Below are 62,603 nucleotides of genomic sequence, written 5' to 3' on the forward strand. Positions count from 1 at the left end.
TAGTAAGATCCCTATATATACAAAAAAATTTCTAAATAGCCAGGTGTGATAGCCCCTGCCTGTAGTCCCAGCTACTTGGGAGACTGAGGTGGGAGAATCCCTCAAGGTCAGGAGTTCGAGGTTATAGTGAGCTATGATCATGCTACTGTACTCCAGCCTGGGTGACAGAGCAGGACCCTATTTCTAGGGGAAAACAAGAAGAAAGAAGGAAGGAAAGAAAAGAAAGAATGAGAAAGAAGAAAGAGAGAGAGAAAGAAAGAAAAAGAAAGAATGAAAGGAAAGAAAGAAAGAAAGAAAGAAAGAAAGAAAAAGAAAGAAAAAAAAAAAAGAAGAAAGAAAGAAAGAAAGAGAAAGGAAGGGAAGGGAAGGGAGAAAGGAGAAAGGAAGGGGAGGGGAGGGAAGGGGGCAGGGGGAGGAAGAGAGGGGCAAGCCAGAGACCTATTCAGGATCATCACTCTAGAAATTCTCTCCTCTTTTGGCCAGGTGCAGTGGCTCACGCCTGTAATCCCAGCACTTAAGGAGGCCAAGGCAGGTAGATCACCAGAAGTCAGGAGTTTGAGACCAGTCTGACCAACACGGTGAAACCCCATCTCTACTAAAAATACAAAAATTAGCCGGGCGTGGTGGCGGGCACCTGTAATCCCAGCTACTCGGGAGGCTGAGGCAGGAGAACCACTTGAACCTGGGAGGCGGAGGTTGCAGTGAGCCAAGATTGCGCCACTGCACTCCAGCCTGGGCAACAGAACAAGACTCCATCTCAAACAAAAATAAAAAAAGAAGAAAGAAATTCTCTCCTCTCTTTTCTCTATCATTTTCTCCTCATTTCTAGACAGCTCCCATACACATACAAACATCCTGGAATAGCTCCCATATTAAAAACAAAAGAACAACAGAAAACTTGATTTCTGCTCCTGGCAATGGTGGACTTGATCATTTATACCAATCCTGCTGAAGACACTTTGTCTTAGTTTGTGTTTAGCCCCCAACTTCCCCTAAGAGTTCAAGAATTGGGCTTACATGCAGGTAGCTTATTTTTGGCTATGATCCTAAAGAACAGGCGTTGGTTGGGGAAGTGAGAAATTAAAACTGGAAAGTAGGGAAAATCAATTTAAGAGTGTGTAATTGAACTACTTACTACTGTGGACAATTAGGGTTCAAGCTCACCAGGGACTCTTGAGGAGCCAAGGAGAATACACCTGTGATTTGTTTGCCTAAGACTGAGGGGAGGGCAGTGCTTATTGACCAGCTTCTGTCCCTGATTAGTCAAGAATAGCCCAAGTCAAGGAAATCTGTATACAGAGGAGGTTTGTTCATGCATTAGGATGTCTGAGTAGATTCTTACAGGCACCCCGCATTGCAGGGACAGATAAGTTTTGGGGCAGAAAGCTAGGCATTGACTGCACAGCTGAGACAAGTTGCTCTCAGACTACATCTGCTCCCATCTGGCTTCCACAACAATGGTTGGAGTAAAGAGATGGGCTGGGAGGATGTGAGGTGGAGCATGAGCCATGTCTAATATGCAACTAAAAATTATAGATGAGATCTAAAGTGTACCTTCTTAATGCACCAAGCAACTATCAAGATAATGAGAAAATAATGGGGCTAGACAGCATCCAGGAGGGGACAGAATCCAGAGGGATAAGAAAGCTTGCTAACTGGGTAAAAGCAGCTGAGAGGCTGAGCTAGAATTCTGCCAGCCTTGTGGAACTAGAGAATCAAATGTGGAAATTCACAGCCTGTGAAGAGTAAGGTCTCCGGTTTAAAACAAACAAAAAACAACAAGAACAAAAAGCTTCATTTTCCCTTAGGACTGCAGAGTTACACCCGAGAAGGGCGAAACAGAGGTACACTAGCACTTGTTCATAAAGCAGTCAAGCTTCAACTCATCCGAGGAATCCTAAAATTAGATTAAGGTGATTTTAGATTGCTAGTGCAGGTAGGTCTCAAATTATTTCTGCTTTTTTTTTTTTTTTGCTTTGCTATGTTTTTGGTCAAACGGTGTGTCCAGCACACAATCAAAGATAAACAGTCACAAGAGGAAATGAGACAATTTGAGTGAGAAGCAGTAAAAATAATAGGAAACAAAAATAGTACCACAGTGTCGCCAGATACAGATGAAAAATCACGGCTTACTCTGCTCATGGCGATAAAGGACAAATTTGAAAATATTGTCAGAACTGAAAACCATCAGAAATTTCAAAACACATTTGGAAAAGAACTAAAGAAAAATTCTAGAATTTAAAAATTCTAGTCCTGGCACGGTGGCTCACGCCTGTAATCCCAGCACTTTGGAGGCCGAGGTAGGTGGATCACCTGAGGTCAGGAGTTCAAGACCAGCCTGGCCAACATGGTGAAACCCTGTCTCTATTAAAAATACAAAAAAATTAGCTGGGCATGGTGGCAGACGCCTGTAATCCCAGCTACTCGGGAGGCTGAGGCAGGAGAATGGTTTGAACCCAAGAGGCAAAGGTTGTGGTGAGCCGAGAACGCACCATTGTGCTCCAGCCTGGATGACAAGAGTGACACTCCAACTCAAAAAAAAAAAAAAAAAAAGAAAAGAAAGAAAGAAAAAGAATTCTAGGTTGTCCATTGTTTTCTTTTGGCACATTGAGGACATCAGTATAGTATCTTTTGGGTGCCATTATTGCTATTGGCATAACTGTAACTTGTGTCTTAAAAGTAATCTTCTGGCCAGGCGCAGTGGCTCACGCCTGTAATCCCAGCACTTTGAGAGGCCCAGGTGGGCAGATCACGAGGTCAGGAGATCAAAACCATCCTGGCTAACACGGTGAAACCCCGTCTCTACTAAAAATACAAAAAATTAGCCAGGCGTTGTGGCGGGCGCCTGTAGTCCCAGCTACTCGGGGGAGACTGAGGCAGGAGAATGGCATGAACCTGGGAGGTGGAGCTTGCAGTGAGCCGAGGTCGTGCCACTGCACTCCAGCCTGGGTGACAGAGCGAGACTCCGTCTCAAAAAAAAAAAAAACTTATATTACCCCAGTTAAAAAATTCATGAAGGCCGGGCGCGGTGGCTCAAGCCTGTAATCCCAGCACTTTGGGAGGCCGAGACGGGCGGATCACGAGGTCAGGAGATCGAGACCATCCTGGCTAACACGGTGAAACCCCGTCTCTACTAAAAATACAAAAAACTAGCCGGGCGAGGTGGCGGGCGCCTGTAGTCCCAGCTACTCGGGAGGCTGAGGCAGAAGAATGGCGTGAACCCAGGAGGCGGAGCTTGCAGTGAGCTGAGATCCGGCCACTGCACTCCAGCCCGGGCGACAGAGCAAGACTCCGTCTCAAAAAAAAAAAAAAAAGAAAAGAAAAAAAAATTCATGGGATAGGATTAATAACAGATTAAAACAGTGGAATAGATAATTCATTCATAAACTGGAGTACAAATAAGAAGAAAATACTGGATGAAGGCTGTGGAAAATACAAAAGTGAGGGTAAGAACTATACAGGAACTGGGAGCAGCGGCTCAGGCCTGAAATCCCAGCACTTTGGGAGGCCGAGGTAGATGAGTCACTGGAGTCCAGGAGTTCAAGACTAGCCTGGGCAACACGGCAAAACCCTGCCTCTACAAAAAATACAAAAATTAGCCAGGTATGGTGGCACATGCCTATAATCCCAGCTACTCAGGAGGCTGAAGTGAGAGGATCACTTGAGCCCAGGGGGTTGAGACTGTGAGCTGTGACTGTGCCACTGCCCTCTAGCCTGGGTGACACAGAGCAAGACCCTGTATCAAAAAAAAAAAAAAAAACTATATAGGATAGAGCAATAATATTTAACACGCACTTCACTGAAGACTGAAAAGGAGAGGTGAGACAGAATGGGGAGATACGATACTTAGCATTAATGGCTTAGAGTTTTACAAAAACACATGCAAGCCTTCAATGTAAAAATTCCTGGCCAGGCGCGGTGCCTCAGGCCTGTAATCCCAGCACTTTGGGAGACCGAGGTGGGCGGATCACCTGAGGTCAGGAGTTCAAAACCAATCTGACCAACATGGCGAAACCCATCCTACTAAAAATACAAAAATTAGTCCGGCATTATGCCGGTCGCCTGTAATCCCAGCTACTGGGGCAGAAGAATCGCTTGAACCCGGGAGCCAGAGGTTGCAGTGAGCTGAGATCGCGCCACTCTACTGTCTCAAAAAAAAAAAGAAATCCCAAAGAAACATATGCAGGATTAAAAAAAAAAGAGAGAGAAAGAAATCCAGAATGTGTACTCTGCTGTTGTTGAGTGGAGTGTTCTGTAAATGTCAATTAGAATCAACTGGTTTGTGGTGTGATTAAGTTCTTGTAAGCCTGCTGCTTTTGTGTCTACCAGTTCTCTTGACTTCTGAGAGAGAAATGTTGAAGTCTCCAAATATAATTATGGATTTGGGACAGGTGACGTGGCTCATGCCTGTAATCCCAGCACTTTGGGAGGCCGAGGCAGGTGGATCATCTGAGGTCAAGAGTTCGAGGCCAGCCTGGCCAACATAGCGAAAACCTGTCTCTACTGAAAATGCAAAAATTAGCTGGGCATGGTGGCAGTCACCCATAATCCCAGCTACTCAGGAGGCTGAGGCATGAAAATCACTTGAACCTTGGAGGTAGATGTTGCAGTAAGCCAAGATCATGCCACTGTACTCCAGCTTGGGTGACAGAGAGACTCTGTCTTGAATAATAATAACTATTATTATTATTATTACTGATTTGTCTATTTATCCTTTTAGAATTGTTCATTTTTGCATCATGTATTTTGAGGCTCTGGTGTTAGGTACATACACATCAAGCGTTCTATGTCTTCTTGATGAGCTGACCCTTTTATCATTATGTAATGTTCCTCTTTATCCCTGGTATTTTTCTTTGTGCTGAAGTCAATTAATCTAATATTAATATAGCCACTCCAATTTTTATTTGATTCATCATACTTTTTCTCATTTGTTTACTTTTAACCTATCTACATAGTTTTATTTAAAGTGTGTTTCTTGTAGATAACATGTTGTTGGGTTATTTTTTAAAGCCATTCTGGTCGTTTCTGTCTTGTAATCTATATGTTTAGACAGTGTACAATTATTGGTATCTTTGGATTTACATCTACCATTTTATTGTTTCTTTTCTGTTTGTTTCCTCTTTTTCATTGTGTTGTTCCTTTCCTCCCCATTCCTTCCTTAGATTATTGGAATACTTTTAAATATTCTATTTTAATGTATCTGTTACAATTTTTTACTATATTTCTTTGTTTAATTTTTTCAGTGGATGCTTTGGGGATTACAGTATACATACTTAATTTTTCCAAGTCTACTTTTAATCACTATTTTACCACTTTAAGTGTAATATAGAAATCTTACCAGGATACAGATCTCTTTACCTTGCCCATTTATGCTGTAATCGTCTATTAGAATCAATTACATTTACATACATTGAAAATTCTATCAATGTTATAATTTTTGCTTTTTTATTTTTGACAGGTTGCCCAGGCTGGAGTGCAGTAGTGTGATCGTAGCCCACTGCAATCTCTATCTCCTGGACTCAAGTGATCTTCCTGCCTCAGCATTCTGGGTAGCTAAGACTACAGGCATACTGTTCCATCAGACCCAGCCAGACCCAGTGAATTTTTTTTTTTTTAAGGGAGCATCTCACTCTGTCACCCACGTTGGAGTACAATGGCATGATCTCAGCTCACTGTAACCTCCACCGCCCGGGCTCAAGCAATCCTCCTGCCTCAGCCTCCCAAGTAGCTGGGACTACAGGCACACACCACCACACCCAGCTAATTTTTGTATTTTTTTTGTAGAGAGAGGGTTTCGCCATGTTTCCAGGCTAGAATTTTTTTAATTTTTAGTAGAGACGACGTCTTGCTATGTCACCCAGGCTAGTCTCCAACTCCTGAGCTCAAGTGATTCTCCTACTTCAGCCTCTCAAAGTACTGGGATTACAGGTGTGAGCCACTGTGCCCAACCTTATTTTATTGATTGATTGATTGATTGATTGATTGAGACAGGGTCTCACTCTGTTGCCTAGGCTGGAATGCAGTAGTGCAATCATGGCTCACTGCAGCCCTGACCTCTCCGGGCTCAGATAATCCTCCTTCCTCAGCCTCCTGAGTAAGTAGGACTATGTGTGTGTGCCCCATGGTTGGCTAATTTTTTTTTTTTTTTTTTTTTTTTTGTAGAGACAGGGTTTTGCCATGTTGCCCAGGCTGGAATTTTTGCTTTTAACCAAATATATTTTAAATAACTCACAAGGGGAAGAATAGTCTATGATATTTATTCAGACACTTGTCATTTCTATTCTTCATTCCTGATGTTTCTACTAGCAATTAATTATCTTAGTTTTTCTTCATCTGAGAATATCCTTATTTCACCTTCATTCTTAAAATATATTTTTACTGGGTATAGAATCCTTGGTTGACAGCTTATTTCCCTCACAACTTTAAAGATGTTATTTCACTTCCTTCTGGCCCCCATGGTTTATAATGAAAAATTCAGTTTTCTGAATCCCATTGTTCTTTAGTCGTGTGTTAAGATTTTTTCTTTGTTTCAGTTTTTAGAATTTTGATTATAATGTGTCAGAGTATATAGAATTATTTGAGTTTATTCTATTTGGCATTCATTAAGCTTCTTGAATCTTTAGGCTTACGTCTTTTGACACATTTGGGAATTTTTCAGCCATTATTTCTTCAGATTTTTTGTGTGTACTACACTTTCTCCTCTCAATTTGGAATTCCAATGACATTGATTTTGGACTTTTGATATTGTCCCACAGGTCTCTGAAATTCTGTTAACTTTTTTTTCCCCAGTGTTTTTTCTCTCTCTTGTTCTGACTGGATTATTTCTGTTGACCCATCTTCAAGTTGACTGACTCTTCTGTCATTTCTATCCTGCGTGGAGCTCATCCAGTGAGTTTTTATTTTGGTTATTATATTTTTTCATTTCTCAAATGGCACATTGGAAGAACAAACAGAACAACCAGTGACAGGAGATGGGACTAGAGAAATAAGCCCAAAACTGCCTAGACAGAGCTTTGTAGGCAACAGTAGAGCGTCTAGATCTTATGCAAAGTACAGAGGAAAAATCACTGGGGATTTTAAGGAAGGAAATAGAATGATGTGATATACAATTTTAAAAGGCTATTTGAGAATGTATGATAGGAGAAAGAGTGGAATCAATAGATCACTTAGGAAGTGTTGTCTTGGTCCAAGAAGGACTGTGGTGACCTGGACAAGGCAATCACAGTGGGGCTGAGCACCTCCATCTGGCCCTGCACTACCCCCACAGGCAGCCTGAACTTCAGGGGGCTCTAGATCCTTATGCTTCCAAGGAAATTGCTTCTAGACTCCTGTCACCATGGCAGCTACACTTCTCCTACCTGGATTGGTCACTGGAGTGGCATCATCAGCACTAAATGACTGATCCTCACAATAAGAACTGGTTGCCATGGTGCTACTAATTATGCAAACAAGAATCTGCCTTTCTTTTGCAGGCTCAGGGTCCTTGACTAGCTCTGTACCTAAGGAAAAATCAGGGAGGGATAGAAGATCATGACAGTGGAGCCAAGGGGAAGCTAGCTCTTAGGTGGTTGCTGAGTCACCGTTCTTAAAGACTTGCCCAAGTCAAGACTGCTACTAGAGGCTCTTATACAGTGGGGTGAGGGGAGCTTATATTGTGGAGGAGGAGCCCCTAGCATATATACACACAAATTCCAAATCCCATTTTCCTCCCATTTTAGAGCTTCTTTGAACTGTTTCCTTCTCTGAGCAAAACTCTGTCACAGATTGGGAGGCCTTCCTCCTCTCCCAGCCCCATTACCCTGCAGAGAGGCAGTTCTAGGACAACTTGCTACTGGATTTTTTAAAGTGGGTTTTCATGAAAATTCTTTAAGCAGGCTTGTCTGGAGGTAAGACAGTGGGCCCCAGCTAGAGCTTCTGAAGTAAAATATGTAAAACCAGAACAGAGGGGACATTTGGGGCAGGGATTGGAACAGTAAAACTCCTTAGTACACATGGAGCCTGGGCTTCTGATCTCCTTCTCCTTCCAGATATCATTTGTAACATGAATGTAAGGCAGGGTAGGACCACAGCTGAATTACAATCTTCCTTCGCTCACTCTCCCCAGCTACACTTTATGGTAGTCGTTCTTTCTTCTTGGGAAAGAAAGCTCCTTCCTATGAACCCCTGGTTCAATAGGCCTGAGAACCTAAGTCTTCTAAGGGTATTACTCTCACCCCTCCAATGAACAGTAAAAAGAAGAGTAGCGTCAATGCTCCTGTACATTTATCATTTTGATAGCCATTCTCCTGGTGGTTTAAAATCTTAAAATACCAAGAGGAGCACACTCACCTTTGCTCGGCCCACCCAAAGACCAATATTTCCCTTTTTCCATGAGCATTATATTTCACAAAGCAGATTCACATTCATTTGTTCTTAGGCTTCAAATTATTGCTGTAAATTTATTTTAAAATAATATGTCCAGTACATAATCAGTGATAACCAGATAAACCTCTAGCTTCTGGCATGACAAGACAGAAACTTGTGTCAGACCCTCCTACTAACATTGAATATATACTCTAGGCAAAATAATAAAAATAACTGTATGAAAGTATGGAGACTGATCAACAGTTAGAAACCTACAGGGAGTATCATCCTCAAAAAAAGGAAGTCCACCAAGTGACTTCTACATGTATAGGCTTTTTCTCTGAAGATACTTCAGAGTTCACTGCAGTACACAGGGAAACAGCTCTGTCAGCAAGTGGCAGTCTTACTAACTGAGGAAGCAGATTTTGGAGTATAGAGATGCCAGAGCAGCTGGAAATTGAGGAGGAAATTTAGAAAATGAGTAAATTACACAGAGAGGAACTCAAAATCTGCATACCAACTCCCCTCAAATCCTTAGCTATCTTCTAAATGGCACTTGTGCAGGGTGAGATTTCAAGGAACCTAGTGAGAAAGTCAAATATCTGAACAGAGATTTTGGCAGCTGTCACAGTGTTAGGGTGACCAAGTTTGGAGTTCAGGACCCATAAAATAGAGAGTTTTGGTAAATGACTTTGGGTTTCATTGAAATCCAAAAGGACCACACCTTAGCCATAAGTACCATATCCCAGGACTAAGAGATATGGCCTAGAATTGAGAATAGGATGAAGTAATCCTTCCCTAACCAGACTGCCACAGGATCAAGACTTTTTGCCAAAAATTTAATTGCCTGCCAGAACAAACTCAAACTATTACCCTTTAAAGATAATAATATAATTTCTTTGTATTGTATTGTAAAATCCTTTGTAATGTATCAACCCCAAATGTTCAGTACACAAACTCTTAGGTTTAAATAATCCACTATCTCGACCTCCCAAAGTGCTGGGATTGCAAGCATGAGCCACCAAGCCCAGTTTAACAAATGTTTTAAGCTTAATGAAAAAAAAAATTTTTAATGCCAGTCTAGGAGTTAGAAAGCTCAAAAACTAGCTTGTAAGTACACAAAAGTGAAAACAAGAGTTCAGTTAGCTAGTTAGTTATTACAACAGCTCAATTTTAAAGAGTGCAGTGTCCAAGGCCTTGCATGGTGGCTCATGCCAGTAATGCCAACATGGGAGGATTGCTTGAGCCTAGGAGTTTGAGACCAGCCTGGGAAACATGGAAAAACTCTGTCTCTATAAATAAATAAATAAATAAATAAATAAATAAGTAAATAAATTGGCTGGGCATGGTAGTGCACACTTATAGTCCCAGCTACTCTGGAGGTTGAGGTGAGAGGATCATTTGAGCCTGAGGTTGAGCAGAGGTCGAGCAGAGGTTGTGGTGATCTGAAATTGCAAGACTCTGTCTCAAAAAAAAAAAAAAAAACCTATAGTGTACAGTGGTTTGGACCAGGGCGATGGCAGTGGATGTGGAGTACAGCAGATGGATGTGCCATATATATATATATATATATATATATATATTGCAGATCGAACCTATATGATTTCTAAAGGTTTTTAAACGGGTCAGAGTAAAGACAGTGTCAAGGATAATAAAACAAACTAAATTCCTTGAGAGCCTACTGTTCCATCGCTGTTCATATTTAATTCTCACAACAAACCTGAGTAGGTACAATTAGCACCTGTATCTTACACGCCACCAGTTTCTCCAACCTTAGGACTGGGAGTACAGGCGGTGGTTCTTGAGATCCAGCTAATGCCCAAAAGGAGCTGGGTCAGGAATTCCAAGAGGTGAGAGTGGGGAGGCAGTAGGGGAAGGAGCTAGGGAGGCGACTGCAGGGGCAGGGCCCGCTCGCGATTGGCTGAACTGCCGAGGAGGGTTAAACAGATTCCGCGTCGCGGACTGGTGGGAAGCTTCGGTCCCTCTCAGCCCCTCGGCCACGGCCGCTACCTTCACTGAGACTTGGCCGCGGAGTGAGCACGCCGAGCCTGGGAGGATGCAGCACCCACTGTGGACTGGGGGCTCCGAGGGGCTCCGGCCGCTTGTCTGCTTCCTGCTGCTGAACAGCTGCCCAGGGGGCTGCAGCGACATTAGTGTCCACGGTCAGGAGGAATCCTGGGGGGAGCGGGCAGGGCCCAGAGAGCGATCCTGAGAAGTGGGGGTCTGAAGGGGGCCTCAAGGCTAGGAAACTCGGAAGTAAAATAATGTGCTTAAGGACGTGAGAAGAGAAAAGGGTAGAGAGCATCTCGCGGAAAGAGGCATAGGCTTGGGATTGGCTGGGCATATGGGGTCTGGACCCACGAGAAGGGGGTTCAGGGGAAAATTGGGGATTTGGAAAAGAAGTCGGAAAGACAAATGGACAGAGAGAGGTAAAACTGGCCTATGTGGCCACAGGAGAAGCAAGAAAGGCCAGAAAAGAGATGACCAGGGCTGCGGGTATCGGGGTCTTGGCTCCAGGGAGAAGGCTGGGCCGGGAGACGAGCCAGGGCTTCCTCGTGCTATGATCCGATTTCCAATAAGGGGACCGCTAGGCTGAGCGAAAGCAGGATGGAGCGGGTATGGGACCATCCTTCTCCCCCTCCCCCGCACCAACCCTGGTAGACCCCGCGCTGACTCACGCGCCCGACTGCGCAAACTCGAGAATTCCTGCGCAGAGTGCGCGGGGAAGAGAGCGCAAACACCTAGTGTGTCGCCCCTTCTCCCTGCCGGATTTTTGGGCTTAGAGGCCAATGCAGCGGATTCGGGACCAACTGTGAGGGGAGGCCTGGTGGCAATGAGAGGATGAGGGCCGTGGGGAAGGACTGCCAAGCCTTGCGGAGATGCCTCGCCCACATTCCGCCCACAAGGCGCCGCCACGCCGGCTTCCCCACCTTTCAGCCCCACGGACAGCGCCAGGCGCGCTCCGGGTCCAGGCCGAGCCCGTGCGGGTCACCACTCCTTCCCACCAGTCTGTGAACGCTGCCTCAGAGAACCAGCTCCCCTTCCCGAAACTCTTTTCCTTCTCCTCAGGGTGTTGGGGGTTCCACTCCTTCCTTAAGGAGGCTTTCTCATCCCCAAATGTCTCAACTTAAAACTTTCTTTTTTTTTTTTTTTTTTTTTTTTTTTTTTTTTGAGACGGAGTCTCGCTCTGTCACCCAGGCTGGAGTGCTGTGGCGGGATCTCAGCTCACTGCAAGCTCCGCCTCCCGGGTTCACGCCATTCTCCTGCCTCAGCCTCCCGGGTAGCTGGGACTACAGGCGCCGCCACCTCGCCCGGCTAGTTTTTTGTAGTTTTTAGTAGAGACGGGGTTTCACCGTGTTAGCCAGGATGGTCTCGATTTTCTGACCTCGTGATCCGCCCGTCTCGGCCTCCCAAAGTGCTGGGATTACAGGCTTGAGCCACCGCGCCCGGCCTACTTAAAACTTTCTTGTCACGCTCACCCCCAGGAAATTATTAGACATCCACTTGATTGGGTAGGAAAATTCCCTTTTTTAAAGACCTGTCCAGAATGGCTCATGGTAACTACACTATAGCAAAAAACAGACTGTCCTCCAGCCCCATCTCACTTATCTGGAAGAAGGAAGGTGTGCATAGCATTAGGGGTTCTCTTTCCCAACCCCTGTCCTTCCCCCATGCACAACTGGGCAAACTGTGGGTTTCAGGAAAAAGATCCAGACCCTCAAACCATAAACAAATCAATACTTTTTCTTTCTAATGATTCCAGGCCTCCTCCCTAACACTTCCAGACTTCAATGACTTCCCTAAGATGAAGCTTACCTGTTTCCCCATACCCCACCTACCCACCTGATTACCTTTCCCATGTGCTTAGCTTTCTGAGCCTCTGCTCACCTGAACTTCTACCTTTGCCTGTAAGTTTGGTTCTAATCTGTAAGTTGGTACCAAGAGTGAACAAGGCCCGGGGGCTGAAGAATATGGCAAGTGGTGATGGAGGAAGGGAAAAATTAAAGAAGGAAGACTTGAAGCAGGCAAAGGTGCTGGTAGGGGGAACAGAGGTCAGGGGTCCAAGAGCAACAGTACAAGGAACCTGCTTCTCTTCAACTGAGATGTGGAGGGCTTCTGGCCAGGTTCCTTGCTGACACCACTATTTTGCCCTTAGATGGTCAGGACCAAGTAGGAGTAGGGCAGCTTTGGCCCCTCCAAGGATTTGCCACCCCAGTCTTCCAGCATTTACAGGTTGTGTTCCAGCAGATTTTACTCCAAGGTAAGTAAAAGCTGGAGAACAGAGGTTGGGACCTGGTTAGATATGGGGAGGGGGGAAGAGGGGCTATCTGACCTGAGGACAGGCTTTCTGTTCCCCAAATATCTCTACTTAAAACTTTCTTGTCACATTTACCCCCATGGGGATGAGACAGGAGTAGGGGTGGGATCTGGATGGGTGGACTATTTGCACTAGAACATCCTGGAAGAGCCCAGTAGAGGCTTCTAGGGGAAAAAACACCTGAAAAAGGCCAGCATCCAACTCCTTGAGATTAGTCTCCCCTCAACCCCGGTACTATATGAGCTTTCCCAAAGCCAGGACTCCTCAAGTTTTCAGCCAGGAAAACACTCACCCACTTTAGCCTCTGAGTAGGAAATTGTATGACAAACAGATGGAAGGAATGAAAGGGAGTGGAGAGTTCACTGGCAACTTGTGGCTGACCCTGTTTTGGAGCAGAGTTTCATGAATGTTGGGGAGGAGAGAGTCAGATAGGAAATCTTCCTTGAGTTCTTATTGCCACTGCTAATGCCTAATATGTGCATAGTGCCTTAGAGCAGTAGTTCTCAAAGTGCACCCCTGGACTGGCAGCTTCACCAGGAAACTTGTTAGAAATGTGAATTTTTGAACTTCAGCACAGACCTACTGCATCAGAAGCCCTAGGGGTGGGAAACAGCAGTCCACATTTTAACAGACCTTGCAGGAGATTCTGATGCACACACTAAAGTTTGATAATCACTGCCTTGGCATTTTCTTTTTTTTTTTTTTTTTGAGACGGAGTCTCGCTCTGTCGCCCAGGCTGGAGTGCAGTGGCCGGATCTCAGCTCACTGCAAGCTCCGCCTCCTGGGTTCACGCCATTCTCCTGCCTCAGCCTCCCGAGTAGCTGGGACTACAGGCGCCCGCCACCTCGCCCGGCTAGTTTTTTGTATTTTTAGTAGAGATGGGGTTTCACCATATTAGCCAGGATGGTCTTGATCTCCTGACCTCGTGATCCGCCCGTCTCGGCCTCCCAAAGTGCTGGGATTACAGGCTTGAGCCACCGCGCCCGGCCTGCCTTGGCATTTTCTAAGCACTCTTTACATTCCTAACCTCATTTAATCCTCACAATAGCATCAAATGAACCAGCAAAGAGACTGTCATCATAATCCTAATTTGAATATTATATGCTAGGCACTATGCTAAGCAACTTTAATACATCATCTTGTTTAATTCTTTCTGTAAAATGTAATCTAATGTGTACTTGAGGGAAAGGTTGATCTGATCCCTGGAGTGGATCTGAGTGTCCCAGGTGTCAACTCACCCCATCTTTTCATCCTGCAGGTCTGTTCTGGAAGGATGATATCACCCAGGATGCCATGATCCAAAAGATGGAGCACACCAGCAGACTGCATCCCCAAGATCCATGCCTGAAGGATGGCAAGGCAGTTTTCCCCACTAAAACCGCGGGGGTGAGGTGTGTGAGACCTGTGGTCATTCCAAGCATTCTGGCAGACAGATGGAACAGGGAAGGAATGTGTGCTAAAACTGCGAGTAGAAGTTTCCAGGAGCACTGTGAGGAGAATAATTCAGAGGTCCTGTTTGGAATCAGCAGAGAACAATTTCATGATCCATTAGTGACACCTGCAAAGGGAGGGGAGGTGGGTGTGGCAAGCCTAGGTCCAGTGTGTCATTCCCTATCTCTTCTAGAAGCAAGCAAGAGGAGAAACTTCGACTCCTATTCGCCACAGTGAGTCTCATGTATCTTCTCAAGAATTGTGAATCCCTTGCCGGGTGCGGTGGCTCACGCCTGTAATCTCAGCACTTTGGGAGGCCGAGGCGGGCGGATCACAAGGTCAGGAGATTGAGACCACGGTGAAACCCCATCTCTCCTAAAAATACAAAAAATTAGCCGGGCGCGGTGGAGGGCGCCTGTAGTCCCAGCTACTCGGGAGGCTGAGGCAGGAGAATGGCGTGAACCCAGGAGGCGGAGCTTGCAGTGAGCCAAGATAGCGCCACTGCACTCCAGCCAGGGGGACAGAGCGAGACTCCCTCTCAAAAAAAAAAAAAAAAGAATTGTGAATCCCTGACTTTGTATCCAATTGCTTTTCCTGTGGGGCCCTCTGACCCTTTTCTGCCTCCTTCTCGACTCCTGGTTTCCCTCCTCACAGAGTCCCCTGGCCAAGGTGAACAGGGATCAGTGCTTTACCTCCAAAGTGGTTTCTAAGGTCCTGAAACAAGAGGTGGCCAACCCTGTCAAGGTAAGGGGCTCACTTTTTCTCGGGAGGTTGGACCTGTTTAAATGAGGGAGGCAGATAGAAAGAAGGGAATGGGCATTGGGGTGAGGGCAGACAGCTGAAGGAAAGATTTTTCCATTCCTAATCAAAGGTACCCCTAATTTCCTGTATCTCTCAGACTTCCTATAGGCGTTCATATGGGGGGCTGGACATGATGCAGGCGCTGGGAGCCTCTAAGGAAGAAATTATCTATAAGATCATGCATAGGCATTGAGTTTAAAATAGGCATTGAGAGTTTAAAATAGGCATTGAAACTGCAGAGTTTTCAAAATTGAAGGTCTTCCTTTTTGCCATATATGCCTTTGTATATAGCAAGTGATAGCAACACTCCCTTGATGAATGGGAAGTGCAGCTCAGAGACCCTCACATTCAGCCTCCCCCTTGCTCTACTCTATGGCCTGGGCAAGAGACCCAGGCAAGGCTCTGAGACATCTCCTTGGGATCTTTGAACTCTTCAGAATCCAGAATGGAAACCGCCCATCTAGTACTCCCATCCATCTTTATAGATGAGAAATTGAGGCCCAGGCCATGGGACGTACTCAAGGCCACACGATGGGTTGTGGCAGAGCCAAGACTGGACCCAGGTCTCCTGATTTCCAGCTCTTTCCCCTGCACAGTCCCTGCCCTTCCTCTCAAGAACTGCAGTGGGATTGGGTCATTCCAAACATCAGACTCCTCCACATTGAAAAAAGAGTTTTTTGTTTTTTGTTTTTTTGTGTGGTTTTTGTTTTTTTTTTTTTTTTGGACTAAGCCCTAACTTATAAGAAGGTGGCAACCAGAGGAAGATGTAAAGGAAGGGCATCTTAGGCAGACAGCATTGCCACTGCAAATGTCCTGAGACACCCATACCATGGCATGTTAAAGAATGGACAGAAAAGTCAGTGGCAGAAGATGAAGGTGGAGAATTAGGCCCAGGACTGACCACACAGGGGCTCACAGATCATAGCAAAAGGTTTGGATTTTGTTCTAAGTGCAGTGGGTATTTAACTGGGAAATTTTAAGGAAAGGAATGTCACAATGTGATATGATTTTAAAAGGCCTCCCTAGTGATGTTGAGGAATGAACTGTAAGGACAGCAAGAGTGAAAACTGAGAAGTCTATAAGGAGAGGCTCATCCTGGTCCAGGGAGACCGAGGTGGCTTGGATTTGGGTGGTGGCAGTGAAGCAGGGCACCCCTGGCTTGTTCCACCCTCCATCTAAAGGCAACCTGCACCACAGGGGGTTCCAGCTCCTCATACTCTCCAAGGAAACAGATTCCTACTTCCATATGTGGCAGCTGGGCTTCCTAAGCCTGGATTGGTTGCTGGGGCAACATAATCAGAGCTCAGTGACAGAAGTGACAGAGACCTACCTGTGGGGGACTGGTTGCCCTGGTACTCCCAGGAATAACACAAACAAGGAGCTGCCATTCTTCTCCAGACCTGAGCTTAAGGGCAAACCATGGAGAGATGGGGCTACGTGTGAGATCCAAGGGTACAGGCTCTCAGTCGGTGAGCTGTCACCATGCTGAAGGGTTACTCAAATCAGGCTGTTACTACAGTAGTTGTGGAAGGAGGGCAGATGAGGGAGGAGCCACCATCTCACATCCTGACTCTAGATCCCTTGTTTCTTCTCATTTTAGGACTTCTCTGGACCATTTCCAGAGAAAGTCCAGAGTGGGCCGCAACCTTGTGGCTGATTGAGACCTCATGTGGAGCCTCCCTGCCCCAGCACCCTTACCACTGACCTTCAGAACTGGCAGTTCTTGGATGACCCAGATCTGAATCATTAAAGTAGACTCTCAAGCAAACACTGTCTGTGAGCGTGTCTTGAGGCAAAATGGGTGGGGGTTGAACTTGGCCAGAGCCTCCAAAGGGAGGGAGGTGGGATGAAAACATAGGGTGGGGATGAGGGGAGAACAACTCTTGACTGATGGAAGGCTGATTTCTGTCTTGTTTTCCTTCCACTGATAATTCCTGGAGTAGGGAAAGTGTGAGTGAGACCACAGCTGGAATGGCAGCCCCCTGACCCCCAGCCACATTGTGTGGTCTAGTTACTCATCCTTTCACATTATGGGGAGGTGGACTCCATATTCATTTATTTTACCCCTTATGCCAGACAGGCCTGGCCCCTGCTGTTTTTTGAGGGTCCCCACCTCCAGCATTATAGCCCCTGCTAGGCTTTCCCACCCATCCTCTCTACAAGTACCAACAGATCAGTGCTGAGGTCAGAGTGTACACACATTGGATATTCTGATTGTTCTTGCCAGTTTGCTCCTGGTAGATTAAAATCTTAAAAGGCAGTTGGTAATCTCGCCACCCATGCTCAGCCAACAACCAAACACTAGAATGTCCTATTTGCAGAGCTTTATATGTCTTGAAGCACTTCCACACACATTGGAGGCTCACAGGTGTAACCAAATGGGCAGGTATCAAGACTGGGTTTCTTGGCCAGGCATAGTGGCTTACACCTGTAATCCATCCCAGCACTTTGGGAGGCCAAGGCGGGTGGATCATTTGAGGTCAGGAGCTTGAGACCAGCCTGGCCAACATAGTGAGACCCCATCTCTACTAAAAATACAAAAATTAGGCTGGGCACGGTGGCTCACGCCTGTAATCCCACACTTTGGGAGGCAAGGCAGGGGGATCACCTGAGTTCAGGAGTTCCAGACCAGTCTGGTCAACATGGTGAAATATCATCTCTACTAAAAATATAAAAATTAGCTGGGCGTAGTGGTGCACACCTGTTATCCCAACTACTTGGGAGGCTGAGGCAGGAGAATCACTTGAACCCAGGAGGTGGAGGTTGCAGTGAGCTGAGATCATGCCCCTGCACTCCAGCCTGGGCAACAGAGCAAGATTCCATCATAAATAAATAAACAAACAAACAAACACAAAAATTAGCCGGGCATGGTGGCACACTACTCAGGAGGCTGAGGTAGGAGAATTGCTTGAACCTGGGAAGCGGACTTGCAGTGAGCCAAGATCGCACTACTGCACTCCAGCCTGGGCGACAGAGTGAGACTCCATCTCAAATAAACAACAACAACAACAGAAAGAAAACACTGGGTTTCTCTAAGGAATTGGAACTTGGCCACACCACAGCTTCCCCATTTAAATAACCCAGAGAAACTACATGACTAGTTCTTAATGATCCAGATTCTCAGTCATGCTACTGTGGTTGCCCTTTCCCTTCTTGTTGTGTTCAAGGACGTAGCTAAATCCAACGTTAGACCAGTCATACTCATTTGTACCTAGTTCTCATCAAATCAGTTAACCCCTGCCACTCATCCATCTTTCCTTCTTACACCTTTCTTTCTCAATTCATTTTCAAACATGTATGTAATCATATGCTTCACCGTGCCTGGCCTTTATGCTGAGTCACATATTTGGTTCCTGCCCTCAAAGACCTTTAAGAGTAGTCAGGGTGGGGTGTGGTGGCTCATTCCTGTAGTCCCAGCACTTTGGGAGACCGGGGCAGGCAGATCACTTGAGCCCAATAGTTTGAGACCAGCCTGGGCAACATGGCAAAACTCCATCTTCACAAAAATTCAAAAATTAGCTGGGCATGGTGGTGTGCAGCTGTAGTTCCAGCTACCTGGGAGGCTGAGGTGGGAGGATCACTTGAGCCCAGGAGGTCGAGGCTGCAGTGAGCCATCACTGTGCTACTGTACTCCAGTCTGGGTGACAGAGTGAGGCTGTTTAAAAAAAAAAAAGTCAAGAAAGTAAGCCACATATAACATAGCATCATTCAGGTGTCTACAGGGAGTGAATGCAGTGGACACCCTACCCCATATCTCTTGGCCTGCATCTCCATTTGCCTGCAGCTGCAGGTGAACAGTTCTTGAACCTGTCAACCTTCCCACTTCATGCCGTGGGATTCTGCTTTTCATCCTGCAGGCTTTCTGGAATGCCAAGGGACTGCCCACCTGTGCCCCAGGCAGCCCTGAAGCACCTGGGATATAATGCCCCTAGAGGCAACTCTCAACCAGTTAAGGACCAAATTTAGTGCAAAAATATCCCAGATTCCACCAGCCCTTAGTGGACTATTCTGAGGAATGTTCAATATGATTCTTCAGAGGGTCCCTAGTGAGAGTCAGCCTAGTCGCCCACAGTGGTAACCTGTTCAGCAACGCACTTAATATTATTGGCTTTTCTTCCTTCTGTGGCTTACTTTCCCTGTCCCTCATCTGTGATTTCTGGAATCATCTCCCACATGAACTACCTGCACCCAAATTCTTATTTATTTATTTATTTATTTATTTTTGAGACCCAGATCTCGCTCTGTCACCCAGGCTGGAGTACAGTAGTGCAATCATAGCTCACAGCAGCCTGTCTCTCGGGATTCTTCCACCTCACTTGAGCCCGAGAGACTAAGGCTGCTGTGAAAAATTGGAAGAATCCAATTCTTCCACCTCACTTGAGCCTGACTAGCTGATACTGCAGATGCTCACCACCACGCCTGGCTAATTTTTTTGGTTTTTAGTAGAGACAAGGTCTCACTATGTTCCCCAGGCTGGTCCCAAACTCCTGAGCTCAAGGAATCCTCCTGCTTTGGCCTCCCAAAGTGCTGGGATTACCAGCATGAGTCAACATGCCCAGCCCAAGTTCTTGTCTCACTGTGCTCTTAGGTTCACCCAGACCAAGTCTACTATATGCCAGACACTCTTCTAGGCCCTGGGGATACAGTTGTGAACAAGTCAGAGTATCCACTGCCATGGATTTGGTTATAAATCATTGACTAACTGCCTGGGTATAGGGAAGAATCTAAGCAATTTATCCGGCCCAGAGAGCATTCAAGTTCTTGTCTCACCAACCTCTTCAACGCTGCGGTGTTTCCCCCATTCTGCCGTCCTACATGCGCCAGCAATTCAGCCCTATTTGCATTTCCCCAAACATGCCCAGCTGGTTTATGCTTCTGGGCCCTTGTATCCGCAGTTCCCTCTGCATATAAGTGCCCCATCCCCAGCACACATTGTCAATCTTATCTGAAAAATCTAAATTCTCCTCTGTGGTCCATTCTCTGACCCTCCTAACATCACCCCCATGCCCAGAGCAAAGTTGCAGAGGTTGGAAAGGAAAAATCTATAAGGGACATTAAATAATCTGATAATTCTGGGACATGGTGAATGGGTAGGAAAGATGGGAGTTTTTAGAAAGGAAAGCAGGTTCGGCCGGGCGCGGTGGCTCAAGCCTGTAATCCCAGCACTTTGGGAGGCCGAGACGGGCGGATCACAAGGTCAGGAGATCGAGACCATCCTGGCTAACACGGTGAAACCCCGTCTCTACTAAAAATTACAAAAAACTAGCCGGGCGAGGTGGCGGGCGCCTGTAGTCCCAGCTACTCGGGAGGCTGAGGCAGGAGAATGGCGTAAACCCGGGAGGCGGAGCTTGCAGTGAGCTGAGATCCGGCCACTGTACTCCAGCCTGGGCGACAGAGCCAGACTCCGTCTCAAAAAAAAAACAACCAAAAAAAAAAAAAAAAAAAAAAGAAAGGAAAGCAGGTTCAGTTCCTGTTGCAGAGGACCAGGTTATCCGATTTGGGTAGTATCTGATAGGTAGTGAGGAGACACTAAATGTCTTTGAGCAAGAGAACACGATGAAAGTTGTGCTTAAGCATAGCCTCACATTTCTGTTTAAGGATGGATTAGAGAACAGGAGAAAGTGGAAACATTTTAGAAAGACTGTTGCAATGGTGGGGGTGTGCCACACACAACCTGAATGGGAGAGAAGGAGGACACGTATGAGAGATATTTTGAAGGATGAGTTAATAAGCCTTGGTAACTGTTAGGGGTTGAATTCTGTCCACCCCCCCAAAAAAATCATATGTTGAAGTCCTGAATCCCAGCACCTCCAAATGTGACGTTATTTGGAAATAGGGTTGTTACAGATGTAGTTAGTTAAGATCAGGTCATTAGGACAGACTCTAATTCAATGTGATGGGTGTCCTTATAAAAAGGGGAAATACACAGTGGCCAGTGCTCGTAGTCCCAGCTACTCAGAAGGCTGAGTCGAGATAATCGCTTGAGCACAGGAGTTTGAGACCATCCTAGGCAATATAGGGAGACCCAATCTCAAAAAAGACAGGGGCAGGATTTGAAGACAGCCATAGCTACAGCAAAGATGATGTGAAAAGTTAAAGAGAATGGAAACCATCCACAAGGCAAGGAGAGAGATCTGGAACAGATTCTCCCTCACAGCTCTCAGAGAGAATCAACACTGCAACAGCCTGATTTCAGATTTCTAGCTTCCAGAGCTGTGAGACCATAAATGTCTGTTGTTAAAGCCATCCAGTCTATGGTACTTTGTCACAGCAGCCCTAGCAAACTAGTGCAGATGACGAGGCTTTATTGAGAGAGGAGCCTTACCTGAATTTAGAGATGTTGTGACTGAGGGAATAAAAGTGCCATTCACAGAAAAGGAATATCTGGAGAATTCGTTGGAGAAGGAAAATTGATTGACTCTGAAGAGTTAAAGCTGGGAGCTCATTTAAGGACATCACCACAGTGTGTCCTCCTGTCTCTTTCCTATTTCATTACCTTTTCTTTGGATGTCTGATCATTTTTGTCAACACATGCTGTAATATCTTCTATATTTATTTTTTCCTGAATTTCTGCTTCTGGTAATGATGCACCAGGTCATTACCTCAAGCCCTTTGGATGTCTGATCATTTCTGTCAGCACATGTTGTAATATCTCCTATATTTATTTTTTCCTCAATTTCTGCTTCTGGTAATAATGCACTAGGTCAATACCTCAAGCTCATACTCCTCGGGCCTCCGCTGAAGACAACTTGTCTTAGACTGATTCCTTCCAAAGTCAAACTGTGAAATAAGGTCTTGTATAGGGGTTGTTTAGTTTGGGAAGATATCATAAGATCAACATAAAGCATAGCAATAAAAAAAGAAAATAAAAAAAGAGTGGGAGAATGAAAACAGTGAAAGAGAATGAGTTGTAAGCCACTGGGAATCAGTTCTTCTGGGGACTCTTTAAGCATCATGTATACCCAACAATTGTCCTTCAGAAAGAAAACTATTTATCTTCTAGTTTCCATCCACCATTGGATCAAGAGTTGGCCTATGGGAGGTTAATTTCCTCATACTTCCAGGTTTTTCATGGATGAGAATGACTGAACAGATTCCCAGGAGTGCCTAATACTGTCGTAGCAGAGCATACTCAAACCAAAAACAAGAGATATTTAGTGCAGGTGAGGCAGGTGGTGTCAGATGATGCCTGCATGCTGCTGCTGGCTGCAGCAATGGCTGGAGTTAAAAGATAACTCAGGCCAGGAAAGGTGACTTACACCTGTAATCCCAGCAATTTGGGAGAATGAGGCAGGTGGATCACTTGAGCTCAGGAGTTTGAGACCAGCCTGGGAAACATAGCAAAATCACATTTCAAAAAAAATATAAAAATTAGCTGGGCATGGTGGTGCATGCCTGTAGTCCTAGCTACTTGGGAAGTTGAAGTAAGAATTACCTGAGCCTGGGAGTCCAAGGCTGCAGTGAGCTGAAATCACAGCACTGCACTCCAGCCTGGGCAACAGGGTGAATGAAATTCTGCCTAAAAAAAAAAAAAAAAAGTGGGTGAAAAATTACCAAAATCTTTTTTAAACCATCAAGGAGCAAGCAAGAGAGTGAGGAGAAACTGACACAGACCAAGATCCAAGAAAGGAACAGAATCCAGAGGTAGTAGACCCAATGTTGCAACGGAGAAATTACAGGCTTTTTCTGCAATGGAGAATTGCAGAAATTGCTGCAGAAATTTTCCATTCTTAGGAAGTAGATTGGCCGGGCGCGGTGGCTCACGCCTGTAATCCCAGCACTTTGGGAGGCCGAGGCGGGTGGATCACGAAGTCAGGAGATCGAGACCATCCTGACTAACACGGTGAAACCCTGTCTCTACTAAAAATGCAAAAAAATTAGCCGGGCGTTGTGGCGGGCGCCTGTAGTCCCAGCTACTTGGGAGGCTGAGGCAGGAGAATGGAGTGAACTCGGGAGGCGGAGCCTGAAGTGAGCGGAGATCGCACCACTGCACTCCAGTCTGGCCGACAGAGCAAGACTCCGTCTTAAAAAAAAAAACAAAAAACAAAAAGGAAGTAGATGACCAGCCTGGGCAATGCAGTGAGACCTCATCTTTACAAAAAATAAAATTAGTGGGGCGGGGCGGCACGCACTGGTAGTCTTAGCTACTTCGGAGGCTGCGGCAGGAGCATTGATTGAGCCTGGAAGGTCGAGCCTGCAGTAAGCAAAGGTTGCACCACTGCACTTCAGCCTGGGTGACAGAGCGAGACCCTCTTTCTCGGAAAAAGAAGTAAACACTGATTTAAATAGCCTGTGGAGCTAAAGGAGTAGATGTCAGAATCCAGGGCTTGTGAAAGGAAGAATTCTAGTAAACTTCTCCCTGTTTTGGCCTGGGAACAAGAAACAAACTCCAAGCATAAAGATAAAAAAGGAAAATTAGCTGGGCATGGTGGTGCATGCCTGTAATCCCAGCTACTCTGGGAGGCTGAGGCAGAAGAATCACTTGAACCTGGGAGGCGGAGGTTGCAGTGAGCCGAGATCATGCCATTGCACTCCAACCTGGGCAACAAGAGCAAAACTCTGTCTCCAAAAAAAGAAGAAAAAAAGATACAAAAATAGTAACCCTTGCTTAGTCTGCAGTATGGCTCTGAAATTAGAGTAAGGTTATATTAGATTGCTAGTGCTTTCAGGCACCTGCAGACATAAATGAAAATCTATCAAAACCTTAAATTATTTCTACAAATAATTTTCCAAATACTATGCTCTGCACAATAGATAACAAAAACAGACTCACAGTGGTTTCAGTGAAAAACATTGGTTCCAACATAAAACATCTGAGCTCACTATATTCAAACATACGAAGACCAAACTATAATTTTTGACAGGAAACCAGAAACCACAGATATATATATATATATCATATGTACAAAAAATAAATTTATTTTATATTATTAGTAAACTCCAGCCTGGGCAACAAGAGTGAAACTCCATCTCAAAACCAAAAACAAAAACAAATTCAAAAACAAAAATTAGCTGGGTGTGGTGGCTCACACCTGTAGTCCCAGCTACTGAAGAGGCTAAGGCATGAGAATCGCTTGAACCCGGGAGGTGAAGGTTGCAGTGAGCCGAGATTGAGCCACTGACCTCCAGCCTGGGTGACAGAGTGAGACTTGATCTTAAAAAAAAAAACAAAAAAAATCTTTAAAAGAACTAAATATGCCAAAATACACGTAGCAAAAACTGATCAAACTTAAAGGAGAGATAGAAAAATTCAGTTTTATGGTTGGAGATGTCAACACCACTCTCTCAGTAATTAATAGATGAAGCAAGCAGAAAATCTATAAGGCTATAAATGATCTGAACAGAACTGGTCGACATTTAGAATACACCATCCCAAGGGAAGGAGTTCTACTTGTCTTGACACCATAGAGGTGGCTTGAGAAGATGTCCTTTGAAGACCCAGTATAGTTTCTGTGCCCTGCAGCAGCCCAAGTGCTTTAAAGCCGTTTCAAGCTGTATAGTTTGCATACCCATCCCAGTGGAGGGGAAAGGGGATAAGTGTTTCAAGGCAACCTTTTCTGCACTTTGCTGAGAAAAGCAAATGGCCTTCTGTGAAGGACAAAACTTGCAGAATTGGGTGTGTGGGAGAGCAAAAAAATCACTGTAGATTGAAGATCTACATTGAGCATCTTCACAGCCCACAGCCTTCTTCCCAATAGTGTTAACTCTGCATTTTTACAGCGTAGCATGTGTGTAGTCTTTGGCTATTACTGGTGTATTATTTGGGGGAGGAAGGATGGGGAGGGGAGAAAGGGAGATGGGTAGCATCATTTTGGTTAACATTTGGGGCCTGATAGGGAAATGGTGAAGCAATGGAAAAGAACAGACAACTAATGATTTGCTTCTATGTCCAGAACATTTTACCTTAAAAAACAATGTCCTTGGCACCATAAATAAGGACTGTGAGAGACTGTTTAAAAGCTGTGAATGTCTGAAACCTATTAGCCAAGGTGTTCCCTGCCTAAACTTATTGCTGTTCCCACAAAGAACTAAGCCAGTTCATAAGTTACCAAAGTTCCCATTTTGGAGATGGAAATTGATGAGGAGGGACAGTCTTTTATTGGAGAGTATACAATACAAGCAGATTATTCTGTCTCAGTGGTGCTAATTCCTGAAATTAGAAGACCCTTTCTTTTCCAATAATGAAGTTATAAATATCAGCTTGTTCATCCAAGCCACTGGCTGAGGTGTTAGGGAAGAAGAAGAGGGTGGTAGAGGAGATAAGGCAGTAGGGAAAGACAAGGGCCCATGCTCTTAGTGGGGAAAACTCTTGGAGCCATTTTTAGTGGGGAGAACTCTTGGAGCCATTCCCTTTTTTGAGCGTTGAACTCTGAAACCATTGTTGGCAGAGTTCAGTCACTGACAGCACAAGTGTCACTGAATTGATCCAAGAGTTTAGTGATTTCAAAAGCAGTGGTCTCAGGAGAAGATTAAACTTTCATATTGGGCAGTGGTTCACTTTAAAACACACACACACACACACAAATTTAAGAAATCCTAAGAAGTAACTGGTACCCAAAATGCTCTGTCTTGAGTCATGAGATCCATCAGTTCTTGATAATTATCTAGACTTGCATCTAGAGCTACATTGTAAAGTCCTTTTAAGTATGTGTTAGATTTCTGTGTAAACTTTGTTTAAATGTAAACTTCATACTACACTGTTTTTGTCTTAATAAAACTATAAATTTATTTTAAAAAATACACCATCCCAAAACTGCAAAATAACATTCTTTTTCTTCTAGAGACAGGGTCTCACTATGTCACCCAGGCTGGGGTCCAGTTGTGTGATCATAGCTCACTATAGCCTTGAACTCCTGGGCTTGAAAGCTCCTCCTGCCCCAGCCTCCTGAGTAACTAGGACTATCAGGTATGCCACCATGCCTGGCTAATTTTTAAATTTTTTTTTGTAAAGATGGGGTCTAGCTATGTTGCCCAGGCTGGTCTTGAATTCCTGGCCTCAAGTGTTCCTCCTGCCTCAGTCTTCCAAATTGCTGAGATTATAGCATGAACCACTGCTTCCAGCCAAAATATAGTCTTCTCAAGCTCACATGGAATTTTCACCAAGACAGACCACCATAAAAACACACCTTTACAAATTTAAAAGAATAGAAATTATACAAAATATGTTCTCCAGCCACAATGGAATTAAAGTAGAAGTCAATAACAAAAAGATAGCTTAAATATCTGAAATCCTCAAATATCTGAAAAACAACACCCTTCTAAATAACCCATGGGTCAAAGAAGTTTCAAGAGATACTTTGTTTCATTTTATTTTTACTTTTATCTTTTTGAGACAGTCTTGCTCAGTCACCCAGGCTGGAGTGCAGTGGCACAATCTTGGCTCACTGCAACCTTCGTCTTGCCTCCTGGGTTCAAGCAATTCTCATGCCTCAGCCACCTGAGTAGCTGGGATTACAGGCATGTGCCACCATGCCTGATTAAGTTTTGTGTTTTTAGTAGAGACGGGTTTTTGCCATGTTGGCCAGGCTGGTCTCAAACTCCTGACCTCAAGCGATCTGCCCGCCTCAGCCTCCCAAAGTGCTGGGATTACAGATGTGAGCCACTGTGCCCAACCCCAAGAGAAATTTTAAAATTAAACAAAAATGAAAATACAAATTATCACAATTTGTGGGATGCAGTAAAAACATTGCTTAATGGGAAATGTATAGTGATGAATGCATATATTCGAAAATCAGAATGATCTAAAATCATTGACACTGGCCCGGTGCAGTGGCTTATACCTGTAATACCAACACTTTGGGAGGCTTAAGTGGGAGAGGATCACTTAAGCCTCCCAAATTGTACCAATTGGCTAAATTAATTGTACCAATTGGCTACGCCAGCCAATTGGTACAATTAATTTAGAAAACAGTTTTATATTAGCCATTAAAGTTTAACATACACTTATTAGGACTCATCAATTTAACTCCCAGGTATACAGTGGTTCTTAAATTTCAGCATGCATTAGAATCACCTGGAGGGATTGTTAAAGTCAGAGAGTCACATTCACAGTTGTTTCTTCAGTAGTTCTGGAACCCAAGAATTTGCATTTCTAAGAAATTTTCAGATGATACTGATACTGCTGGTCCAGAGACCACAGTTCAAGAACTACTATCTTAGAGAAATGCACACATATGTACACAAGAGACATGTGTACAGGAATATTCATAATAGCGGCCAGGCGCAGTGGCTCACGCCTGTAATCCCAGCACTTTGGGAGGCCAGGGCAGGAGGATCACAAGGTCAGGAGTTAGAGACCAACTTGACCAATATGATGAAACCCTGTCTCTACTAAAAATACAAAAATTAGCCAGGCGTGGTTGCACCTGTAATCCCAGCTACTCAGGAGGCTGAGGCAGGAGAATCACTTAAACCTGGGAGGGAGAGGTTGCAGTCAGCCAAGATTGTGCCACTGTACTCCAGCCTGGGTGACAGAGCGAGACTTTGTCTAAAAAAAAAAAAAAAAAAAATTATATGTAATAATACCAAACCTGAAACAACCCAAATGTCCATCAGCAGAAAAATGGATACAATTTTTTTTTTTTTTTGAGATGGAATCTCACTGCAATCCCACCTCTCAGGTTCAAACGATTCTTCTACCTCAGCCTCCCGAGTAGCTGGGATTACAGGCATAAGCCACCACACCTGGCTGAGACTACAGGTACGTGTTACCATGCCCAGCTAATTTTTGTAGAGACAAGGTTTTGTCATGTTGCCCAGGCTGGTCTCAATCTCCTGGGCTCAAGTGATCCTTCTGCCTTGGCCTGCCAAAGTCCTGGGATCACAGGCATGAGCCATTGTGCCTGGCCTCTACAAAAAAAAAAAAATTAATTAATTAATTAGCCAGACATGGTGGTTCATGGTGGTGGCTACTCAGGAGGCTGAGGCAGAAGGATTGCTTGAGCCCAGGAGTTGAAGGCTGCAGTGAGCTATGATCTTGCCACTGCACTCCAGACTGGGTGATAGAGTGAGACCCTGACTCTAAATAAGTAAATAAATGTTTTAAAATGTATTAGTCACTGTTAGAGGTCACAACACTACACCGACTCATTATTTTGCAAAAAGGTAAAGAGAAAAAACTAAGAATGTATGTTACCTTTCCAGTTGGAGTTGCCTTTTAGTGTAAACTAAACCCAGTTGATGAGAGAAAGCCCTTCTTTACAAAATAAAATAAGCGATAAATGTGAATGGAATGATAGGATTATAAAACTCTCCATTTTGCAACCTCTAATGAAATCATTTAATAAAGGATGGATCACCAATGAATAGTGAAGCCATTAGATGAAAAGTTGATGAGGAACTATATAGTCTCACAGTGCCAAAGTATCATCCAAGGATCACATGCTGGTCACATTAGAAAAACACAGCTTTACATGCAGAGATCTGGCTGTCTCTACCTTAAATCAGTGATCAATTTTAACATCACTAATAGAACAATCAGACATCATGTACTTCCTGAAACGATGCAATGAGAGGCATTTTGCTTTAAAATTCTTTAATTTGGTACAATCAAGACTTCATATACAACTTCTAGTTTACAGGAAATACAGGTGATATACAGGTTATACACTGGAGAAATATAGGGAAATACAACATGAAGAACAATTAGATAAACCCAGAAGACTTCTAAAGAAAAATTGACCTAGTCTATCAACATGACGATGTCAAAAATGGGGGAGGGGAGACAGGAAATGGTGTCTATGCTAATTTACAGAGAATTAAGAAACATAACAAAGGCAGTGATTGTCTTTAATTGACTGTTATTTTGAACAAAACACCTGAACAGAAAAGACATTTGGGGGAAAAAATCTGAGAAATTTGGATATGAACTGAGCATTAAATGATATTAAGGAATTATTGTAAATTTTTTAGGTGTTGTAACGGCACTTAGGTTATGCAGGAAAATGTCCCTATTTCTTGGAGATGCATAATGAAATATTTAGAAGAGAAATGTCATGATGTCTATCACTCATGTTTAAATACTAAAAAGAAGCAAATATGGTAAAACATCAATAAGTGTGGATGATGAGTGTGTAGCTATTCAATATGCATTTCTGTCCTTTTTTTATTTTATTTTATTTTATTTTATTTTACTGGAAAGCAAGAGAGGAAGGAGATCAAACTTGAACTTAAGAAGCTCACTCCGCTACTTATTGGATGTCTAGAGTGGAAGCAAAAGAGCAGTTAGCTGATTGTTGCAGTGGTTGTGGTGAAAGAGCACAGTGTTTTAGTTCAGGTAGTGAGGATGGACAGAAGTGGACTGATGGGAGATGTATTTTGCAGGCAAAAACCATGAAATGATTGATTGAGGTGGCACAGCGGGAGAGAAAGGAGAGTCAAAGCTGATGATGAGGCTAGGCCCGGTGGCTCACACCTGTAATCCCAGCATTTTGGGAGGCGGAGGCTGTTGGATCACCTGAGGTCAAGAGTTCAACACCATCTGGCCAACAAGGTGAAATCCTATCTCTACTAAAAATGCAAAAATTAGCCAGGCAAAGCGCCCTGTGCCTGTAATCCCAGCTATTACGGAGGCTGAGGCAGGAGTACGGCTTGAATCTAGAAGGTGGAGGTTGCCGTGAGCCAAGATCACACCAGTGCACTCCAGCCTGGCCAAAGAGCAAGACTCCATCTCAATAAAAAATTAAAAAAGCTAATGATGAAAGCTAATATGTATGGAGCATGGAGTATGTACCAGTCCAGTCATCCTTCTAAGTGATCCACATTAGTGTAACTAATGAAATCTTCACAATCATCGTGTGAGGCAGGTACTATTAGTACCTCCACTTTGCAGATCAGGAAACTTGGACGCAGACAATTTAAACAAGGTGCCCAAGGTCATACCCTTAGTAGATGCCCTGCTAGAACTGGAATCTAGGCACACCTAACCATTTCTTCTTAAGGAAGAGACCAGTACCACCAATGACGGTGAGTAAGAGTACTTATTCTACCCACTTTTCTGCTTCTCGTCTTCGGGTTTATCATTCTGGACCCACCTATCTTTCCTGGCCCCCCACTTAACTTGACCCTTTTCGCCCACCCTGGGGCGGGGAGACAGAGGTGGTCCTAGAAGAGGGCTACAGGTCAAAAAGGGGTGGGGCCAAGTGGGAATTCTAGCGAAGCGCCTACTATTTGACGGAGGAGGGATGGGCTGGGTAGGTCCCCCGCTCCGACAGGGCTCTTACGCCATATGTGACGCAAATTAGCTTACGAGTCGGGGGTGGAGGTGTCGTCAGCACCCGCCTGCGGTTGGCCGCGTTGCAGCGAGAGGGGCATGTAGACCCCGCCTCGTAGGGAGGTGGGGAGCGGCAGGCCCCGCCTCGGCCCCTCCGGCAGGCTCCCGCCAGCGTCGCTGCGGCTCCGGCCCGGCAGCGAGCGCCCGGAGCTCGGAAGGATGCGGCGCCCGCGGCGGCCTGGGAGTCTCGGGGGATCCGGGGGTCTCCGGCTGCTCCTCTGCCTCCTGCTGCTGAGCAGCCGCCCGGGGGGCTGCAGCGCCGTTAGTGCCCACGGTCAGGAGGAAACTTGGGCTGGCGGGTGGTGGGGGACGGGGAGCCGCTTGGGGCCTGGAGCGAAACTCGGTGGGGGTGGGGGCGAAATGTCATGAAGCTCGGGTAGAATATGGGTTGGGGGAGGCATGCGAGATGAGGAAGGTGAGAGGGCATCTGGGAGGAAAGGGGCGTAGGCCTGGAGGTGGGGCTGGGAATACGGGGGCGGGACCTAAGAGAATTGGGCTCAGGGGAAAATTGCAGGTTGGGGAGAAGGACGCGGGGTGCATGTGGGCAGAGGGACTTAGAGACCGGCTGCGAGACCACAGGAGAAGCCAGTTGCTCCGAGGCGCCTGGGAGGCGGTGACAGGCGCTGAGGAATGGGAAGAGGAGGGGGCGGGGACGTGGCGGGGAGGATGAGGGAACGGTGATCTCTGGGCAGTGGAAGCCTGGGCCGCAGGCATAGAGTCCCAGCTGCGCCGAGAGAGAGACCAGGGTTTCTCCGTAAGCCTAGAAAGGCTGATTGCAGCGATCTGATCTCCTGTAACGGGGGACAGCACGGGGAGGGGGCAGAAGAGGATGAAGAGGGGAGGGTCCTCTCCTGTCCCCCTCCCCACAGCCAGGCCTGGTGCTGACTCACATCTGTGCGGACAGAGACAGTCAGCGCTGACTCACGGGCGGGGGGTGGGGGTAGGAGGACGGCGCGTGGGGGAAGGGGCGCAGCCTCGCCGCCTGGCGCCCTCTTTCCCCACCCGGGCTTGGAGGCCCGAGAGGCAGAGTACTTCCTGTGACGCTGTGGGTTGGCAGAATAGAACAGAGGGCTCAGGTCTGGTGGACAGTCCTCGCTTTGTGACCCCTTCCTCTCTGGTAACCGCCTCCAGGCGAGCCCTTGGCGGCGCCAGATTCAGAGCTTCAGCACCGCGGACAGCGCCAGCGGCTCGGGACAGCGCGGGAAGAGCTGCCTAAGAGGCACCTTCCCCAGCCCCACCCATACCCTCTTTCCCCCGACTAAGTGTGCTAGGGTTTCCACCTCTTCTGAGTTCCAGGCCATTATAGGATGCTTTTGGATATTTGGGAAGGAAATTCCCCTTTCAGAACTTGGCCAAAACCTCTCCTACGGTAATTCTATGAGTCTCTCTCCCTGCAGCTGGAAGGTTTCTTCCCCATCACTCAGTTAAGCAAACAGGCTTTTAAGGATACAGACTCACAAATTCTTAAAATCCAAAACTAGATCTCATGCTTCCTTTTAAGAATTTCAGGCCTGATTCCTACTCTCCTCCCAGCTTAAGGCCTTCTTTAGAATGAAAGAATAAATTGCATCTGCTTCTCCCTTTCCCAGCCTGTCCACCCATCTGCCCATTCTCTGTGTGTGGGTGTCTGAGCCTCTGCTCACCTGTTCCTCTACAGGCTGTCTATTTGACCGCAGGCTCTGCTCTCACCTGGAAGTCTGTATTCAGGGTAAGTGAGGCCCAAGCATAGAACTCACAAGATGTGGGGGGTGGGGAGAGGGGTAATAAAAAACTAGAAGGGGAGAGAAGGCCCAGAAAGGAAGAGGGCTACTGGGCTTGAGAAGAAGGAAGACTTGCCTGGAAGAGGAGAGGTAGGGGAGGAGGTGAAGAGAGTACTGTTCATTTGCAACCTGGACTTTAGAAGGCCTCTTACTCAAGCCCCCTGCTGACACCACTTTTGTGCCCTTAGATGGCTTGTTTGGGCAGTGCCAGGTGGGAGTGGGGCAGGCCCGGCCCCTTTTGCAAGTCACCTCCCCAGTTCTCCAACGCTTACAAGGTGTACTCCGACAACTCATGTCTCAAGGTAAGGTCTGGGTGCACTGGAGGACAGAGATTGGAACTTGGTTAGTTATGAGTGGGGAAGAAGATTTTTCTACAAGGAATATTCTTATCACCCCCACTGCTGGAGCCTCATCTTCCCAGATCTTGCTGGAGTGAGAGGTGGAACCCTAGAGATGGGCTATTCACATATGGACTCTCTGGAGAAGCCCAAAGGAGGCTTCTAGAAGAAGTCACTGGAAAAGGCCAGCTTCCATCTCCTTAGGACCAGTTCCTCTCCCTGGCAGAGCCAAGAACTCTGGAATCCTCAGCCAGGATAATATTCCACTCACCCAATTCCTCATTCAACAAGTATTTATTGAGTACTGACTATGTAGCAGGCATAGTTTTAGGTATTTGGAATGTGTCAGGGAATAAAACAAAGATCTCTGCTTACCGGAGTTTGTGTTTGGGGGATAAGGGGAGGGAACACATTATAAAAGTTAGAAAATACATAGTGTCTTAGAAGATGATAAATAGCATAGAATATCACAGCAGGATAAAGGGATAAAAATGGTGAGGTAGAAAGCTACAGTATTAAATCAGGAAATCAGGTGGTCAAGGTGGACATTATTGAGACTATGAAATCTGAACAGACTTTTTAAGGAGGTAGGGGAGTTTGTCAGAAGGTTATCTAGTGGAAGAGTATTTCAGGCAGACTAAACAGCTAGGACAAAAGCACAATTCTGAAGAACACCTTGCAGGCCAGGGGACTGTAGAGGAGTGATGGAGAGGAAGAGTAGAAGGTCCAGTCAGGTAGGTAATGGGGGAAGGGATGTGGATCACTTTAGGGCCTCATAGGGCAATGTATGGACATTGGCTTTACTCTGAGTAAAGAAGGAAACCATTACAAGATTTGGAGCATAGGGGCGCATGATCTGATTTACACTTTACAAGCATCACTTTTGCTGCTGTAGTGAGACTAGAATAGATGGAGTCAAGAGTTGGTGAGGGGGACCACTAAAAACAGCCACAATAGGTTGCTCTGTCTATGGAGTGCCATTCTTTTGTTTCTTCACTTCTCTAATAAACTGCTTTCACTTTACTAAAACAAACAAACAAACAAAAACTACAATAACTCAGATAAGAGATGAATATGGATTAGGCCAGGGTGATTGCAGGGAAGGAATGAAGGATGACAGAATTCCACATTTATTTTTAAGGTAGTCAGCATTATTTCGTGAAATATTGGATATGGTTATAAAGAGAGGAGTCAAAGATTTTTTGGTTTTTTTTTGTTTTTTGGTTGTTGTTGTTGTTGTTTGAGACAGAGTCTTGCTGTGTCACCCAGGCTGGAGTGCAGTGATGTGATCTTGGCTCACTGCAACCTCCACCTCCCAGGTTCAAGTGATTCTCCTGCCTCAGCCTCCCAAGTAGCTGACATTACAGGTGCGCACCATGATGCCTGGCTAATTTTTGTATTTTTAGTAGAGACAGGGCTTCACTGTGTTGTCCAGGCTGGTCTTGAGCTCCTAACCTGAAATGATCCATCTGCCTGGGCCTCCCAAAGTACTGGGATTACAGGCGTGAGCCACCACGCCCAGCCAGGAGTCAAAGGTTTTATTTACTGAATAACTGAATCAGTGGAGATGTCACTAATTATAATGTGGAAACTTGCAAATGGATCAACTTTGTGGGGGTGTTCAGCTTTGAATATGTTGAGTTTAAGATGTCTACTCAAGTGAAGTGGGAAGTTGTGTACATGAGACTGGATTCTGAGAGACAGAAGTCTCAACTGTAGATATAAATTTGGAATTCTTTGGTATATAAATGGTAATTAAACCCATGAGGTGGATGAGATAACCAAAAGATTGAGTGTCTATGAAGAAGACCAAGGATCAAGTCCTAGATAATTCTTACATTAAAAGGACCAGGCTGGGTGTGGTGGCTCACACCTGTAATCCCAACACTTTAGGAGGCTGGGGCAGGCAGATCACGAAGTCAGGAGTTCAAGACCAGCCTGACTAACATGGTGAAACCCTGTCTCTACTAAAAATACAAAAATTGGGCCGGGCGCGGTGGCTCAAGCCTGTAATCCCAGCACTTTGGGAGGCCGAGATGGGCGGATCATGAGGTCAGGAGATCAAGACCATCCTGGCTAACATGGTGAAACCCCGTCTCTACTAAAAAAAATACAAAAAAACTAGCCGGGCGAGGTGGCAGGCGCCTGTAGTCCCAGTTACTCGGGAGGCTGAGGTAGGAGAATGGCGTGAACCCGGGAGGCGGAGCTTGCAGTGAGCTGAGATCCGGCCACTGCACTCCAGCCTGGGTGACAGAGCGAGACTCCGTCTCAAAAAAAAAAAAAAAAAAAATACAAAAATTAGCCAGGCATGGTGGCAAGTGCCTGTAATCCCAGCTACTCAGGAGGCTGGGGCAGGAGAATCACTTGAACCCGGGAGGCAGAGGTTGCGGTGAGCTGAGATTGCACCACTGCACTCCAGCCTAGGTGACAGAGTGAGACTCTCCATCTCAAAAAAAAAAAAAAAAATGAGGACCAGGAGAAAAAGAGGAACCATCAACTTCCTCTCAGGGAGACTGAGAAGGAGAAGCCAGTGGAGTAGGAATAAAAACAACAGTGTTCATTGTTCCAGAAGCCAAGAGAAAGTGTACCAACGAGGAGGAGTGACCAACAGTGTCAAATGATGATTATGGGATAAGTAAAATAAGATATGAGAAATGACCACCAGATTTGGACATGCAGACGTCACTGGTGATCCTGATGACAGCAGCTTTGGTAGAATAGTTGGGAATAAAATTCTGAATAAAGTGGATTAAGAGGGAATGGAAAGAGAGGAATTGGATACAGTCAGTACAGACAACTTTTTCTAGAAGTCTTGCTGCAAAGAAATGGAGTGATCGCTAGAGAAGAACGTGGGATCAAGCAGTATTTTTCTTAAGATGGAAGAAATTGCATATTGTTTGCATGGGAATAATGTGAATAATTCAGTAGAGAACAAAGGAAATTACGTAGGAAAGAGGAGAGAATTGCAAGGAGAATATTCCTGAGTAGGTGAAAGGGAATGAAATCTAGAGCTCAGAGGAACTGGCTTTAAATAGGAACACAGACAGCTCATCTAATGTGAATAAGCAAGGAGGCAGGTGTGGATGTTGGTAGATACCAGAATACAAGTTAAGAGCAGCACAGATTTTAAATCCAGAACCAGAGAAGAAAAAAATGAGGGTAAAAAGTGGGAAATTATTCCTTTAGAATAACTCCTGACAGCAGAGATTTCTGGGGAAAGAGTCAAACAGGAGAGCTGTCTATGAATAAGATGATGATGATAATGATGATGGTGATGATGATGACAACACTGAAGATGATTATACATGTTTAAAACATGTGGATTGTGCTTTAGAGTTTTCTAAGCACTTTGATTTCCCTGATCACCCTTGATCTTCACAACAGCCTCCTGAAATATGTATCGTTTCCACTTTACAGAGAAAGTTGAGGTTCAGGGTCAACACAAAGAATAATAACAATAGTAATAATAATTATGGTAATAGCATTTGTTAAAAGTTCACTACATGACAGGCACTATTCTAACTGTTTGATATTTATATGTGTTATTTTAATGATAATAACAATCCTAGGAGGTATAAATCCCCGTTTTATAGATGAGGGAATTGAGGCTTGGAGAGGTTCAGCAACTTGCCCAAGGTTACATCAGTAGTAAAGGCAGAATTCAAACCCAGGCGATCTGGCTCCAATAGCGGTACCTGAGGGTGGGAAGAGGATAGCTCAGATCACCCACTGAGTTTGTCCCTCTACTCTGACAAACGCCACGAGCTGCAGGGCAGAGGGTACAGTTCTGATCCCCAGTGGTCTCCATTACTGGATCCCCAGACTCCTGAACCAACTTACGCTATCCTTTTTCCTGACAGGATTGTCCTGGCATGATGACCTCACCCAGTATGTGATCTCTCAGGAGATGGAGCGCATTCCCAGGCTTCGCCCCCCAGAGCCCCGTCCAAGGGACAGGTAGGCAGCGTTTCTTGACAACTCTAGCAATGGTGAGGCTGGTGAGTCTGTGGTTGTCCTAATGGATGCAGGGAAGGAGAAGGAAGTGGGCACTGAGGCCAGCATGCTGGGACACAGGTAAAGAGGTGCAGGAATGGTCACTCTCTGACATGCTCACATGGCCAACAGGAGCTGAGCTCATCTCTAGGGATCCAGAAAAACAGGGGCATTTTTTAAATGTTTTGAAAAACTTTTACTTTGGATACTTGAAAAGAAGCATCAACGTAGTCATCATGGGAGAAATTAGAATTGTGTTGGACTGAAGTTGTTCAATATTCTGTTTCATTATTATGTGAATTTCTATATGACAGTAGCCACCATCATCTTTTTGTGGTTAGGGCCTCTAAAGACATCATCCAGACTCTGCAAAGCAGAGAAAGTAAATGAGGTTTACGGAGCTTAGATGGTGAATACCAGGATGAAGATGGCATAGTGATGTGGGGTGGAGGAGCAGTCCCGAATATTTGGACATACACTTGGAGAGCCAGGTGTGGGGACATGGCACACGGGGCAGTGGGGACAACTGCAGCCACAGTTCATCTAGAGAAATTCCTGGCTGCCTTCCCCTGCTCCTGTTTGCCCCTTCTCCATCCCCAGCCTCATGATTACCCAGCCTTTGCAGCTGTTTCAGAGACCCAGCCATGCCTGCTAGGGAGGCAGATACCTCTGCCCTCAGCTTGGCCCTCTGGTCCCTCCCCATGCCCACCCAGCCCATCTCTCTTCCTCTGAGGTCACCCAGTTTCTAAAGAGGTCAGGCCTGCTCTTAACTGCTGAGCCTGCCTGGACCTGACTAGTTCTGCCTTGCAGGTTCTCTATGCCCTTCTCCCGGCTCCAACACACACACTTTGCTTTCCTCTACAGGTCTGGCTTGGCACCCAGGAGACCTGGTCCTGCTGGGGAGCTGCTTTTACAGGACATCCCCACTGGCTCCGCCCCTGCTTCCCAGCATCGACTTCCGCAACCACCAGTGGGCAGAGGTGGAGCTGGGGCCAGCTCCTCTCTGTCCCCTCTGCAGGCTGAGCTGCTTCCCCCTCTCTTGGAACACCTGCTGCTGCCCCCACAGCCTCCCCACCCTGCCCTGAGTTACGAACCTGCCTTGCTGCAGCCCTACCTGTTCCACCAGGTAAGCCCTTGACTCTGGTCCCACCCTGACCGCAGTCTCTCAGCCCGGACTTCTGCTCTTACCCAGATTTCTGGTTTTTCACAGTTTGGCTCCCGTGATGGCTCCCGTGTCTCAGAGGGCTCCCCAGGGATGGTCAGTGTCGGCCCCCTGCCCAAGGCTGAAGCCCCTGCCCTCTTCAGCAGAACTGCCTCCAAGGGCATATTTGGGGACCACCCTGGCCACTCCTATGGGGACCTTCCAGGGCCTTCACCTGCCCAGCTTTTTCAGGACTCTGGGCTCCTCTATCTGGCCCAGGAGTTGCCAGCACCCAGCAGGGCCAGGGTGCCAAGGCTGCCAGAACAAGGGGGCAGCAGCCAGGCAGAGGACTCCCCAGAAGGCTATGAGGAGGAAGAACTAGGGGGTCATGGAGAGAAGCCTGCTTCGCCAGCAGTGCAGCCAGGTAACAAGGTCCTCAGCATCCACCTCCCTGTGAGGGCTGCTTTGGGGGAACCATAGTTGGGCCCTTCCCTGACAATCCATGCATTTGTTAACTTGTCCTTAAATTCATTCATACACTTAAGGAATGTCTACTGACAAGCTGTTCTGTGCCAGGCACTAGGAAAGTGGTGGGGACACTGTGGGGAGTGGAGTTGACGTGACTCTTTCCAGTGGAGAGTCAAAATGTCCTGAAGTTTGATCTGGGTCCCAGGAAGACCTTTCCCCCAAAGTGTGGACAAGGGCTGGGAAAGGGAGAGTACCCCTTGGTGTCCTGGTGTTTAGAAAGAGTCTCTTAATACGCTAGTCCCCTCCCATCCTCACTCACTCATCAGCATCCCACAAGTTCACCGCACAATCAGCCCTGAGCTCTGTGTCTGACTTTCAGCAGATGCGGCTCTGCAGAGGCTGGCTGCTGTGCTGGCGGGCTATGGGGTAGAGCTGCGTCAGCTGACCCCTGAGCAGCTCTCCACACTCCTGACCCTGCTGCAGCTACTGCCCAAGGGTGCAGGAAGAAATCTGGGTAAGTGTCCAGGCAGAGGGAGGGACCACCATCTCCCAGCTCCATGGAGGCCGCTTGCCCTGCCTCAAGACCACTTGGAGTAGCCTGGAGGGGTAAAGTCAGGCTTCAGGGGAGAGAGTTCCTTTGAGACACAGGGTCATTGCCAGCAAGGCAGGGAGCAAGGGGGTAGGGTGGTGAGCTTAGGAGTTAGATCAGGAAAGACTAGAGGGTGGAAGTAATGGAAAAAGCAGCCAACAGAGGGTGTGAGCAGGAAAAAGGAGGCATCGAGAAGGATGAGTTGGTGAGAATGAAGGCTTAAAAACAGGCATAGCCAGTGCTAAGGAGAAACCAGTAATTGATGTGTAGAGAAATAATTGAACAAAGAGTAGCTTTGAGAGAGATGGCCAATGGCAGAGGGAGGAGTTAATAAAACAATAAATTGGGAGGAGGAAGCAAAGAGGAATGAGGCCAGGCTTAGGATGAGACAGTAACAGGGTCATGGTCACTGACTGAGATGAAGACCACAGCAAATGTACCAAGTTCAGGGTCTCTGGCCCTTCCTCCCACTTGTGTTGTGTAGACCTTGGCCACAGCCATTTTTCCAGATTCTCGTTTTTCCTGTCTTGCAGGAGGGGCTGTAAATGTTGGAGCTGATATCAAGAAAGTGAGTCCCCGGCACCTCCTTGACTCATAATCACTCCATGGCAGCACGCCCCCTCGCCAAACCTAAATCTCAAATTCAGGACCCAGAATCTGTATCCTCCCGCCCCTCATTTTGGGGGGAAACCAAGGCCCAGAGACCACAAGTTATTGCCTAAGGTCTCCCATCAAGTTGATGGTAGAACTGGGGCTAGAAAACCAAATTCTTAATTCATTCCTCTTTTCACTGCAATCGTTTCAGATCATCCTGGGGGGGAGGGAAGTTTCGAGCAGGGAGCCCTCCCTGAGCTTCTGTAGCTGGAGGAGATCTGCTTCTTTCTGTTTCATGTGTTGGATTTCTAAGACTTTGTAGCTAAACAAAAGTCTAGAAACCATTGCCTGCCTGTTTGTCTTTTGCCCTCACCCCAGCTTCTCTTGCTGCAGGGGTTTTCCAGCCCCATTCTGTGGATTAGTACAGACCATTTTCAATCATTCAATCTTTTATTCATTCATGCGTCCACTTACTTGTCTCAGATGCTCTGGTGTCCTCTCTATATCCAGCACTGCAGTGGTCCCTGGGGGTAGAAAGCGAAAAGCAGGTCCTGAGCTCCACTGTGGAGAGCTCTGAGTCCAGGGTACCCGTTCCCCCAGCACTGTCCAGAGGCCACACCTCCACCCTCTTCTAAACAGACAATGGAGAGGCCAGTGGAGAGCAGAGACACAGCAGAGCCTCCAGCCCGCACACCCCTCATGCCTGGACACCCCACTGCCAGCCCCACCTCCAGTGAAGTTCAGCAGGTGCCAAGCCCTGTCCCCTCTGAGCCTCCTGAAGCTGCCAGACCCGCTGCCACATCTGTCCTGCTAGAGAAGAAAAGCTCACTGGGCCAAAGCCAGCCCACAGTGGCAGGACAGCCCTCAGCCCGACCAGCAGCAGAGGAATATGGCTACATCGTCACTGACCAGAAGTAAGGGCTGCATCCTGGGAAGCCTTCTGGTCGGCTGGGAGTTGGGCTGGCCTGCCTGGCTGGAAGCAGAGAGCAAAACGTGCAGATGTGCAGGGACAGGGAATTGGAGGGCTGCTCTGCACCCCTGGCGTGGCCTGCTTTAAGAAAATGACTGAGAGGGTTGCCCCACTTTCCTTCTTCTGCCTTCTCCCGTCTCCAGGCCCCTGAGCCTGGCTGCAGGAGTGAAGCTGCTGGAGATCCTGGCTGAGCATGTGCACATGTCCTCGGGCAGCTTCATCAACATCAGGTGGGGCTGGCATCTTGCTGGGGCAGTGGCCAAGATCTAGAAAGCAGCTTGAGCAAGGAGGTGGCTGGAGGGGCTTGGGGGAAGAAGGGCAGACAAGCTCTGAGCTCAGGGATGCTCCCAGTTGTGTTGAAGGTCCAGCCACACCCAGCCTGTTGCTGGCCCCATCCAGCATCTTCCTTGCCTCAGACGCCCCTGTAGGGCATGCGGGATCTGCTCCAGCCCCATGCTCTAATGGGGAGAGGGCTGCAGTCTGGATGGAGAAGGCAGTAACATAGCTCCTATCTGGCAGTGTGGTGGGACCAGCCCTCACCTTCCGCATCCGGCACAATGAGCAGAACTTGTCTTTGGCTGATGTGACCCAACAAGCAGGTAAATATCTCTGCGACCTCAATCCCAGGCTTGGCCCCAGCCCCATTCCTGAGTGGATATATCCAGGCCTGTGGCTGATGCCCCCTTGAAATGTTCCCAGCCCACATGGGCCCTGCCTGCCGCTTGGCAGAGCAAGACAGAGGACGGAGACCACATGGGGCTGGAGCGAGCTTGACCTTTGTCCTCCCTGCAGGGCTGGTGAAGTCTGAACTGGAAGCACGGACAGGGCTCCAAATCTTGCAGACAGGAGTGGGACAGGTATGCGCTAACTGGAGAATCAAAGGCCCCGAGGGCTGATATTGTCCACAAGAGCTGGAGGCAAACCAGAGGGGAGAACTGGAGCTGAAACCTCATGTGTCCCTAGGCCCGGCTGGGTGGGCGCGGCCTTCGCTCAAGCAGCCCCTCCCCCCGCAGTTCTATTTCTGACCAGCAGAAGGCGCAGTTGTCCCTCCCTGCAGGACCAGCCGTATGCAGTAAAAAGGCCTGAGAGCCTGCTGGAGCGAAGTCTCCAAATTCCAAGGGAACACCTTGCACAGAAAGGACATTATATTCAAAATATGTTTTGTTTGTTTGTCTGAGACAGAGTTTCACTCTTGTCGTCAAGGTTGGAGTGCAATGGCTGGATCTCGGCTCACTGCAACCTCCACCTCCCAGGTTCAAGAGATTCTCCTGCCTCAGCCTCCCAAGTAGCTGGGATTACAGGCACCCGCCACCAAGCCCGGCTAAATTTTTTCTTGTATTTTTAGTAGAGATGGGGTTTCACTATGTTGGCCAGGCTAGTCTCGAACTCCCGACCTCAGGTGATCCGCCCACCTTGGCCCCCCGCAAAATGCTGAGATTACAGGCGTGAGCCACCACGCCCGGCCTATACTCAAAATATCTTTGTCCTCTGCGTCCAACATGGATGCCTCACATTCTACAATTCAATTCCTAGGGTTCTCTGTCCGTTTTTAAATGCAAACACTCCTGGTGGGGGCCTCTGGCACTGCACTGTAGTTGAGTTGATCCGATGGGGATTGAGAGTCCATCTGGCTGTACCAGCATACCCCTACTCTCCCAGCTTTGCCCCAGGAGATGTCCTAGCAAGGGGTGTGACATGGGACCAGGGTGAGGAGCAGCTCTGAAATCTCCCCGTGCCTCTGCCTCCCTTGATTCTAGCCTTGTTCCCACAGAGGGAGGAGGCAGCTTCAGTCCTTCCCCGAATCGCGCACAGCACCTCTCCCATGCGCTCAGTGCTGCTCACTCTGGTGGCTCTGGCAGGTGTGGCTGGGCTGCTGGTGGCTTTGGCTGTGGCTCTGTGTGTGCGGCAGCATGCGCGGCAGCGGGACAAGGAGCGCCTGGCAGCCCTGGGGCCTGAGGGGGCCCATGGTGACACTACCTTTGAGTACCAGGTGTGCAGCCCCAGAAGCTGGTTGAGCAGAAGAAATGCAAGGGGCTTGGGAGTCTGGGTCTTGTGTGGAGTAAGGGTAGGAACTGAATGGGGAGTGAGCCCTCATCCCTGGGAAGGTCCAGTGGGGGCTGGAGAAGTCCCGGTGGGAGGGAGTATGGTATGGGCCTTGATGAACACATGGGAACTGGGAGCATACAGTGCCTAAGGTTCTTCTTGGTGCTGTGCTTCTGGGGTTCTGCGATTCCACTCTGTCACGTCTGAGGTTGACATAAGCACCACCCAAGCAGAACAACCCTGAAAAGGATCAGGGCCAGGCAGAAGTCCCTACCCTAGAGGAGCTGAGTTTCACTGAAAATCAGTCAAGGACAAGCCTGGAAGCCCAGAGCTGAACCCAGGGCCCTGCTGAAAAGTTTCAGGGGACTCTTGGACCTCACCTGATTCTTCCTCCACAGGACCTGTGCCGCCAGCACATGGCCACAAAGTCCTTGTTCAACCGGGCAGAGGGTCCGCCGGAGCCTTCGCGGGTGAGCAGTGTGTCCTCCCAGTTCAGCGACGCAGCCCAGGCCAGCCCCAGCTCCCACAGCAGCACTCCGTCCTGGTGCGAGGAGCCTGCCCAAGCCAACATGGACATCTCCACGGGACACATGATTCTGGTCAGGACAGGGCCTGAGCCCAGAGTGGGTGAAGGAATGGGATGGTGAGAGAGGCCAGGCTGGCTGTGTGGGCCAGAGCCAGACCATGGTGCCCCCACAGGCATACATGGAGGATCACCTGAGGAACCGGGACCGCCTGGCCAAGGAGTGGCAGGCCCTCTGTGCCTACCAAGCAGAGCCAAACACCTGTGCCACCGCGCAGGGGGAGGGCAACATCAAAAAGAACCGGCATCCTGACTTCCTGCCCTGTGAGTGAACCCTACTGGTCAACCTGGCCCAGCCCTCTCTCTGCTGTGAGCTCTGGAGGGCTTGGGGTAAGGGGTTGGGCTTCTGGCTCAGGCTGTGGCAGAGGTCCCGCGACGCCAATGACCAGAGGGCCATCTGGGGTGGGGTGTCGGGTCTGTACAGATGACCATGCCCGCATAAAACTGAAAGTGGAGAGCAGTCCTTCTCGGAGCGATTACATCAATGCCAGCCCCATTGTGAGTGGCCCTGACTCCAGCCCCCACCTCTGCCCCATCAATGGGCCCTAGGCACTCCATTTCCCCATGGTCACCTCCCACCCCGCCAACCCCCTGGAGTGGTGGGGCCTGATATCCTAGCAAGGAAAGGGGGAATTGCCAGCCTTCTTAGACCCTGACCCACTTGCTTTGACCACGCCTGTCCATAGTGGCATTTCCCACACTGGCTCATGGTGTATCTTTCCTGCCTCCAGATTGAGCATGACCCTCGGATGCCAGCCTACATAGCCACGCAGGGCCCGCTGTCCCATACCATTGCAGACTTCTGGCAGGTGGGCTCTTAAAGGGAGGGCTTCTCTGGGGTCCTTGTGGCCAGCCAGGTCCCAGGGAGGTTAGAGTGGAGCTCACCTGGGTCTCTGTCCCTAGATGGTGTGGGAGAGCGGCTGCACCGTCATCGTCATGCTGACCCCGCTGGTGGAGGATGGTGTCAAGCAGTGTGACCGCTACTGGCCAGATGAGGGTGCCTCCCTCTATCATGTATATGAGGTCAGCAGGGCCCCACAGCAAGGGGACAATGGATGTGGGGAGAGTAGATGATGGCCTTTTCGTAACTTTGTCTTCACCAAATGAGCACTCAACAGTCTTTTTAAAAAGCCTTTTATTGGCCCTGCTCATGATTCATACATATGTGAATATATATAAACACATATATGCATACACATATATTCACATATATACATTGTGTGTGTGTGTGTATCCTGTCTAGAGTCAAAAAACATTCATAGAGACTTATGATAAAGGCACAGAAATGAAACTATAAAACCACCAAAACCGAGGTAAGAAGCTAACAGCTAAGTGTATATTAGACAGGGAAGATAAGTATACCCAAATACTGAGATTAAGACTTACGTTAATTGAGCCTAATTTAGCTCTGAGTTTCCTGGTGGCCAAAGCAAAGAAAGAAATATCCATTATATATGTTACTAATGTAAAAGAGAAACAAACTTTTTCATTCGGAGAGAGACTAGGCGGAGGGGTGGAGAAGGAGGGGGAACTGGGCAGAGGCCAAGCAGGGGAAAGAGAAAGATTTCAGACAAATGGGAGAATGTGAGCCCCCACTAAGACAAAAGACTTTAAGAACACAACAGAAGCTTCTCATCACCAGATGAGCCTGAATAGTAATTTTTTTCCCCACCAAATAAGCACATGACGGCTTTTTAAAAAGCCTTTCATTGGTCCTGCTGGTGGTTAATGAAAAAAATCCAATAAGAGTATTACAGAATTTCATCCAAGTTTATGGCATGCGTAGCACCGACACTCTGGTAGACCCTGCGAGGAAGAGGGAGGAGAAACTCCGACCTCGAGAGGCTCACAACAATAGTTGTGTCTGGGTGGAAAAGCTACCAGTGGTCTTAAGCAGTAGATAAGTGACAGGTAGCCAGGGTTCCTGGGACCGCTGGAACTTATCATTTGAATCGTCCTGGGAGGCCGGGGGGTGGTTGGAGAGACCGAGAAGGTTGCGAGGAGCGCGCGCGCAAACACGGGGACTGGGGCAGCCCGCGGCGCTCAGGTCTGGGCCCCTGCCGGGCAGGTGAACCTGGTGTCGGAGCACATCTGGTGCGAGGACTTTCTGGTGCGGAGCTTCTACCTGAAGAACGTGCAGACCCTGGAGACGCGCACGCTCACGCAGTTCCACTTCCTCAGCTGGCCGGCAGAGGGCACACCGGCCTCCACGCGGCCCCTGCTGGACTTCCGCAGGTGAGCGCGGGCGCCCCCGCCTGGAGGGGCCGCCTGGGCGGGGGCGGAGTCGAGGTCCGCCCGCCAGCTCCGCCTGGAGCCCCGGGTCGGGCCTGGAGCCTCGGCCTCTGACTTCTGGCCGCCCCCTCCAGACCCCACGCTCCCACCCCTAAAACCAGGCCTGAGGCTCCGGCTGTGCCTGTCCCCGCGCCTCCACCACCCGCGTGAGCCAGCTCCGCGCCGGCCGCTGGTGCTCCGCTCCCTCTCTCTCACGCTCCCGGGACTGGCTCCTTCTCCTCCACCTGCTTCCTCCAGAGGGCCTTTCGCTTTCTGGTTCCCCTCCCTCTCCGGGGTCCCTGCTTCCTGTCTCCTTCCTGGTCCCTCCTGCCCCACTGTCTCCAGGCCCTGCACTGCGCTGCCTCGCTGCCCTCTCCGTCTCTCACTCCCGCCTGCCCGTCTCCCTCCATCCCTCTTCTTCATCCCTCCTTCATCCCTCTCCGTCTCTCCGCCTCTCTTTTTTTATTTATGTGGCTTTCATTCTTTTTACTTTGCTCTTTCTTCCTCTTCTCTCTCCCCATCTCTGTCTCACTCTGTCTCTGCCTCACCCTTTCCTTCTCTCTCCATTTCTCCCTCTCTGCCCCTCTCCCCTGTTTTTCTCCACCTCCTTCCCCTGTCTGCCAGTTTCTCTCTGCCGCTCTGTCCGTCTCTCCCTCTCCCTCCCCCTGCGTGTCTTTTCTGTCTCTGTCCTTCCCCCTCCCTTCTTCCCTCTTTCTCTCTCTCCCTCACAGCTGCCAGTGTCATTTTTGTGATCTGCAGCTAGTATTCTCACTCCAGTTGCATAGTCACAAAAGTGATCATTGGCAGGTGTGGCTGCTGCATGGACAGACAGGACATGTGGCCCGGGGACCACCCCGAGCTGGGAGCAAGGGGGACAGGGAAGAGGCAAAGATTGTCAAAAGGAGTGTGGGAGGATCTCTGGATTCTGGGGGGCTCAGTGGAGCAGGTGGGGACTAGACAGGGGCTACCTGAGGGGCTTACCCTTTTCCAACAATGACACCAAGACAAGTCAGCCCTCCAGCGTCCCCTGCCTTTCCCAGCCCCAGACAGGTACTTGGGAAGCCTGCCACCAAGGGCGGGGGCCCACCCGCACTGCACCCTTCTAGTTCTCTGTCCCTTGTCAAGCTGGTCTGATGGCTCTAGGTACTGGACAGAGGAGCAGAGCTGGGGGTGGTGACGTGGGTATAGTTTCTGAACCTCTGGACAGCAGTTTCTAACTGGGGTCCCTGAGGCCTGAGACATAGGCATCTTGAAGCAGTGCCAGGGTATCAGAGCTATTTCCTTTTTTCCACATTTAAAAAATCATGATAGAACTAGTGCATGGATCTGTTTTAAAGCTGCACAGATAAGCTAAAAGATTGCTTTAGGCTGGAATTATGTAAACTCAGTTGGCATTAGACATCCAGAACAAATAAATTGTTGCTTAATAAATGTAGTTCGGGGCCAGGCGCGGTGGCTCACGCCTGTAATCCCAGCACTTTGGGAGGCCGAGGTGGGTGGATCACTTGAGGTCAGGAGTTCAAGACCAGACTGGCCAACATGGTGAAACCCCGTTCTGCTAAAAATACAAAAATTAGCCAGGCATGGTGGCAAGCGCCTGTATTCCCAGCTACTCAGGAGGCTGAGGCAGGAGAATCTCCTAAACCTGGGAGGCAGAGGTTGCAGTGAACCGAGACTGTGCCACCACACTCCCGCTTGGGCAACAGAGCCAGACTCCCTCTCAAAAAAAAACAAAAACAGAAAAAATAAATGCAGTTCAGTCAAGCCCCCCCAGAAGGAAAACAAATTAATAAAAGAGACCCTAAGAAAGTGACCCTGAGCAAGCTCCTTGGCCTCCCTCCATGCCCCTACCTGTGAGATGAGGATGATGACACATGCTTTAGAGCAGAGGTCCCCCACCTTTTTGGCACCAGGGACTGGTTTTGTGGAAGACAATTTTTCCATGGCTGGGAGAGGGGGTGGTTTGGGGATGAAACTGTTCCCCCTCAGATCATCAGGCATTAGATTCTCATAAGGAGCTCGCAGCCTAGATCCCTCACATGTGCCGTTCACTATGGGGTTCGTACTCCTATGATAATCTACTGCAATGGCTGATCTAACAGGAGGCAGAGCTCAAGCGGTAATACTCACTTGCCCACCACTGGCCTTCTGCTATGCGGCTCGGTTCCCAGCAGGCCGCAGACTGACGCCGGTCCATGGACCAGGGATTGGGGACCCCTGCTTTAGAGGGTTGTTGCAAGATTTGATGAAGTATGTAAAATCTAGCATAAGTGCCTGACACATAGCAAGGGCTCAGTGAACTCTAGATGCTGCCTATTATCATTATTAAATGAACAAAAACAACTACTGTGACTACTTTTCTACCCCAGCCCTCTGACAGAACAGCCAACGAGCTAGAAAACCATGTGGACTCCTATAAAGCCATTCTAAGTCACCTAGTCCCATAGCTGAAGGACTGCAAAGTTCCAAACTTCAATCTGACAGCCCCTAAGAAGATCTTCCCTAGTTCTGGCTTGCAGGGATATCAGAGTATGCAGGTGACTCCCAAAGCAGAAAGGTCATAAAGGACAAGGGCAGGTTAGATGGGTTCACTGAGAGATGGAGAAGCCCCCTACTCCTCACTGAGACGTGGTCAGGAGCAGCAGAGAAAGGTCTGAGGTCTAAGTGGACCCCAAGTCTGAATGTAATGTGGCCACAGAATGCCTGTGCTGAAGTGAGACTGCTCCAGGGAGATAGACAGTAGCACAATGTCCCGAGTTGAGAGGTTGGGGTTGTCTTCCCCTGGCCCGGGGAATGCTATGCCCAGGGCAGCCTGATGTCACAACTGTTAAGGACCACTGGAGTCTGAGTCGGGAGGAGAACAGCCTGGGTGGTCATAGAGGATAGCAGAGGGGCAGAGCAACGATGTAGCAAGATGGATACCCTTGAAGTCACCAGAAAGCCTATTCCCTTGGACTTGGGCAGAGGCAGCTCTTAATATGATGATGTATTATCATTAATAGTTGCTACTATGTATTGAGCACCTATTGTGTGCCAGACCTGGCACTTAGCTCTTTACATGGGTTATCTCATGTGATCACTGTAAGAACCCTAAGGAGGTTATTCTTCCTATCCTCCATTTTACAGGTAAGAAAACTGAGGCTCAAAGAGGTTAAATCAGTTGTTCCAGGCACATAGCTTGGGCACCTAGCTTGCAAGGCGAGTCCAATGCCACCCACACCAGCTCTGGTTCTTTGCCTCCAGCCCTGGCTCCTTTCTCCGACCATCTTCCCCCTCTGCCCCCGGCAGGTGGGGAGAAAAGGAAGAAAGAGAGGCCCATGCCATGTGTTTCGGCTTCCCTTTCCCTCTCTGCTGGTGCCCACTGGCCCTCACACCCATTTCTTGTTGCAGGAAGGTGAACAAGTGCTACCGGGGCCGCTCCTGCCCCATCATCGTGCACTGCAGGTGGGTGGAGAGGAGGCCCCTCTCTCTGGTCCGACTCCCTGTGTGGTCTCCTGTGCACATTGCCTGCCTGTCCCCTTGGTGCTAGCAAACCAGGCATGGGCCAAATCCAGTACACCACCTGTTTTTCATGGCCAAGACCTAAGAATGGCATTCACGTTTTTAAATGGGTGAAGAAAAAAGAAGAAAAGTATGTGACACAAACTGTATGTGGCCCACAAAGTTGAAAGATATTGACCATTGGCCCCCTATACACAAAAAGTTTGCTGAAGGCTACAGAGGCCCATCCAGTTCCCTCCTGTTGCCTATGCTTCAGGGCTGAGCCATGGCTGTCCTCTTTGGTTGTCCTATTGCCCAAGTGACACCCACAAGTCACAGACTCCCCTCTCAAGGCCCAAGTCCCAGCGTGCAGGTGCTATGAGCTTTCCTTCATCCTCGGCTCACTCCCTCCCTCTCCAAGCCAACCCAAAGGGTCACCCAGTGTCCTCCCCTCCCCCAGGCCTTCAGGCCTCCTCCATCCCTCCTCCTTTCTGCTGCATCGCAAGCTTAACCTGTCACTAACTCCTGTTTCAGTGATGGTGCGGGGAGGACCGGCACCTACATCCTCATCGACATGGTCCTGAACCGCATGGCAAAAGGTAGGGAGCTTCCCCATGGTGCCCACAGCCCCCAGGCCCTTTTTAGAGGCTCCCCAGCACACAGGGTCCTGGGAGCTCAGAAGGAGCAGGTTGTCAACCTCTAGGCTCTGCCCAGCCCTCCAAAGCTCTTCGCCTCCAGGAGGCCCCAGGTTTTCTGGGTCCTGTCCTCCTCTGGACGCCCCCTGAGCAGTCCCATCCCCGCCTCCATCTCCAGGAGTGAAGGAGATTGACATCGCTGCCACCCTGGAGCATGTCCGTGACCAGCGGCCTGGCCTTGTCCGCTCTAAGGTGACCTTGCCTTCCTGCCCCAACCCCAGCTGCCACCCTTCCCTAGCACCCACTTCCTCGCCACCCCAGGGAAAGTAGCAGCTGCCAACCTCTCCCACCTGCCTCTGTACCTCCTCCAGGAGGACTCCCCTCCTCCCAGGGGACCTGCCCAGGGCCCCACACCCCCACTGAAAACCCCCCACTCTGAGGGCAGAGCAGAGGTAAGGCCTCTCCGTGACCATCCTGCCACTGCCCTTTCCCAGGACCAGTTTGAATTTGCCCTGACAGCCGTGGCGGAGGAGGTGAATGCCATCCTCAAGGCCCTGCCCCAGTGAGACCCTGGGGCCCCTTGGCAGGCAGCCCAGCCTCTGTCCCTCTTTGCCTGTGTGCGCATCTCTGTGTACCCACTCCTCACTGCCCCACCGGCCACCTCTTGGGCATGCTCAGCCCTTCTAGAAGAGTCAGGAAGGGGAAGCCAGAAGGGGCACGCCTGCCCAGCCTCACGCATGCCAGAGCCCGGGGCATCCCAGAGCCTGGGGCATCCCATGGGGGTGCTGCAGCCAGGAGAAGAAAGGACGTGGGCAGCAATTCTACCCAGAGCCTTCTCCTGCCCACATTCCCTGGCCTGGCTCTCCTGTGGCTCTCCTGTGTTTCTGGGAGCTCCCCCAACATCTATGTGTGCCCCTCTATGCTCCAATGTGGAAGAAAAGGGTGGAGGGTCGCCACACCTGGCTCCCCTTGCTTCTCAGCCCCAGGCCTGCCTCCTTGACTCACAGTTGGGCGCTCTGCCCTCCCTGGCCTCATGCCCAGCCTCCACCCACAACCCTCCCACCATGTGCTGCTCAACCTCTCTCCTTCTGGTGCAAGAGAACATTTCTAGAAAAATCTACTTTTGTACCAGTGTGAATAAAGTTAGTGTGTTGTCTGTGCAGCTGCAACCCAGACTCCTACACATTTCTGTCCGCTGGGCATCTGGACTCCAAACCCAGCCTAATCCTGGAGCCGGTCCCTGCTGATCTCTCAGAAGGTGCAGAGAGCACAGCGGGAGAACACCAGCTGCCAGTAAGGCCCTCCTAGGCGGGAACGCTAGGTTACAAAGAGGCTTCCTACGTGGCCAGCAGTCTCCAAGGTGCTTTACATGATGAGTCTCATTTTACAGATGGAAAGACTGAGGCACAGAACTTGCTTGTGGTAACACATAACACAACTTGTAAGACTGTAAGGTGGCTGGGCGCAATGGCGCACACCTGTAATCCCAGCACTTTGGGAGGCTGAGGCAGGCAGATCACCTGATGTTAGGAGTTGGAGACGAGCCTGGCCAACATGGAGACACCCCGTCTCTACTTAAAATACAAAATTAGCTGGGCGTGGTGGCTCGCGCCTGTAATCCCAGCACTTTGAGTGGCCGAGGCAGGCATATCACCTAAGGTCAGGAGTTCGAGACCAGCCTGGCCAACATGGCAAAACGCTGTCTCTACTGAAAATACAAAAAAAAACCCATAGCCGTGTGTGGTGGCGGGCACCTGTAATCCCAGCTACTTGGGAGGCTGAGGCAGGAGAATCGCTTCAACCTGGGAGGTGGAGTTTGCAGTGAGCTGAGAGCGTGCTGCTGCACTCCAGCCTGGGTGACAGAGCAAGACTCTGTCTCAAAAAAAGAGAATAAAAAAATATATATGTGTGTGTGTATATATATATAGTGAGGTGGAGTTAAGAGTTTGCACCTGGCTGACTAATCGCCTCTCTGCTACCTCTCCTCTCGGTTCTTTTTTTGTTTTGGGGTTTTTTTTTGGAGACAGAGTCTCGCTCTGCTCCTCTCGGTTCTTTTTTTGTTTTGGGGTTTTTTTTGGAGACAGAATCTCGCTCTGTCACCCGGGCTGGAGTGCAGTGGCACGATCTCAGCTCACTGCAGCCTCTGCCTCCTGGGCGCCAGCGATTTCCCTGCCTCAGCTGCCCGAGTAGCTGGGATTACAGGCATGCACCACCACGCCCAGCTAATTTTTTGTATTTTTAGTAGAGACGGGGTTTCACCATGTTGCCCAGGCTGGTCTGGAACTCCTGAGCTTCAGAAAATCTGCCCGCCACAGCCTCCCAAAGTGCTGGGATTACAGGCGGGAGCCACCGCGCCCCGCCTCCTCTCAGTTCTTGGCAGCTGCTTTGTGCCTTTCTGCTGCCAGATTGAGGTGAGGCCTGAACAAGGTGATATTAGCCAAGTGCCTGCCACACCTTAGGCAAAACTATAGCAAAACTCTGACAGTAAGTTCAGGCTGGGCCTGTGAGATGCTAGGACAGGCGTTCCCCTGGGGATAAAGGACACACTGTCTCACTGCAGCTCCCAGAACCCTCCACCCTGTATGGTCCCAGAAGGTATACTCACCTGCATGTCATGAGGTGTCCTTGGACAGAAGTGGTGGACATGAAATAAGGCAAAAAGAGCCTTAGGCCTGGGGTTACTTGGGAGTTAGGGCCACTTACCTATGCTGAGACTCAGTCTCCTTAAATAAAAACAGGGCAAACACCATCTGCCCTGGAGCAGGAGTGAAGGGACCCGCCAGCTGACCACAGGCCCTCCTGCTGTCTCACCCACACTCTGCTGAGGTTCAGCGCCAGTGATAGCCATCTCAAGGGCTAGACAGACATAGATGAAACAGCCATTTGCAAACTTCCACCCGATTCAGGATGGAAGTTTGAAATTCCTCTTTCAGGGTAGGCTGCTTCTTCGCTTTGAGAAAAATATAGTAGAGGCCCTTTGGTGATTGATGCTGAAGCAAGAGCCCGTCCTAGAATGGAAGAGAGGCCTGGGGAGCCACCCGGCCCTCCCTGACAACAGAAAGGTGCTTGTCCCAGCACGGTGGCTGGAGACGAAAGGGAAGGGGTACCTGGCTTTTTCTTCCGTGGGCCCTGGGCCCTGGGCGGGCTGGACTCGTGCCACTCCACGTGCCACTGGCTCACACCTTGGGCTGAGCCAATGAAACCTGCCCAGGGGCTTAGTCTGTGGGCCTCGCGAGAGTACAGTTTAAAGGTTTTACTGTGTGTTCTCAGCTTTCTGTGCTTTTAGTCTTTCTTTCTTTCTTTTTTTGAGACAGTCTCACTCTGTTGCCCAGGCTGGAGTGCAATGGCTTGATCTTGGCTCACTGCAGCCTCTCCCTCCCAGGTTCAAGCGATTCTCCTGCCTCAGCGGCCGAGTAGCTGGGATTATAGGCATATAGGTATGCACCACCACATCCGGCTTTTTTTTTTTTAAGTAGAGACGGGGTTTTGCCATGTTGGCCAGGCTGGTCTCAAATTTCTGGCCTCAAGTGATCCGCCCGCCTCAGCCTCCCAAAGTCCTAAGATTATAGGCATGAGCCATCGTACCCGGCCTCAGTTAAGTCTTAACTGAGTATGGTCCTAGCTGTGCTGTGGAGTACTAGGGGGTGAGGCCCCTCATAAGGGGAGCATCAGCTGCTAGAGAAAGCTGGTTGTGGGCCCCCAAGAGGTGAAAGCAAAGAATGGAGCATTGCCTGGTGTTCCATAACATACTTGGGGAGGGCAGCCTGGTCCAAGAGGGCACTTCTGCCTTCAATGGCAAGGCCTACACCTCTAGCTCTAGGGGCATAAAGGGAGGTGTGAGGCCTGAAGTATCACCCACTGTCCCTTAGAGGCCCTCCTGGGCCACCCCGGAAAGTAGGAACACAAGAACACAACATGCCACCGAGCTCTCAAAACTCAGTTTTATTGACTTCCAGCATTTCCCCCTGGATCTGAGCTCAGCCCAGGTGGTTTTGGTTCGTCTCTGAGGCTCAGTGTTAACAGCGGCTGGCTCCACCACTCCCCTCCCTGGCCACCGGGATCCCCAGGCAGGGAGGAGGAGAGGCGGCTCATCTGTGATGTTGGAAAGAATGGGCAGCAGGGTCAGAGGCCAAAGAAAGCCATACAAGCAGCGGCATGCCTGGAGCTGCCATCACATGCCAAGCCCCGCCACACACACGCCCCTGCGGGTGGCCTTGCCCTCAAAGCTCTCTGCCAGCCCACACTCCTCAGCTTCCTGGGGCCACACTCTGCTCAGGCGGACATGCTACTCGCCCTGGCTTGTTCCTGGGACCCCAGGCTGCCCACGGGAAAGGAACCTCTCCCAGGTGCTGCACGGTTCTGCCCTGCCCACTCTAACCCTGGGGCTAGCAAGATGTGTCAGGGGAACCAATGCTCAGATCATTCCTCCTTCATCTACAACCCTGCCAGCCCTCCAGGGATAAATCAAAAGACAAAATCTCCCCATCTCACAGCGAGGGACAAGCCAACCTGGGCTACTATATGTCCCAAGATGCACAGCTCAGTAACCACGCACCACCTCCCCCAAGCGGGATCTATCAGAAATGAGGCCGGGCGCACCGCACTCTGGGATTTGTAGTTCCCAGGAGCCAGCACGGAAACACCCAAGGAAGAGAGTGCACAGGCTAAGACTACTGCCGCCTCCCACCCAGCCCCCACCCACTACCCAGGCCCCGGCTCTACACTCAGCATGGGTGAGGGGGAGAAATGGAGGGTCCCCTCCCAACGCATGGGGGAGGGCGCTGTCCTGTTGGAACTGTGCAGCGATTCTGGATCCCGGCATCCAGCTCAGAACACATCTGGGGAGAGAGCGGGGGCGGGGTGACAGGAGAGAGCATCAGCGGCAAGCTGTGGAGGCCGGGGCTCAGCATGCAGACCTGGGCTGGCCGCATGGCCTCTCCCTGAGCCCTGATGTATGGTAGGGAAGCAGTACGGGTGCAGTCCCCACTTAGGCCTCCCTCCTGGTTCCCCTGGTCCTATCCCACCTCTTCAGGGCGAGCCAGCCTCACCTCTGCCTAGTCCTGAGGGTGAGGGCAGGCTGAGGCAACGGGAGGAAGGGAGGAGGAGTGGGCTCCAGTTCTGAATCTGGACAGCTGAGAGGCTCCCGCCCCACCCGGCTAGCCTCCCCAGAAGACCTCACAGCCCTACCGGCCCCAGCATCTTCCTCGCCACATTGAGGCCTTCTCGGGGAAGAAAGGAAGAAGGGAGTCCTAGCCAGACGGCAGTGAAAGCAAGCGATGCGGCCCGCAGGGAGTTGCAGAGAGAATGGGAGGGAGGAGAAGCAACACCAGAAGAGAAGCAACAGAGACGGTCAGAGCACAACATGGCACAGAAACCAGGGTTGGGGGTCTGCAGCTGGACCAGGAGAGCAGGAGGCTCCACTCCGCCTGCGCTGCTCCCCAGTGGAGCTGCCGGCTCCGGCTCAGACAACCCTAGGCCAAGTCCTCCTTCCTTGACACCATCAGCAACACAGGTGGCAGAGGACCTGGGCACAAAAGGCCCAGCCCAAACCACTAATGCCCCTTGGAGCTCCCCATCCAATAAATGCAACCTGGCTCCTAGGGCCCTTCCACTGTCCTGACACCCCCCACCCTGGGTTTCACCAGGGACCTATCAGTCCTGGGCTGAGCACAGCAAATCCCAAGTCCACACTGGGGTGCAGGGGGCCTGGGAGGGAAACTTGTGGAGGGAGCATGGAGTTGCAAAGCAGTTCCTACAACTCAGGATACTCCCCTCTGCTCTTCCCACAGTGAGCCAGACCCCCAGTCAAGACCTGGATCAGGTCAGGTTGGGCCTGGTGGTCAGAGGATGAGGCAACGAGAGGCCTTCTCCTCTGGGGATGGGCTGCGTTTGGTTGCTTCACCCCTCGCACCCTCCTGGGTACCCCCCAAGCCTGGATCTTGGTGCTGGGCCTTGGGCCGCCCCTGCCGTCGGTGCTGTGCCTCCCGCCCACCTGCGGGTTTCTTCCCAGCTGCCTCCATCTCTGACAGGCTGTAGGCCATGGCCAGCTGCAGGTCCTCATCCTCAGAGAGGTCGCTGTCCAAGGGACATGAGGCAGGGGTCTGCTGGACCTGAGTGCCCCCAGACCTGGAAGTGACTGACGGCTGCTGCTCACGACGGCTAAGCTCCAAGCCCAGTGCCAGGTCATCTGGGACACCTGCAAGAGTCACAGCCACCATGAGGCCCCAACCTGAGCCAGGGGTATTACTGCCAGGCTGCCTCACACAGTAATGACCCTGACCACTTAAGAGTCTCTCATTTGGAATTGGCACACATGCATTTCGGCACCTAGGGTTGTGATTTTGAGCACAGGGAAGTATTCAGCTCTACCAGGTAGGAGCTCCTACCCTTGGGCAAGTCACTCAATATCCCTACCCCTCCCTTTTCTCATCTAGAAAGTGGGAATGATGGCCGGGCACAGTGGCTTGTGCCTGTAATCCCAACACTTTGGGAGGCTGAGGTAGAAGGATCGCTTGAGCCCAAAAGTTCGAGACTAGCCTGGGCAACATAGTGAGACCCCATCTCTACAAAATATTTAAAAATTAGCTGGGCATGGGAGTACACGCCTGTAGTCCCAGCTACACAGGGGGCTGAAGTGGGAGGACTGCTTGAGCCGAGGAGGTCGAGGCTGTAGTGAGCCATAATGGTGCTAGGCTGGGCACCAAAGCAAGACCCTGTCTCAAAAAAAAAGAAAAAAAGAAAAAGAAAATGCAAATGATAGTGCCTTCATACTCAAATTGTTCCACTGATTAAATATGTCAGCCCATGTAAAGGGCTTGGTGCACAGTGCTCGGAGTCAGCAGGCATGAAAGGTGAGCTATGGTGACGGTCCTGCACAGCATGGTGTTGCAGAGACAGTTCTGCTCCGGGAATCATGCGTCCTGAGTTTGACTCCTGGCTCTTCCCCTTACTTGGAAGAAAAGAGTCTTGAGCCTGGGCTACTTGGAAGTTAGGGTCATTTAACTATGCTGCAGCTCAGGCTCCCCAAATTAAAACTGAGTGGATACCATCTGCCCTGTGTACTCCCCCAGATGCTTGAAGAATACAGAGGATATCGTATATCTGGAAGTGCTTTAAAAATAGTAAAGTACTTTGCAAATGTAAGGCACCCCACTCACAGTGACGGCGATGGCTTCGTGAGACTCCTCCGCCCCCTTCCCAGCATTGCCATCTCTGATCCTACCAGTCTGGCCTGTTGCCACTCCCTCCCAAGCCCCAAGCGAGTTCAGAGAGCAGCAGTTTGGGGAGGAGGCTGCTGAGGTGGGGGCTGGGGCTTCCTGCCAGGGACTGGGTGGTGGAGCCACTCCTCACCATTGATTGTGACTGACTTCAGCTGCCCATCCTCCTCCACTTCCACCCGCTCCTGCCCGTTCTCCATGATTCTGTGGGAGATAGCACAGTTCAGGCAATGAGCAGTGATGGACTCCTGCAGGTGCTGGTCACGGTTCTGGCCACCGCAGTAGAGAGTGCAGACTGGGCCCTGCCCTCAAAGAGCCAACTTTCTATTCGAATACAGCTACCCAGCAGACCTCTTACACCTCTATGGCCCCAGAAGGAGCTCTTACCTGCGTGTGGTGATGCGGCGTCCTTGGACAAAGGTGGTGGACGTAGAAACAGAGCGAAAAGCACCAGCCCCGGGACTGAAGGAGAAAGATGAGGAGGAGAAATCTGGCATCGGGACAAGGAAGGAGGAGGAGAGGTGGTTAGAAGAAGACTGTGCTGCCTATCGTGGTCACCGAGGCACCAGGCCTCCTCGCAGGGCTGCTGGAAGCAGGGCTCCCAACACAGGAGACAGGCTTGGAAAAGCAACAAGCTCGGTCCAAGGGTTCCAGGAATCGGAGCTTGCAAAAGTGGGAAGGGGCAGAACTTACCAGAGTGCCCAGGGAAGGAGGAAGAGAAGGTAAAGAAAGGGCCTGAGTGTCGAGAACCCCGGTTCTGAAGCTCTGAGAAAGGGCCCAGGTCATCTGCAACAAGTAAACAGATTAGCAATCATCTGGTAATGACATTTCCCCCCAAGAAGTGTGTGAGCCCTGCTGTTAAGTCTCGAAGTATAAATGCTAAGCAACCGGGTAGGGTTTTTCTTTTCCGCTTTTTAGTTGGGCTTATTTATAATTAAATTCCTTTTTAATATTGAATTCGAAGATGCTCACTGGTTAATTCTGTCCACAATAAAGAATAAAGGAAGGAAGGAGGGGGCAGAGGGATGGAGGACAGATGGCTCTTTCAGTACAGGCAAATCATCATGACGCGATGACAGGCAGACACAGCTAGGAGTCCAGCTCTGCCATGTGCTATGTGACTCTGAGCTATTGGCTGTGCCTTAGTTTTCTCATCTGCAAATGGAGATAAAATTGCCCACCTCTCAGGGTTCACTAGAGAATTAGGGAATGTAAAATATTTGGCACATATCAATCATTAAAAAATACCTGTATCTGTTTTATAGGTAATAATAATAATATTGTAACAAGATGCTTTGAGTCTTGCTTTCACAGCTGTTACTGTAGAGGTGTAACAGCGTATTATTGTTGTTATTTAATAAAGTGAGGCTGTGAACTGTCACTGTTGGATCACGGGGGTTCTGGCACATGTAAGGTTCTGTCCCAGCTCTCACTGGACCCAGCTCCACAAAATCCACGGCATTCCCACCCCCTCTCAGCCTTCTACCTCAGGGCCTCCCAGCTGATGGAAGGACAGGCCTGGAAGGGGAAGTTGAGCCATTCAGAGGCTTCCGGCATCCACTCACCAAAGAGCTCTGCAAAAGGGTCTCCACTCCCAAAGAATTCCCGGAAAACCTCCTCGGGGCTTCGGAAGGTAAACGTGAAGCCAGGCCCACCACTGCCAGCTTCTGCCCGAGATGGGCCAGTTCCTGGAAAGGCAGGATGAGCAGAGCGCTTAGGGCATGCATCCTGCCCTGAGCTGGGGACCTCCCCTAAGGCATGGCCAGGAGTCTGAGAAAGCCTCCACTGCAAGAATCTGCCCTGCCCCTCTCCTCCCTGCCCCACCTCCATTCCTGGACCTCATCACTCCACCTACCTGTCCCCGTCAGCCCTTCCCGGCCATAGCAGTCGTAAATCTCCCGCTTGTGCTCTGCAAAAAGAGACCAGATCATTTCACCCTCCCTCTGGGATGGCCTCCCCTTCCAGGCTAGGACGCTCAAAGGATTGTCCAGAGACTGACACTCTGACACTTGGCGAGGGAAGGCAGGCACAGCAGGGGACCCATGGCACCCCTGCCATAGGTTTAGGCAGCAACTCAGCCTTTCACACAGCCGACCTCTTCTCATCTGGAAAATGGCTGTCATCACAGCACTTAACGCACAGGGTTGTAGCACAGATCAAATAAGACCATCCACGTAAACTGCCTACCAGTGCCTGACACGTAGGAAGTGTTCAATACATGTTAGCTAATGATTACTACATTATTATTCACCAGGGCTTAGCCTAAACGTCACCTCCTCAGAGAGGCCTTCTACAACCACCAGAACAAAAGCAGGTGCACGTTATTCCCTAACACTCCACCTGCCCCATTTCTTCCCTCTAGAATACTCTTCACAAGCTGTAAGTGTCTGTGTGTGTGCTTGGTGAGTGTTGGTCTTCCCTGCCCCTCTGGGCAAGGACAGTGCCTGCTTGTCCTCCAGTTTCCCCAGAACCCAGAGAGTGCCGGACACTGTCAGCATTCAGTGAATTACGTTTTGAATGAATCAATAAAAAGGCCGACCTGGATTCATATTCCAGCACTGCATGGCCTTGAGCAAGTTACTTCACCTCTCTCAGCCTCAGTTTCCTTGCCTGTAATATGGGGGTGATAGAACCTGCCTCATAGGACGGCTGTGAGAACTCATGGAGATGACACCCACCAAAGCCTGGCATGCAGGAGGCTCAGCTCACATGAGTTACCTGCCCTGCTTCCTTCTCCTTGCAGGTCTCATGCCAGTCACTCCTACCAGACTCTGGGGAGCAGATACTGAGCTGTCCCTGTGGGAGGGGGAGCTTAAATGTCAGGCTGGAAAAAGGCACAGAGGAAACTAGGGTGGCAGAGACATTGCTTTAAGAAAATGTGAGCTGGGGCATGAAGTAGGGAGTGATGTGCTGGGTCCTGCCTGATTCGGGCCCTTACTGTCAGACAGCACTTCATACGCCTCCGCCACCTCCTTAAATTTCTTCTCAGCAAATTCTTTATTATCTGGGTTTTTGTCTGGGTGCCACTGGAGAGCCTTGCGCCGATACCTGCAGAAAGTGGGTGCAGAGGAGAGGGTTGGGGGACAAATGCAGGCACTTCCCACCCAGGAACCGAACGACCCGTTTTCCCATTAGCCCATCACTGTCCTTTCACCGCCGTGTCCCAGTCCACCCCAGCTGCTAGGGCTGCCTCTGCTGTGATGTTTTCATCAAGTTCCACCCTCTCTCATCTGCCACCAGTGCTGGGACCACATGTACAAGCGGATACAATGCCAAGGTGAGAAGGCCTATCCCTAGCCCCGCCCTAGGGCTCGCTGGACTGGGGCTGCAAAGGTTGGGGCACATGTGGCCTCGAAGAGTACAGGGACACTGGCCCGTCCTCCTCACAGAGCCTCGGCATCTTTGCACTGCAGCCTGAGAATGCCCAAATCTCGAGGGAAGAGGGAACGGGGAAGGGGAGGGGAGGGGAGAGGAGGAGAAGGAGGGGAAGATCCACTGGAGAACAACTCGTAACAGTGCAGCTCCCAGCGGAACTAACTACTTCACTCTCTGGACGTTCTCCTTGTACTCTACCAGGGGTCTCTTTCCTCCCTGCAGGTGTCACTCGGAGGAAGCCCCCCACCCCAGTGCTTTCTAAGGACCTGGTTCCCTCAGACACCTACAGGTGTCACCCTGAAGTGCCCCATGGTGGTGGCGGGTGGAGGGTGAGAGGTTTTCTGTTGCACACGGAGGCACTTACGCCTTCTTGATGTCATCAGCAGACGCACTTCGCGGCACGTCTAGGATCTCGTAGTAGGATGCCATGGCAACTGGTCAATCGTCAAGCGGGCCTCCTTGGGGCTGCAGGAGAGAAGGAGTCAGGCGGAAAAAACCAAGAGCCCCTCCCTGTGGCTGCAGCAGTCTCCCCCCGGGTGGCGGGAGGCGCTCCCACTTGGAAGCGGAGCCCACCAGGCTCTGCTTGCGGCCGGTGACTAGGCTCCCTCCCGCAGCCTTATCTGCCCCCGAAGGCCGGGGCCAAGAGCTATCTTGACGCCCAGGCCCAGGAGCCCTATCGGAGCCCCCCAACTCCAGCAGTCCGACCAGGACGCCCAGCCTGACCCGGGCCCCCGGCTGCACCTCCTCCGCCGGGAGTCCCGGCCTCTTGCGTCGCCCCGCCCCTGCCCCCCGCCGGGAACCGTCTGGCACCCGCAGCCCGGCTCGCGGCTGCTGCGTAGGACGCGCCCGGCCCAGCTGTGCGCGCAGGCATGCGTCAGCGGCGCGGAAACTACTAGAGACCGGGAGAAGGCCCGCTCCGCCAGTCCCCTGGCGGGGGTGGGGGCCTGCAGGGGCTGCCGGGAGAAGAGGGCGGAGCCAGCTATTTTGGGCACGCACCAGGACGACGTCAGCCCCAGCTGGGACCTAGGAGACTGCTGCCCCGCCTCCATCCAGGCGAGACTTGCTCGCACGGAGGCTGGGGCAGCCCACAAACAAGCCGCCCGGCCCCCAGGTCCCTCTGTCACTTTCTTATAAACATGAGCGATGATCCAAGCTTACTCACCCACCTCGAGGACTCATACCCCTCCCTCCCTCCCCCGACCACAGTTCTAACTCCTCCCCATTCTTCAGCTCCCAGCTCCAGCCCCAGGTCCCCCAGCAGGCTGCCCTGGCTTTCCTGAGTAGGTCAGAACTGCATTTTACAGCATCTCGTGGCATTTCCTTCATCAGGCTTGTTAGAGCCACAAATTAGCATTTATTGGTTTGATTATTTTTTATTACCATTCACCTCACCCACTAGAATGTCGATTTCACAGGGCAGGAATTGTGTTTTTTCTCACTGGTCTATTAGAGCAGCTGTCGGGGTTCAAAACTACCCGTGGGATGAATAAATAATGAATATCTGCAAACCTCTTGTTGACAGTTTGGACACATTTGGGGAGGTGAGGTAAAGGGGACAGTAGAATGGAATTCCCCAGGTTCAAGTCTTCCCAAACTGATCCTGACTAGGCCTATTCCACTGCAAAATGCTCCTTTGTTTCAGGCCTCATGGGAGGGTTAGGAAACCTTCCAGAATTGTCTCCTGCTTGATCCCATCCAGGCCAATCCACAGGCGTTAGCTGAGCATTTTTCTGCGTTCAAGATGCAGCCAGGCCGTATAAAGAGCTTGAACTTGATAAGACACCAGCCCATCAGTGTGGCCCGCTGGGAAACCCAAGGCTTTGGGAACAGTACAACCTGGCATTACTGTGAGACTTGGGAAAATCTCTGAGCACTCTTTTTTTCTTACTAAATATAGGTAGTGCCTAGGGTTGTTTGAAAGTCAAATGAGACATGGTACGTATTAGGTGTTACTGTGGTCCTCGCTGGCATCGTGATTGGCTCAGACAATAATGGTTATGTGAGTCCAGAAAACTGCTTTAGGCTGGGGGACCCAGAAACACTTGGCCAACGAGAAGGGCTTGAGCCGTACGTAAGAGAAGAAGGTGGTGTGAGTGTCCTGTTTTCCTGGCCGCCCACCATCAGAACCTCCTGCCTACATTTGGGGAATTCCCATCGCAAGGGCCCTAATGGGAAGGAGGCCACCATTTGCCACAAAGCCCCAATGCTTGCTCTCCCTGACTCGGCTGTAGGGTGGCAGGCAGAAGACATGAGCTCCGCCAATCGGATGCGGACTTCGAATCTGGAGCAAGTCACGGAGAAGCAGGGCTGGTTGAGGAATTCATTTCTGCGGCGGCGGTGGAGGCGATGGGACCAACAGCGGCCTCTAGTGTCTGGAGGAGGAAATGTCAGTGCTAGTGCCGCAGGTGAGGGAGGAGAGTAGGGGGATCACTGCGGAGGGTGGAGGGGACAGGAGTCTCCTACACAGGCTATCCTGTGCCCAGCCTTGAGTGTGGTGCTGGCTGCCCAGCTTCCCTGGGTGCCTGTCTGATTGCTGACCCTTGTTTGCTGGCCCTTGCATTGATTCCGGTGCTATCCGATATCTCTATAATTGTTGGGGGCAGCGGACTTGAAACAATTTGCCAGTTAGCTTCTGCTGTTTACAAGAGTCCTGACTGACACAAAGACTAAGAGTTAGACTTGGTATAAGAGGAAGGAGTGGTTGGGTTAAGTCACTCCAAATTTTCCAGATCTCTGCCTTTTTCTTCTTACTCTGCCGTCCCAACAGACATTTGTCTAGCACCTACCGTGTATGTCTTGTTATATTAAGAATAAAAATATAGCCGGGCGCGGTGGCTCACGCCTGTAATCCCAGCACTTTGCGAGGCCGAGGTGGGCGGATCACCTGAGGTCGGGAATTCAAGACCAGCCTGACCAACATGGAGAAACCCTGTCTCTACTAAAAATACAAAATTAACCAGGGTGGTGGCGCATGCCTGTAAT

General features: G+C 49.4%; 3 protein-coding genes across 9 annotated transcripts; 2 read left to right on the forward strand and 1 right to left on the reverse strand.

Moving 5' to 3' along the window:
• The first annotated feature begins 10,298 nt into the window (after window positions 1-10,298).
• On the forward strand, window positions 10,299-16,651 carry RESP18 (regulated endocrine specific protein 18). Of its 2 annotated transcripts, none has more exons than XM_033232090.1 (6): window positions 10,299-10,505; window positions 12,500-12,604; window positions 13,920-14,052; window positions 14,286-14,325; window positions 14,747-14,836; window positions 16,494-16,651. In XM_033232090.1, the coding sequence occupies exons 1-6, from the start codon at window positions 10,400-10,402 to the stop codon at window positions 16,548-16,550; spliced, it is 531 nt and encodes a 176-aa protein (XP_033087981.1). In that variant the 5' UTR covers window positions 10,299-10,399; the 3' UTR covers window positions 16,551-16,651. The 2 variants fall into 2 exon arrangements, with proteins under 2 accessions (XP_033087981.1, XP_033087982.1); XM_033232091.1 differs by lacking the exon at window positions 16,494-16,651 and adding an exon at window positions 14,991-16,487.
• A 13,421-nt stretch (window positions 16,652-30,072) lies between these two features.
• On the forward strand, window positions 30,073-50,198 carry PTPRN (protein tyrosine phosphatase receptor type N). Of its 5 annotated transcripts, none has more exons than XM_033230131.1 (23): window positions 30,073-30,438; window positions 31,822-31,872; window positions 32,113-32,226; window positions 36,123-36,219; window positions 37,120-37,381; window positions 37,466-37,820; window positions 38,244-38,378; window positions 38,987-39,021; window positions 39,648-39,961; window positions 40,161-40,247; window positions 40,537-40,616; window positions 40,810-40,874; window positions 41,789-42,007; window positions 42,459-42,659; window positions 42,760-42,907; window positions 43,068-43,141; window positions 43,375-43,452; window positions 43,547-43,666; window positions 44,712-44,878; window positions 48,305-48,358; window positions 48,929-48,993; window positions 49,208-49,281; window positions 49,524-50,198. In XM_033230131.1, exons 1-23 carry the CDS (start codon window positions 30,324-30,326, stop codon window positions 49,593-49,595), a joined length of 2,982 nt encoding a protein of 993 aa, XP_033086022.1. In that variant the 5' UTR covers window positions 30,073-30,323; the 3' UTR covers window positions 49,596-50,198. The 5 variants fall into 5 exon arrangements, with proteins under 5 accessions (XP_033086022.1, XP_033086024.1, XP_033086023.1 ...); XM_033230133.1 differs by having other exon boundaries at window positions 39,687-39,961; XM_033230132.1 differs by having other exon boundaries at window positions 38,247-38,378.
• Window positions 50,199-52,953: 2,755 nt separating this feature from the next.
• On the reverse strand, window positions 52,954-60,582 carry DNAJB2 (DnaJ heat shock protein family (Hsp40) member B2). 2 transcript variants are annotated; one of them, XM_033230137.1, is made up of 10 exons: window positions 60,363-60,580; window positions 59,986-60,086; window positions 59,185-59,294; window positions 58,102-58,155; window positions 57,812-57,934; window positions 56,940-57,032; window positions 56,634-56,736; window positions 56,380-56,450; window positions 55,022-55,225; window positions 52,954-53,867 (listed from the first exon to the last, which is right to left on the reverse strand). In XM_033230137.1, exons 2-10 carry the CDS (start codon window positions 60,048-60,050, stop codon window positions 53,857-53,859), a joined length of 834 nt encoding a protein of 277 aa, XP_033086028.1. In that variant the 5' UTR covers window positions 60,051-60,086; window positions 60,363-60,580; the 3' UTR covers window positions 52,954-53,856. The 2 variants fall into 2 exon arrangements, with proteins under 2 accessions (XP_033086028.1, XP_033086027.1); XM_033230136.1 differs by having other exon boundaries at window positions 52,954-55,225; window positions 60,363-60,582.
• Between the last annotated feature and the right edge of the window lie 2,021 nt (window positions 60,583-62,603).

Source organism: Trachypithecus francoisi, unplaced genomic scaffold, assembly GCF_009764315.1.
Source record: "Trachypithecus francoisi isolate TF-2019V2 unplaced genomic scaffold, Tfra_2.0 Lachesis_group13, whole genome shotgun sequence".
Classification (NCBI taxonomy): Eukaryota; Metazoa; Chordata; class Mammalia; order Primates; family Cercopithecidae; genus Trachypithecus; species Trachypithecus francoisi.

What these genes read in the sequence shown, in the direction of transcription:
- RESP18 (XM_033232091.1), top strand. Translation starts at nt 10,400, where the DNA reads ATGCAGCACCCACTGTGGACTGGGGGCTCCGAGGGGCTCCGGCCGCTT. An exon ending in CCAGCAGATTTTACTCCAAG is followed by an intron (nt 12,605 to 13,919) that starts GTAAGTAAAAGC and finishes TTCATCCTGCAG; the next exon opens with GTCTGTTCTGGAAGGATGAT. An exon ending in AGGTGGCCAACCCTGTCAAG is followed by an intron (nt 14,837 to 14,990) that starts GTAAGGGGCTCA and finishes TGTATCTCTCAG; the next exon opens with ACTTCCTATAGGCGTTCATA.
- PTPRN (XM_033230131.1), top strand. Translation starts at nt 30,324, where the DNA reads ATGCGGCGCCCGCGGCGGCCTGGGAGTCTCGGGGGATCCGGGGGTCTC. An exon ending in GAGCCCCGTCCAAGGGACAG is followed by an intron (nt 36,220 to 37,119) that starts GTAGGCAGCGTT and finishes TTTCCTCTACAG; the next exon opens with GTCTGGCTTGGCACCCAGGA. An exon ending in GGCAGCTTCATCAACATCAG is followed by an intron (nt 40,248 to 40,536) that starts GTGGGGCTGGCA and finishes CCTATCTGGCAG; the next exon opens with TGTGGTGGGACCAGCCCTCA.
- DNAJB2 (XM_033230136.1), bottom strand. Translation starts at nt 60,050, where the DNA reads ATGGCATCCTACTACGAGATCCTAGACGTGCCGCGAAGTGCGTCTGCT. An exon ending in GTATGAAGTGCTGTCTGACA is followed by an intron (nt 58,156 to 59,184) that starts GTAAGGGCCCGA and finishes CTCTTTTTGCAG; the next exon opens with AGCACAAGCGGGAGATTTAC. An exon ending in GGAAGGGCTGACGGGGACAG is followed by an intron (nt 57,935 to 58,101) that starts GTAGGTGGAGTG and finishes CTGCCTTTCCAG; the next exon opens with GAACTGGCCCATCTCGGGCA.